The sequence below is a fragment of the Pyrus communis genome, chromosome 3, assembly GCF_041283825.1.
Source record: "Pyrus communis isolate YQ-2024b chromosome 3, ASM4128382v1, whole genome shotgun sequence".
In the NCBI taxonomy this organism is placed as follows: domain Eukaryota; kingdom Viridiplantae; phylum Streptophyta; class Magnoliopsida; order Rosales; family Rosaceae; genus Pyrus; species Pyrus communis.
This window is the reverse complement of record NC_142567.1, coordinates 23,425,074-23,482,341: the sequence shown is the minus strand read 5'-3', so window position 1 is coordinate 23,482,341 and position 57,268 is coordinate 23,425,074. Positions and strand designations below refer to the sequence as shown.

The window sequence follows — 57,268 nt, the reverse complement described above, 5'->3', positions numbered from 1 at the left end:
GTCCTCTCTAGATGTCAATGGAGATTCTAAGAAAAGACTCTGATCATTGGAGAACATTTTAGCCGGGTAGTTGTTCTGCTTCATTTTTGTGTTTGGTGTACCACTCCGTATACCGATCATACTGAAAAATGTCTCCTCCCTTTCCATTCCCTTATATTTAAATGGTTATGATTAAGCCATGTTAATATCTTGTTTTGAATTTTTTACATAGAGAAAAAGACAAAGAGGAGAATGTGGGATGAGGGAAGGGAAAATGATGGCAATAGGATGTAAGAGAATCCTACTCCGTTTGCTATTTGTCGTTCCAAGCTTTTCTATTATGGGTGGGGCTGGCCTTATGTTTTATGCTTTGAAATCACTAAGCTTTTTTTTTTTTTTTTTACCAGAAACGATAGCATAGCCTTTCATTAATCAACACCAAACGATTACAGAGTGTCATTGGGTACTTAAGTCTAGTGACCAATAAATTGATCTGGAATGAATTTGCACAAAGTAGACAAATAACATTAAACCCCTAGTAGACACCTACAAGGTCAATCACACAATCGCCAAATGCACAAAACTACCAATACAGATCTGTCACAATAAACGATAGCAGCAACAGAGAGATACCGGTAAACACAACGGTCATCGCCGAATAGCGAGGCCACAAAAATGATCGCAAAAGTGTGAGACCACAACAAAGTCATCGTTAGCAACTAGACTCATAATAACAACACACAAAGGTGAAGACCAAATTAGCCAAAACACCAGTGTCATCGCAGTGCACAAGGGTGACAGGAACTAAACTACACCAAGAAAGATCTGATGAACAACTCAAAAGTAGGGGGACCGAGGTGCTTAGGCTTAGACCACTTACAAAATCCGGATAGTGGGACACCGGCGTCCATGCTCAAGCTGAGCCGAGTCGTAACGAGACAGACTGAGCCATAACCAGAAGAGCCAAGTTGCAACAAGCCAAGTCGCACCAACACGTTCAAGCCAAGCTGAACCCCAACGAGAAGAATGTGTCAAGCTCTCAGACCAAGTCGAACCTCCAGAGCAGAGAGCACCGAAGCCGTTGAGGAGGGAGACACCACCATGGAAACCGAGTTAATGACGGGAGATCCAGCCCACTTGCAGCACATATCTAAACCCCATACTAGGAAACGAGCGCCAATTGAAGAAAATCTTGAACGGGCAAGGCCCGGATTGGGGTATAAGGCATAGATCCATGTATATTTGCACCCAAAATGGTGGGAGAGAAGCAAGGGAGGGGAAAAGAGGAAGTGAAAGGTCAGGAAGGAAGGTCGGAGAGAGGTGGTGGGAAGAAACGAGAATGGCGAGGGGAAGATGATGGCCGAGAAGGGGAAAATGGGGCGAATAAAGGGAGGAAGAGCTAGGAAATGGAGGGGATAGGCTGCCACTGGCCCCTAGCCATAGCCAGAGGCCGGCAACGAAGGGGGTGATGGCTAGGGTTTGTTGGAAGAGGGAAAGCTTTTTGGGAAAGGAAAGGGAGGTTAATTTTTGTTTGAAATCACTAAGCTTGTAATGTATCTTTTGTATTTCATTTCTTTGTGTATGCATCTTGCTTTGTCTCCATTCTTTCTTCTTTTAGCTTGTTGCACGACGTATAATGTTTCTCCTTAATTTTAGAATGTTCTTAGTCCTATTGAAGTGAAGATCCGCATAGTTTTATCGTTGTTACAAATTTGATGGTTGTATTGTTCAACTGGGGTTATGCCTTTCTTTTTTCGCCCTTAATTTGTTGTAAGTTTTTACCTTCTCTAATAAAAGTTGTTTTGCTGATCTTTTTTCAGCCATTGAACTATCGCATTTTTTTTGTTTTGTTTTGTCAAATGTTCTAACAATCGTTCTTGGTCGTGAGATTTTTATTTTGCCGTGGGCCTGGCATATTAATGTCTAAGTTTATGATATAAAGGTGAATTTAAAGATAACAAATGTTACACATTTGTCCATAACTTGTGCTTTATAATGTATAAACAATACCAAAATAACAAAAGCCTTGCCTCTGCTATCATTTCGCCTAAAAAAAAAAGCCTTGCCTTTTTCTTATTTTTTGGACAGACAAGTTAGCTAAGTACAAATCTACCGTAAAATTTTTCCTAATCTATTGGGGAATGGTGCTTAAGATTTTGGATTAAAAGTCCGAATCATCTTCGGTTCCACTGGGTTTAGGCCCATGATCATCACTTTGATTCGGACTCATCACTTGATCCACCGCCTTCATAATCATCATCTGGTCTTGTTTCTTATACTTTTGGGGTGCGTTTGTTGTACCAGATTATCTCGGACTGAACTAGCTTTAGGGACTAAGCTGGACTGACTTAGACTAGACTAAGTTGGACTAATTTAATGAAGTGTTTGGTGCATTGTATGACTAAGTAGCAGGATAATGAAAATAGTTCCATTTTAATTTGTTTTCTATTAAGATAATTAATCAAAATTAAAATTGTTGGATGAGTGAGACTCAATAAAAAAAATTAAAAAAAAACCAAATTTAGAAAAGAACTCATGAATATAACAAAAGAAATCATGAATATAACAAAAGCACTATGTATTGGAATCTCAAAACAAACAGATTGCAACAGAAGTTACAACTTGTTTAGGATAATGGTACAAAATTGCAGTGTTCTAAAAAACGCTCAAGGCGGCCGCCTAGGCGTTCAACGATGGAAGCCCGCTGCGATTGGGGGAAAATCGTTTAAAAAATCTGTGGGAACTTAGGCGGCCGCCTAGGCGCTCTAGACGGCGCTAGGCGGCGTTCTAGGCGGTCTGAAATTCTTGTTGTCGCACAAGGTGCTCTGCAACTCTCGCCACCACCAAAGGCTCTGCAAAACTGCAACTATCTCACCTCGAACTCTCGTAGCATCTGCAACTCCAAGTTTCCAACACTTGCATCGCATCTCGCACCTTGCATTTGGCATCTGCACCTGCATCAGAAACTATGACTGCTTGCTAGAGATTTCTGGAAAAAGAGAGGGAGCGAGAGAGAGGAGAGATAGCGGTTTTGGGTTTTTGTGTCATGGGTTCACGGGAAGAGTGAAAATTTATGTTGGAAGAGAAATTTTTGTTTGACTTCGCCACATGTGATTTTTTATGACTAAAATAAATATATTTTTAATAAGAGAAACCTGGTCCAATTGTTTTTCCAATTAAAAACAAAGTCCAACCATGATTAATATATATGGGGTAAGTAAATGTTACAAATTTAACAAAAAAAAGTCCTCAAATTATACACATATACTCATATTTTATAATATATATTATAAATTTATGTAAATCCGCCTAGGCCGCTAGGCCCCAGCTTGTTGCTCGATTAGCGTTTAGCGTTTTTTAGAACCTTGCAAAATTGTATGAAAACTTTTTTTATTTTGTATTTTTTTTTATATCTCGTCATACAAGATGTTTCACCATGTAAGGCCCTTTAAGCTCGTAGCCTAATTTCTTATAGTAATGCCAAGTTCCTACTCCCGAAATATCAGCAATCTTTTTCGATCTATGCTCCTTGCTAGCGATCCATTCGGCCTCCACCGTTAAAAGGGTACCATAACCCTGTTTGAAACAATTACGGAATGGAGTTTGATGAGGCAGAACCTGCTCACAGGGCAAAACTCAAGCCATAAGACTCACAAAACAAGATGAAAGTCAGTGAAACAAGAAGTTCCAGAACAATGAGATCCAGAGTTCATCTATACATGCTGAAGCATAAATTACATATTCTACTCAGTCTTACAATCATCTTCTCAAGAATTCATCTTTCATCAGCCCCGCACATTTGCACATAGCAAGAATAGAATGATGATTTCATGTGAAAAAGCGCTTTCACACAACTAAGAGTTATATCAGTTACTCAGATGCTTCACTACAACCCTTGCATAAGTAAGCTTCACACAAAGATACAAAGATGCAAAATTACTTGGCCTCGGTTTCTAGAATCAGTGGGCTATGGTGGCTGAATACAATCTTACCCAAAATTCCAAAGTAAATACGTGTGATATAATATGTGCATGATTGTTTTCTCAATCCTACATTGCAGAGAGGATCATCATTGTCACCAGTTCCCTTGCATAAGCACTCAACTTGGGTTGTCATAAAGAATTCTTATCCCTTCTCAATGCATTTTTGTCCTCGTTTAACAACCTTCCTCCATCGAAGACAAGGACGCGGTAGTCGGTGGGATGGTCAGGCGAGGTCGTCCAACAGGACGAGGACAAGGACGCGGTGGGGAGTGGTGGGTGACGCTGGATTGGTCGAGCAGTTGAGCAGACGCCAGAGAGAGGACGACGGTCTTAGCAGTCCGTGGGTTTTCGGGAGGCTTCGCTAAGACCCTTCAGCGAGCCCCTTGATCCGAGCGAATGAGACTTGATCTCATTAAACTTAGTCCATGTGAGAAACGAACACCGGATTGCACTAATTTTGTGTCCAGTCTAATCCAGTGAACTCTAGTGAAGGGAAACAAACACACCCTTGGTTCCTCGACTCAGACATGATCAAATTTGAATTTCTCAGGATCTTCGGCATACAACAGGCATATACCACAACTTTCCACCTTCATATGGGAATAAGAAGCAGGTTCTCTTCTTAAAACAACCGGGCAGAATTCAACAGAGGCCTCATTGGCAAGTTTGTAAACATCAGGGGAGCATATTTTTGCTACGTCTTCACTTCTAAAGGCTCTATTCCACACATACACGTGATGCTGACCATAACAGTAGCCTTTCTGGCTGCTTCTTGGGATAAAGAATGAAGAAGTGAACAGTTCATGTCTTTCACCCATGAATTTGACAATGAAATTAGCTCTTACACTCAAGTCATTCTGCGGCTTTGAAACCCCAGAAACAACAGCAGAGAGAGCGAATCCCGAGAAACCTTTTCGAAACCAATCTGGACAAAGCTTGATGTTCACTGAAGATCCCTCACTTTGATCACTGAACCAATTTGGAATTTCTTTTCCCGGACATACAACGTTAATACGAGGCCGGGGGTACTTTGACGGCGCAGTTGCCACTTGCATAATTCTAAGCTGTGCATCGTCCATTATGTTGCTCCTTGCGTTCTTGTCCAATTCTGGACAATTAATAAAAAATTTGCAAAAATAATCATATTTATCCCAACCTTGCGTGAGCGCTGTCCTTGAACTTGACACCGTTTTCAGCGATGTGCAATCTTGTGCTTTAAGAAGACGTACTGCTGGGAGCTCTGGTAAATATTGAAGCTGCTTGCACCCATATAAGCAGAGGCTAGACAACTGAGATGCTTGTTTGATGCTTGCAGGGATGCTCCTAATCCTGGTTCCACACAGATTTAAGTCTTGCAATGAGGTTGAGCAAAAGAGACCATCAGGGATTTCAAATATACCGCTGTAGCTGAGAATTAGTTCTTTCAAAGAGAGAAAACCGACGGAGCTGGAAGGCAATTTTTCAAGTGCCCGACAGGCATAACAGTTGAGACTTCTAAGATTTGTTAAACTGTAGATATTTGTTGGGACATCCTTAAGGTACTTGCAGTCCATAAGGTCTAAAGTTTGAAGTCCAATTAGATTTTCAATAGACGAAGGAAGCATGTCCACAGCTGTCCCTTGCAAACTAAGAGACTCCAAATGTTCCATTGGCTTCAAGATTTCAGGGAATTTGGAAAAGCTTGAGCAACCTTTGAGATCAAGTCTCTCAAGATATCTCAACTTACATATGTTTTCTGGGATACTTGAAAGCCATTTGCAACCTTGTAGCTCAATTTTTTTGAGAGCAGGGAGAAACTCAATTGATGAATGTAGCTCTTGGACCGCTGTTCCACTTAAACAAAGAGACTCCAAATGTTCTATTGGCTCCAAGATCTTTGGGAAGTCTTCAAGTTTCGGGCACCCATACAGATCAAGTAACTTAAGATATTTCAACTTACAAATGTGGGTTGGGATACTCACAAGCCTCTTGCACTCCAATAATAATATTCCTGGGAAGCTCAAAAATCTCATTAAGAGATGTGCAAGAGTGTATGAGAAACAAATCGGATATGTTTAGCTTACACCTGTTGCTTGGAAGTTTCTCAAGGTCTTTACAGCCATTAATATTCAAGTAAGAAATCTTTTGGTTAGACCAAACTGATTTGGGCAACTCCTTTATACCACTGGTACATAAATCTAAATATTCAATATTTCCTGGCATTTCTGAAAGATACTTGAGACTGGTGCATTCTCCAAGATCAAGATGAGTAAGCTTGTCAAGAAGTTGAAAATACCAAGGAATTTCAACCAATCTGTAACAGCCACGAAGATTTATGTGCACAATTTTTGGACACCCAGAGAGATTTGGAACTTCGGTTAGATTTGTGGACCATGCCAGATCGATAACTTGTAAGTTCACAAGTCTCTGCAACAAATTAAATAGAAATATCAAGAATCAATAAGCGTGACTTCCTACACTGCATTTTATAAAATAACTAAATAAGCATATATACCTGGTCTTCTTTCCAAAGCTCCTTAACTTGGCTTTCGGGCATATGAAGCTCAACTAGATTTTCAGGAGAAAAGTTTGAGGGCAAAGATTTCAGGGGATATCCACACCAGTAAAGATAACGAAGAGAATCGGGAAGATCTAGAGAAGCGTTTAATTTGCAGTAATTGCCAAACTGTTGAGAGTTGACAACAATTAGCAATGTTAGGTTAGACATCTTTTTGAAATCTGCACTTTTCAACCGTAGCTCTTTAATCTTAGACCAATTAACCAATATGGCTTGAACATTTGGAGTTCTAAGAGCAAATTTTCAACGTGAATAAAACATATATACATAAAGCAAAATCAATCAAACCACAAATCTAGGAATCTGACTTCTTGATTATATATGAGTATTTCTTTGGTGTGTTTTCATCTAAAATTTGCTATTTGTTTTTACTCGTATAAAAAAACAAAACCGAATGCATTTGGCACTTACCATGTTACTTTTCAATACACGATAGACATCCTCATTGTTGAACAACCTATTACGTTTACCAGGATCTTCAATACATTGTTCTTGAACAATTGTCCTTCCCATTTCTTGTAGCAAATCATGCATCTCTATGGTTCCCAATCCCCTTTTTGAAAGAAGTGATATGAGAGACATATCAGTGAGAATTCTAATTCCAGCTACTGCAAAGAATCCACGGATATCTAACAATGGTTTTACCTCATCCACATCCCTCCCTTTATGAAAACATGCTATATCCAGAAATATCTCTTTCTCATTTCTTCCCAATCCCTCGTAACTTATTCTCAAAACTTTCTGGATATTTTCACTGGGGAATCGTTTCAATTTGTTCAATTCATCTTCCCAGTCTTCTTTGCTCTTGCAATCGAAGAACAAGGACCCCATAACTATAAGTGCTAAAGGAACATGTCCAGCATAATACACCACCTTTTTTGCCAACCTATTATGATATGTTCTAAGACTACTGTTATTCTTGAAAGCACGTGAACAAAAGAGCTGAAGAGCGTCATCTGTTTCTAATCCCTCAACCTCGTAGGTCTTATCATCTTCAACAGTTTGTCTAAGTATGCTCCTATCTCTACTTGTGATAATGATTCTACTTCCAGTGCCATATGGAAGATGATTGCCAGCTAAACGTTCCATTTGCAATGAACTACTCACATCATCAAGAATAATGAGAACCTTTGTACGGCTAAGCCTTTTTGAAACACTAATTGACCCTATGGATTGACTTTTTACCTTTAATATCTTTTGAAGAAGAAATTTTTCCAAGAGATCTAGTCCATTTATTTGTTCTGAGATCTCCTTAACATTTCGAAGAAAACAACTAGCTTCAAATTTAGAAGAGAGTCTACGAAACACAGCATCAGCAATCGTGGTCTTGCCAATACCACCCATTCCCCAAATACCTACAGTGATGCGAGCGTCCTGTGAATGAATGTCTAACAACGATTCAATTTGCTCGATGCGGCTTTCAATTCCAACTAGGTCTTCTAAACCGCATGATGATTTGTGACACAATTTGGTCGAAATATCCTCTACAACTTTCTTAACTAAATCAGCATCCGTCCTGGCATATATATATATGATTATGTAGGAAAGTAATAGTTAGTCTTAAATATATATACCTTACAAGATCTTAGCACAACTAAATTTGTCACAAGTTTAATGAAAATTTATATTTTATACAAGTAAAGAATTAGTTGGTTACCTAAAATTTTTTGAATCAAACCCAGATATATTTGCTGCTTTCGTCAGAGCATCCCTCCACTTGCGCACCTTGTCGATACTGTTCTCGAAACGTTGCTCGATTAGATCAAACGCAACCGCATAACTCCCCTGTTGTTTTCGTACGTCCGATGGAAGGATGTCGTAAAAAATGGGTATAACCAACTGACCATGTCTTTCCTTGCATTCTATGATATGCACAAGCTCATCCAAGCACCACGTGGAAGAAGCATAGTCTTTCGAGAAAATGATCACCGAAAGCTCTGATTCCTTGATTGCTTCGAGAAGGGCAGGTGCGATTTCATCTCCTCTCTTAAGCTTGTCATCCACGTAGGTTGTGATTTTTTTCTCAAGCAAGGCAGCGTGAAGATGGCTGGTAAAAGTACGGCGGGTGTCCTCACCTCTGAAACTAATAAACACATCATACGTTTTTGTATCATCAGCATCAGCAGCAGCAGATGAAGAAGAAGAAGAAGCCATATCCGTAACCTCTAGTTTTCAGATCCAAGAAGCAGTTGCTGAGAGATTAACTGTTAATTAGAGGGAGAGAGGGAGACTAGTTCAGAATTAAGGGGGATCCAATGAAGCAAGAAAGAGAGACGGAAACTAGTTTGGAATCTACTTCAAATTGGCTTTTGACTACATTGCACAAAGTTCCGAAGGCTCCTTTAGGAAAATCAATCAGTGAGAGAACAAAATTAGAAAAAGGGGCACATGGGATGGGGTCTCCTTTACGCACTTTACGTGCATAGTTGTGAACTAGAGATTTAGCCGCGCGTTGCCGCGGAAGTGTCAAGCAAATTATAAGTGTCGGTATATGGATATGTAGAGACTATTTATACAAAACATGTACAAAGTATTCACATAAAACCATACAGTAGTTGTTGATAACTTAACCATCTACACTGATATTATATTAAGAGTTGTTCAAAATATAACTGCTCCTATTTTACCGATGTACTCCAAAAATTGTAGTTTTTTTTTTTTTACCACTGAAGAGTAGCTAGTAGCTAAATTATATTTACAGAAAACAACAGGTTAGCATTCTACATTTAAACAATTGTTCAAAATATAGCGGCTTCTAGTATGAAGTAGGAGTTACCCAACTTGTTTGGTGCTGACCTTCAATGATTCTTCACTCTTGAGATTTACTCTTTTTTCTCTGTGGGTCCTCTGTTACAAATTAGATCACCTAAATAAAGAATCCAGCAAAAATTAGTCATAATTTTTCATAAGCTGCATGTGAATAATGGCTATAAAAATAAGTAAGTAAAACAAAGAAATGATATTGGGTAGAAAAATTAGTTAATCCATCCACAACACAGATTGTTGTACAATAATGTGCGAGAAGAAAGAATATGGTCATTCACAGTAAAAAAGATATCATGCGTATAATTCGTTTTAACAAAAAATTATTGTATATGTGTGTACTTATCTTTAAAAAAAAAAAATCAACACACACACATCATATTTGTTTCACAACACTACACACATGCATATAACTACTATCAAAGACAAATAGTATTACTCTCTTAAACTTTGGTTGTTAACCCTTTCTACATATTTTTGTTAAATTGTAACTTAATTGATGATTCAATTACAATATTCTATATGAAAAACACTTATTCTCAAGCCACTTGATTTTGGCATTTGGGTTGGGGGGCACAATTTTCCCCAGAAGGAGCCATCATGTTTTCCACGGGTTCCCCATTATTAATAGAAGGATAAGTGACAATTGAAGTCCTTCGGTTTGTATCACTGAGTAGGACTGCCAACCAAATAATTTTGAAAACATCATGCTTTTCAATCATTTGTCATTGTTCTTACCTAAATTTGAAATTCGGAGACAGTGAGTGATGTTGTAATGATGTATTATGAAATCATGTTGTAATTATGCATGGAACATAGAAGAATGCAGAAAGACGGTTTTCTAGTGCTGTTAATAACAATTCTTAAGCCAATATATTATAGATTTATTGAATTTAAAGAGTATAAATTTATGAGTCCTAAGATAATATATTACTTGAAAAGAAAAAGAATAGTTTTCTCTAATAATAGGACTACTGTTAGATTGAATAAAGATGAATGAAATTGTATATGAAAGTCAGTATAGCATATAATGTCAAATATCTCATGATTTCACAATCCTACTCTTTATATTGTCAGACAATACCATGATTCATAACTCTGAATTAGAACATGAAATGGTTGTTCGAGTAATGACACATACTTTTTTTTTTTTACCTGCTGACAGAATTTCGATCAGATGCTAGCATGTTATCTTTCTTATTCACATTTTAAATTCATCCTTTAACAACATAGCAAGGTAACCTAATTAAAGCATGAAAAAATGTAAATGCTTTCGAAAAAATTCCACTTAAAATTAACTTTCACGAATGTTAGTAAGGCAGAAGAACCTTATAAGTATATGCTAATACAGATTATAATTCATTGCACACAGAAAGAACTCAAATAACCTAAATAAAAAAAAAACTAACACACTTATTAAATCATTCAAAATATATAGAAAGGGAGAAATGTGAAGCAACCTGTTGGAGTTCACCTCTGCGATTAATTTCCATCTAGAATCCTACACCATAAAATAAACATTAAAACAACACCTTAGCTAGCTACCATGCTCTTTAAATTCCTCAAATCCCTTATACATCACAAAGAGAAGCACATGCATCTAGAGAATTGAATATTAGTATCACTACTATGGATTCAGTTTCATTGTTGTTTCTTCTCTTTGTTTTCAATTCTTTTGATCATCCCCCAATGAAGTCAAAACCTATTAAATCAATCTGGTCCAATCGAGTATTTTGGAGTTCTATATATTATTAAATCTTTGTAAAGTTTTATTCTCATTTTTCATAATGCATTTTATTGATCGAAACTGTGTTTATATTTAACCTTCATATTCAAGAGTTATTCTCGCAACCAATCATTCAAATCCTAAAACATACACAAAATCATGACTCATTAGACAAAATTGTAATGAAAATGTCAAAACAATCGAACAACTAATCAATTGTTGGTTTAGCTGATTATTTGTATTCTTGAAAGAAATTCTAAAAGTGAACAATTTGGACCATTGATACACATTGAAAAATAGGATGATCATTTTGTAGAAAACCTGTATATAGGTGAGTATGTTTATGAATTTTTGTAAGTGATTTGGTAAAAGCATTCTTTCCTTTTATAAAAAAAAAAGAATTGGTTTACTCAACAAGAAAACAATTGGTAAAAATATTACTCAAAGGATTGGAAGCTCATAAGTCATAATCATTCGGCTTGTCGGCAAAGGAAGATAGGATGTTTTATCGAATGTGCAATTGTAAAACTTTATTATCTATCGAATGTGCTACATCAGAAAGAGAAGCACATGCATCTAGAAAATTGAATATTAGTATCACTACTACGCATTTAGTTTCATAACAAAGCACATTGAATTGAATTACACAAAGAAATGGACAAATAGAAGCAGAGTATACCATCCAAATCTTCGTCCCCCATCAAAAATCGAGCCAAGTCTCCGGACCAGCTGCCTCTACCTCCTCTTCTAAACAAAACTAAAGCAAAGTTGAAGCGATTTTAGTGAACTCCCAAACCCCTATTAACAGATAGGAAAACCATAATAGTATACCTAACACAACCATCAAATAAAAGGAAGATTACTGCAATTTCAAATGCACTTTAACTCACTAAAAAGAATTTCTAAGACATCAAACACCATTTCAATATCAAAAAACGACTCCGGAACGTAGTAGTATGCTCCACCAAAGATTAACTCATAATTCAAGAGCCGTAAACTACCCATTTCCTAAACGCTCATATCCAGTAAGTTGGCAGTTAAGTTTTCTTCTTTGAGACAAAAAAGAAACTTTTGAGGAATAAAAAAAGAATGAAAGGAAAGATCCCAAGCCATAAATCATACAAAAACTAACACCTAAAGCTTAAACTTCACTACATTCTGGTTTCTTCATTAACCCAAATTTTCTTGACAACCAAACAAAATGTAACGCCATGCAAACTAGTCTCAAGTCATTTCGATGTTAAAATCCTAAAATAAAAAAAATAAAAAAATTTCTCAAAAACCCTAGGAGAGAGAACGATGTTGCTAGGGCACCAAAACCTAATTTCCACAGTCACAGGGGCAAGAAGAAGAAGGAACTCAGAGCGATTGGAGATCGAACTTGGACCGAGTCGGGATCCAGTTTGACTCGGTGAAAGGTGAGAGTCGCAGAGAGAGAGAGAGGAGAGAAAGAGTACCTGAGGGAGCAGATTAGCGACAACGAGGGTTTTGGGGTCTGAGTCAAACATCAAGTTAGACTGCCCTAAGAGCAGTTCCACCAGGGAGATGAGAGGCCGGCACCCAAGCTTTCCACTCCAGCCCAGCGGATAGGCTGGCACCCAGCCCGTGTTGGTCCCTAAGCCAGCCCAAAATCGACAGAGGTGTGGGCTGGCCTATATGACTCCATTTGCTAGGCGTGTGGCAATCACGTGCAACCCTGCGCAAGTAGCCAACACGGAATTAGACGGGGGCCCCACATGTGCAGGCGCACTCAGCCATCATATGGGGAAGCCACGTGGGCCAGCCTAGGCCAGCCTGGGCCATTGGATTTCCAACGGTAAAAAAAATTTGAATTTAAATTTTGATTTGGACCGTCCAATCATAGATCAACGATCCACGTTTGTCCCCCAAAAATTAAAGAAAAAAAAAAAGGCACAACGGTCAGAATTATGACCGTTGTCCACGTGGCACCTTATAGGCTGTTGGATTTGAATATTTTTCAAATCCAACGGTCTAGATTAATTAACTAAATTAAAATTTATTAAAAATTATGAAAAAATTTTAAATTTTTTTTTCTATAAATACCTAACCGTCATTGTCACATCCCGGCCCGAGGCGGATCACTTCCCTGGCCCGCTCCACCACCGTAGCACGATATTGTCCGCTTTGGGCTTACCATTCCCTCACGGTTTTGTTTTTGGGAACTCACGAGCAACTTCCCAGTGGGTCACCCATCATGGGATTGCTCTAGCCCCCTTCTCGCTTAACTTCGGAGTTCCTACGGAACCCGAAGCCAGTGAGCTCCCAAAAGGCCTCGTGCTAGGTAGGGATTGGAATATACATTTAAGGATCACTCCCCTGGGCGATGTGGGATGTCACAGTCATCTTCCACCTTAAAGGAGTTCCATCCCTAAAAAAAAACACCAAATAAAATTACATAACCTCACCATATAAACTTAAGAAAAACACACTAAATAAGATTACATAAACACACCAAATAAACTTAAAAAAAATATATACCAATTAAATTTACATAACCTCACCAAATAAACTTAAAAAAATAAATAAATAAAACACACTAAATAAAATTACATAAACTTAAAAAAAAAAACACACTTTATTCTTCAACCACAAGCTCATTTTAATTATCTTCACCTTCTTGCAATCCCCATTAATGCTCAATTAAGTCATTCTGGCAGGTTATGTGCTAGTATGGCTCTTACACTGAAGTGTACCGCTGAACAATCAATTCATTGTTACGTCCATCCCGTTCCAACGGCTCATGTTGCAGGGGATCTTCGGTCCAGTCATAAGCACAGTAGATACGTGTTCTTGAGTTGTTCATCGGATCCGGCTCGTATTCATCGACGACATCATAATCATACTCATCTTCCACAATCATGTTATGGAGAATAATACACGTCATCATGATGGATCGAAGAGCCTTGACATCAAACATTCTAGCAGTAGACCTGACAATTGCCCAGTAAGCGTGCAGGATACCAAAACAACGCTCCACATCCTTCCTACACCCCTCTTGACATTTTGCGAAGTGTTTTTCTTTTTCATTCTGTGGATGTGGCACTATTTTGACAAACGTTGACCACCTTAGGTAAATGTCGTCTACAAGGTAGCATGGTCCGTCATATTTATGGTCATTAACCCAATATGTGCATCTCGGCGATTTTCCTTGCAGCAGTTTGTCGAACACTGGAGATTGGGTAAGGACATTTATGTTATTCTGAGCTTCTGGAACACCAAAAAAAGCATGTCAAATCCATGTATCAAATGAAGCCACCGCTTCCAAAATGATACTTTTGGCTCTTTTTATGTCGCCATAAGCTCCTTACCATGTACTTGGACATTTTTTCCAAGTCCAATGCATGCAGTTGATGCTTTCGATCATCAGGGACTCCAAAACAGTTATTTTTCCCATCCTCGCGATCTCTTCCAGTTGATCTGCAGATACTCCATATGCAAGCATTCGCAAGGCAGCCGTAATTTTTGCTCAGGAAGAAGACTTAGAACATGAAAAGCATCATCTTTTTGCACAAAGTATGGATCATGATTGCAAATAGCACTCATGATTTTGTCGAACAAACAACGTCTAAAAACATGATGAGGGAATACGATGTTAGGAATAAAATAATCTTCCAAGAGATCTTTACCTCGTCTTTCCTTTTTTCTATTGAAGTTTGCGGCACATCTGGGTTTGGCTATCTGACCCACAGCTTCCATGACACGGCGGGAATATGAGGCCCTCTGCCTTCTATGGTCATTATCCTAATCCTCCTCCATTGCGAAGGCCTCATCTCCACCTCCACCTTCCTCGAGATTGACCAATTCTTCTTGTTGTGCCAACAGTCTTTTATGTTGCTCCTCAAATTGTTTATACACTCTCCTTGAAGAAGACATTGTAAAATGAACTCGAGATTTGAAAACGATGAAGAAGGATTCTGAGCTAAAAAGAAGGATTGAGTTTGGTGTGAGGATGGATGTATAGATGTAGGGTTTATATGGACTAAAAAAGAAAGGATGAGGTTCTGGACAATGTCACGTGACACTACGTGATTGGTTGAAAATCTTATCGAAATCTTGGCTAAATTATTGCAAACAGGAAGTGACACGTGGCGCATTGGGATTGGTTGAAAATCTTATCGAAAATCTATCCACAAAATAGTACATTTGGATAATGACACGTGGCGTGATAAAATTGGTTGAAAATCTTATCGTAATCTTGGCTAAATTATTATAAACAGATAGTGACACATGGCACGTTGGGATTGGTTGAAAATCTTAGCGGAAATCTATTCACAAAATAGTACGTTCGGATAATGACACGTGACGAGACGAAATTGGTTAAAAATCCTATCTAAAATTAAAACTATTTTAATTATTTATTCTTGTATAAAAAAATTTAAAATATTTTAAACAGGCTGGGTCCAGGTGAAGATCGTTTGTGCCAGCGTATTTTTTTAGGGGTGGAGATGTATTTGGCCTATTACTGTTCATTTAGGAATGGAATTGCTCTAAAGAGAGAAGAAGAGGACGCCAGAGACGAAGGAAAATAAAGATTTTCCATGGTAAAGTTTGGCTAAGGGAGAAGAAAAAAGATCGTATGCAGCGGCGAGTACGAGTGGTGGAGCGGGCCGCACTCTGTAGTCCTCTATGAGAATGGTAATTTACTGAAGAAAATCTCGATTGTCAATCATCTATTGACCAAAAGAAAAGTTATAATTTCCAGCATCTAGCTTGTGAAAATGCTATTTATTTGTTACTTCGTGTCGTTTTCGTGTTATATATGTTTTCTTAACTGATCGTATTGTGTCAATGGTACAACTCGTTAACAAGTTGATTCTATACCTGCTATTTTCGTATTGAGTAAACAAGTTGTGCTAAAAATTGTCAGGCTTACTCTAATCGTTAGATTTGATTTCTACAACGAACAAACTTCTATCTCAGGCATTCATTTTTCAAGTGGTACATACTATTGAAGAAAAATTAAAACATTTAAGCTTTATGTACACTTTTTTATGACAATTATTATTGGTATTCTGAAATAGTCATCGTGCACTTACCAGAGTTTTAGTTTAGGGAGAGCTTAGAATTATGTTATAACTTTGTAGCACACGTTCAAAAATTCCAAAATGTAGCTTGTAAGAATTATTTGATACTTCTTGTTGATGAAGGCAAACAATATAATAAAATTTCAAACACAACCATGTATGAATACAATTTTGACTCGCACATACATGACACCAACTATAAACATAAGGTTCAAGCGGCCGTTTACCACAGTGAGGGAAAGGAACGTGAGTTCGAACCTAGTCGGTGACTAATCTAACAAAATCTATCATTTGTTAAAAGAACAAAAAACAAAAAAAAAAAAATTATAAACAAAAGGTGACCGGCCGGCGACAAGGAGCCAGTCAACGGTGCAGGTGGCACTCCTTGTAGTGGTTGGGCCATTAGGCATGTTGGCTCTACCATTTTGCCCTATAAAATGCACAAAAATATGAGTCACAATAGTTAAAACTTACAAGCATATATTCTAGTTAATAAAATATTGAGTAAATCCACATGGATTGTCCTCCTTCTGTAATACAACTCTAACATGAGAGAATCTTGAGTCAGGTCGTCAAATTACGTGATTGTTCCGCCCTTTTAATATTTGTAAGTATATCAACACGTTATTGACTATTGACATGTCAATTATATTATTATACTTCGAATACATGTTTATCTAGGTGAAAAGTAAATGATAAAAGGGCAATATCTTATTAGGTGTCTAGAGATGACCCACGGTCAGACTCTTCGACCTAAGATTTCCTCACTAACAAAAATCGAGACTTACATATGATACGCTACAAAGGTGGTGTTGCAAACTAATCATGCATTATTAGTTTAGAATACCATCAACGTACTAATTAAATGTAGATTAGATAAGTCATTCAAGATCGGAGAAATACTTAAGTGTAACGTTGTTTTTCACATGATAAGTCATGTAACTTTTAACTGGACAGATAGGTCCCTACCTAAGTTTACTACCTCTTTTAACGATGATGATACACAGAGATTAGGTTGTATGCGTAATTACCTGCATGGTGTGCTGCAATGACCACAAAAACACAAAGAAAGCTGGAATTGTAATTCCAAGAATTAATGGTAGCTTGCTGCTGTCACCACCACCCAACGACCTTCATCCCAAAAAAATAGAAGCTAAACTTGTCAACAACCAAAAAAAGCAAAGAAAAACGAGAAATATGCGAAAACATAATCGGTTTAGACACTTTTTTTTAATCAAAAAATTAAGATTTGAGGAACACTAAACAAACAATAATATGACACTAAATCGTTCATATACGGTTTATTGTCCGCTAAATTCTTAGTAGAGGACAAAAACTGTAGCTAAATATCTATAGTGTAATATATTAGGAGACATTTTCTGGGAAAATCTTACAATTGAGTTAGTTTAGGTAAGGTGCCAAGAAAATCAGGAACGGCTCCACCCAAGCTGTTGTTGTGCATGTCTCTCCTTCAAAACATAATTTACTAGTGACATGGATAGAATTCGAAAACTATTTATAGATCCCTTTATATTTAATCATATTTTCTAATTTAAAGTATTTTTTTTACCAACTAACTCTTGGTTCAGCGATAGTTTTTTACTTTGGTAATGTTGGAACATTCGAAGCCTGCATCTTCCATTGATGATCATATAGTGATATTTAAATAAGTAAATCATATTATGTTATAAAGCTATTAATAAAATCATCAAGCAATTGTTTCGACGATATCAAAATTTATACTAATGTATCTACCAAGTTCTCTAGCTAAGAATATGTCAAAAATAAAATGCAAAAACTTGTCCCAAACAACACAAAACTGATAATGTGTGTTTTACCTTGGACACCATGGTTGTCAATGGTGCAACAATTCCAGAGTTCTCTGCGATAGTCAGAAGCATCTCCTTCAACTTTCAAAGATGCAAATTAACTTCATTATGATCTTCTAACAGTGGCAACAAAGCAGGATCTACATCATCTTTAGACAACAAATTAACTATCAATTCCGCAGTTGACGCATCTGCAGAAAAACCGCTCTCCACCATTTCATGGATAAGTCTCATCGCCCTTGATGTCTTGTTCTGATTGAAAAATCCCCGGATAATTGTGTTATAGGTGCAACCATTTGGTGAACAGCCTTTTTCTTTCATTTCTGTAAGTAAATTCTCCGCTTCATTTATTAGGCCGGCATTACAAAGTCCACTAATCATTATGGTAAATGTCCTGACATTAAGCTGAAGTCCCTTTGATGACAAACCGTTAAAGAGATCCCTTGCGCATTCAACTTTTCCACCTATGCACAAACCTTCAATAAGAATATTGTAAACCACAATATCTGGATCCAATTTCTTGCCTTTCATCTCTCCAAACAATTCAATTGCCTTAGATAGTTGTTGGTTTTTACACAGACCATCTAGTAATATAGCATAAGTTTGAACATTTGGAAGTTGGCCACAAGCTTGCATCTCGGAAAACAGCTTTTGTGCATCGTGTATTCTACCCTGCTTGCAAAAACCATCTATTAGTGTGCTGTAAGTAACTGTATTCGGAACCAATCCTTCACCAGACATTTCCAGAAAAAGCATCACTGCCTCATCTATCATTCTCTGCTTACAATAGCCGTTTATCAGTATGTTGTAACTATGAATATCAGCCACGAACCCCTTGCTAAGCATTAGATCAAAGACTTCTTTCGCCTTACCCATTTCTCCTCGCAAACAATAACCATCCATAAGTGAATTGTGCGTAACCATGTCAGGCTCAATATCTCTTTGAGTCATCATTTCAACCATGTTTTTTGCTTCCCCGACCAAGCCCTCCTTACAAAGGGTGTCTACCAAGACACTGAAGGTGTGCACATCTGGAAAGATACCTTTGCTCACCATTTCATTGACCAATCTCGTAGCTTCTTTCCACTCCCCTAATCTTCACACTCCATGAATCAAAGAGGTATAGGTAATGACAGTAGGGGCAATACCCTTACTCATCATTTCAGAGAAGAGGTTCAATGAATCCACAACAAGAGTATCTTTACAGAGACTGTCGATGATCGTGCTGTAAATGACAATGTCAGGCTTGCAACCTCCTTCTTCCATTTTCCTAAGTAGTTGAATAGCTTCAGCGTTGTTACCTTTCATGCAAAGGCCCTTTACTAGTGTGCCGAAAGTAACCACATTGGGCTTACAATTACCACTTTCCATCATTTTATTCAAAATCCCGACAGCATCAGCCTCTCTATTCCGAAGAAGGAATCCATGGATTAGAGTGTTGAAGGTCGCAACATTCGGTTCAAAACCAAGTTTGAAGAATTTTCCCAAGACAGATAAACCAAACTCCATTTGGTTGAGATGGGAAAAGCAATTAATGATGATGTTTAGAGTATAAACATCAGGACGAATTCCCGACAGCTCCATTTGGTCATTCAGCGACATGACTGCCGGATAAAGTTTCAACTTGGCGACTTGAGTCAAGACTTGAGTGAAATAGACAACGGAAGGCAGTGGACGCATTTGAAGCATTTCGTCGAACACATGGAGTGCATCCTCAAGATTATTGACTTTGACAAGCCGATGCAATTGGGTGTTTTTAGATTTGGTTGGGTAACAAGGTCGAGAGTGAAATGGAGCCAAGTAATTGTTGAAGAATAGAAAAGGAGTATATTTATGAAGAAGACGAGGCACAAGGGACATACCTCTCACTCTGCTGCCGATGCCATAACCAACCTTCAAAGAAGAAGAAGCAGCCATTGTCGTCGTCCGCATCATCTTCAGCGTCTGGGTTAACAAGTAAGAAGATGATGGTTAGGGTTTTATGCATTTTTCAACGCAAACAATTACCACCAGCCCTTCTTTCTAACCGGTAATGTTATGCATACCAAATTTCTAACTAAATTGTATAAACTAATAATAAGAAGTCTGATGATTAAATTATTAATTAAATATTTATTTAACATGTTTTTTTATAATGATATATTATTTAGTTGTAAATTTAATCTTTTTAGCATTATTCTTCCTTATAAGTTCTCATAACACGAACATGACGTCTTTCCAAGCCTACTTTTGACTTTTTGAGGGAATTTTTAAAATCAACTTTTTATCTTAAACCTTTTTTTCAACATACGACATGAACGCACGTCTTTGCAAGCCTACTTTTGACTTTTTGAGGGAATTTTTAAAATCAACTTTTTATCTTAAACCTTTTTTTTCAAAACTAATATTATTTCAATGTATTGCCAACGTGGCCTTGTCTATATTTCACCGAAAAAGTGGGTCTTAATCCACTTCATAGTGAATAAAATGCGGTAAAATGAGCGAAGCACATGACTTATATTGGATGTGCGAGGTAAATGTTGTAAAATGTGCAAGGCACATCACTTATATTTAGGATCGACTAATAAAAATCATTAATTTGTCATCTCACCTTTATACAAAATATTAAGAGGATTACATAGTATTACGGTTTGTTTGGAGGTGAGACTTTTTACTAGTCGATCCTATCTGTATTATAGAAGTGATAAAATGTGGTCTACCTATTATTAAATCGTTTGCCACCGGCATTTAGGTCAAAAACTACCAATATGTCAACGAAAAGGAAATGACTTCTTTTGCCACAAACATCCTGGTTCTCCTGTGTTCCTTTACAATTTGAGAAGCTTGAGAGAAGAGCAGCCCATCACTCATTTCTCTTGGCGGAATCAGTATCAATTAATTTAATGAAAATAAAATCTAATGCAACAAAATTATATACTACGAAATAGATACGTATATAATTACAAAAAATAAAATTATGAAACGCAATGAACTAACGGAGTTTGCAAATAGAGGCTTGCAGATTTTCAATGTTCTTGAAATAGAATTTCGGCCATATTCAATGCTTGTAGTTCTAAGGTGTCAGCTCCACCCGAATTCAATTATCTATAATCAAAGTTTCAGCACCAAAACTTTGATTATGGCGAACTTTTGTGTTTTTCTTTCTTAGGAAGTTTGTATGGATGAATATTGCAAAATTGACGTATTAAAATGCATATGCACGTTAGAAATACATAGGTAGTCTGATTCAAATTCAAACAGACAACTGTTTGAAATAATCTGTAAGTTTAAAACAATTTAATTAATCCTTAATTAAACGTTCCAAATAACGTCATAATTCTTAGTTTTTACAAAGGCCATCAAGTAAAACATTGTAAGTTTCAACAATCGGAAGTTGGCCACAAGCTTGCATATGAGAGAACAAGTTCTTCGTATCTTTCTAGTCTCCCCATCTTGCATAAACCGTCAATGAGAGTGATAAGTAACAGTATCTGAACCAGTCATTTCCTAGACATTTCCAAGAAAAGCATCCAGGCCTCATCTTTTCTTCTGTGCTTACAATGACAATTTATGAATGTGTTGTAACAATGAGCATCAAATGCATAAGCCCTTAGCTGAGCATTAGTTCCAAAACCTTTTTCGCCTCACCCGTTTCTCCTCGCAAACAATAACCATCCATAACTGAATTGTACGTAACCGTCTTAAGCTGAATATCTCTTTGAGTCATCATGTCGACCATGCTTTTTGCTTCCCGGCCAAGCCCTCCTTAAAACGGGTGTCTACCAAGACATTGAAGGTGTGCAGATTTGGAAGATACATTTGCTCACCATTTCATTAAACAATCTCGTAGCTTCTTTCCACTCTCTTAATTTGCATGCTCCGTCAATCAAAGAAGTATAGGTAATGACGTTTGGGTCAATACGTTTACTCATCATTTCAGGGAAAAGGTTCATTAATGCATCCACAACTAGAGCATCTTTACATGACTGTTGATGATCGCGCGTAAATGACTTGGGTTAGGCTTGCAAGTTACTTCTTACATTTTCCAATGTAGTTAAATAGCTCCAGTGTTTTTACCAATCATGCAAAGGCCCTTTCATAACCAATTATGGCTACTAGTACCACTCTCCATCATTTTGTTGAAAAGTATTGCTGCCTCGGCCTCTCTATGCTCAAGAACAAGGAGGTGGATTGTGTGTCCTCCCATTTCCGTACTCTTCTCATGCCCTTCTGTTTGTGTGGTCACGGTTAAGCCACGTCAACATTTTATATTCCTATTACTTTTTGTTTTATTATTTCTATAAAAAATTAATATAAAATGTTGACGTGCCTTAACCGTGACCACACATCATAGGAAGACATGGGGAGAGTATGGAAATGGGAGGGTAGACAAGCCACCTCCCAAGAACAAAGCCATTGATCACAAAGGTCCAGGGAAATGCTAAGGAGTTAGACTCTTTATGGAGTTAGACTCTTTATGGACTCTCCATCACCTCTATTTTTGGTACAATTCCCTGTTAACATTATAAAATATTGTGCAAAAAACATAAGGTGACGGAGAGTATAAGAGTCCTAATTTGAGAGAGTCTGATTAGCATTTCCCTACTAATTTTATAGAACATTGTGTAAAAAAAACAAGAGGTGACAGAGAGTATAAGAGTCTCACTTCAAAAGAATCTGCTTAGCATTTCTCTTCATTACAGGTAGGTTAAATAACCACCACGGCCTTAAGTTACGGGCCTAACGGCCCAGTAGCCTTAAGAGAATTTTAATTTGAATTCTCTTTAATGTGAAATACTGAACATCGAAACTGAAGTATTAAAATAAAAGTCTTTATTTTATTAATATATCTTTGAATCAACAATACGACTCTGCAGATGAGATCTGCAACTAAAATTACATTAACTCTTAGATATATACTAGCAAGAGTGCCCGCGCAGTGCTGCGGGTTTTCAAACTGTACAAAACATGTAGAAAATTTTAAATGTATATATGATATGCCATACTATTTACATACATATGGAAAATGTACTTACAACACTATCTACAATAAGGAACAATAAGTAGGATTGGACTTCCTTAATCTGATGGGCTTGTTTTCATTTTGCTTAGCATCGTTGACTGAAATTATTAGAGAAACAGAAAAAGAATTTCAGAAATTGTTTATGAAGGAAACAAATTCAGTCCTTATTATATATAATAGATGATCTATTACCTATAAGGAAAAAGACTTGGAAAAACCATTTTACCACATCAGGAAACGTTTGTTTATGAGTTGTAATTCATTGCAACAAATTTATTTCCATCACCAATGCTTCGCACTTGAATGATCTAAATTAAAAAAATAATAGCTATAAATGGACATTCATCACTAAAAATGAAAATCATAGACCCTAAAACTTCCAACATGGTGAAAAATATAAACATTGCGAAATTGGAATAGAAATCAATTCTGAAAAGAAACTGAGCAGCGGGATTACACTAAATGGAAACCGTAAACATAAATTGAAACAATTCTTATCAAATGAGTCAGTCGAACTTACAACGTAGTGAGGAGTGCAATCTTGCTGCCAATTTGCTAAACCAAGACTACCTATACCAAATCAGAACATTTTAATCCTTGAATAAGTTATATTGGATGACGCTAAGCATGCATGCTTAAATTAGACAATGACTTGGAACATCTACTTAAAACTCAAAAGTACATCACTTCAATTAAGAATATCTCGAGACTATCTCTAATATTTGGTTAAACCATGACTTGGAACATGTCTAAAAAGCCCCGAATTTTAATTGGTACAACAGGACAAAGAGCTTATAGCTCCAACCAGTAATCAAACTCTACTGAAATCAGCTAGAATAATAACTGAAATGAAAAAGAAACAAAAATATAGGAATACCCTATTAATTTTCAAATCTTACCACCAGTCTGCAAGGTGTGCCGAAAGCTTGTGTCTCACCATGGCTCAGTCTTTGCTTTGTTAGTAACTTAACCGTCAAATCTTTCAACTGCAATGATCAGTTAGAACACAATCAGAGAAAAAGCACATATGGAAAAGCATACTACTTTCAAAATGCTCATGGAATCCACAGTCGAAACTTTTCACTTTGCTTATATCTGCAAGATACCAAAAGGATATTAACGATGAAGGATGATAAGAAATCTTATTAAAGAATGCACTGCATTCATTACCAAAGTGTTAACCTGGTAAAAGTATAGAATATTATGGATTTACACAGCCAAATTCTACACTTGTTAATTCCGAAATTTTTCGTTTTTTGGCGTATTGAAACAAAAGTAAAAGGCGTGATCTAATCAATTTGAAAAATCTCAAGAATTCACAAATTATTACAAAACCAAATTCATTGTCAAGATTAAGAGCAACCGAATAACACAATAACAAAACGGAAAAAAAAAAAATTTATCTTCCTTTGTCAAACCTCTAGTCAATTCAAGTCGATTGACTCCACCCCCATACTAAGTGGTGCCCCAGAAATTCTTGCAACTTTAGTAGCCTTGATCATGCATGTTTATAAATACATAAAAGAAGATAATTGCAATTTATTAGACTAAAGAATTTGGGATCAATAAACAGCTACTGAAGATAATTTTTCGTGTTGCTACATTGAGAGGGGCACCCAAACCTGATATTAAAAAACAAAATATTTAGTATAATGTAAACAATTCAATATGTAGTATCAGTTTAGGATGCATAATTCAAGGCTCTAATGACACACCCCGACCCAGAAAGTCCACTTGGACTCTGAATCGAGCTGTGCTGGCCGACACCTGGAAGGTGACGAAGCCATAAAATGTGATAGTGTATAAAAAGTTAATAAATTTGAATCTAAAAGTGTCTAAGTACCAGAGTGCGCTACGAGTGGGAGCGAACCCATTTCACACGCGATGTCAGAGCATAAGTAAGGTACAGTAGTATGGGTAAGAATCATACCCTCAAAAATATCCATTAATACTAAGATTCACCACAGATTCTTGTCGATACAAACTCAGCAGCTAAAACCTGGAGGGCACCAAACAGAAGGTGTGAGTAAGCAATAAAACCAAGCTTCCCAAAGTTATTACCTTTCTAAAAGTAATGCCCTAAATGTAAAACCCGTATCGTTTTCCATAAGACAGTACAACATATATACATATATCCAAATCATACTCAGAAATGACCAAAACCACGGTTTGCCATTAAATCCACCATACATTAATAAGTAGGCCAAATGAGCTAAATCAATACAAAGTAATATATTAGTCAGAGCCATCTAAAATGACATGTACAACTTATCCGTATCTCATCAATCATGGCTAGCATATAAGTCGGAGTCACCTATAATGACCTGTACGACTTATCCATATCTCATCAATTCTGGCTAGCATATAAGTCGGAGTCACCTATAGTGACCTGTACGACTTATCCATATCTCATCAATCCTGGCTAGCCAATAGCTCAATAAGTATACCTGCACACAAGTCGGAACCACCTAAAGTGGTCTGTACGACAGGACTGGGTGTAAATAAATACGCTCAAGTGCTACGATCACGTGAAGACTGGGCGAATAATCGCGGGTCACCTACGAGTCGGAACCACCTAAAGTGGTCTGTATGACAGGACTGTGCACCTACCTTGAATCCAAGGTGAGCATAAGGTGCGGGAGGTGAACATCACGTGAAGGACTATGCCCTGGCCACGGGCGGAAGCACTAACACCGGGGTGCAGGTTTATGAGCTCTCAATGCATCTCAATATAACATGTGCAACTCATGGCAACCAGTACGACAGTATCGAAGTTGCCTAACACATAACTGTAGTCATGCTATAACGCAATCGATTCAACTAGTACTATAAACTCACCTGAACTTACCTGGGTGTCATGAGTTCACCTTTGCACTTGAAAGCATTCCCAATAATTATATGCAAGTAATATACATATTGATATACCATGATACAATCTAATACTCAACCATGTCGTAGCATATTCAATTATATACAATACAGTGAGAAGTGTACAATCAATAACGACATACTCCCAAACTACTTATTTTCAGGGATAATTATCCATGACGACCCAATTAACACTAATTTAGCTAACTAATTCATAAAACTAAAACTTGCCTTTACCAATTTCCTTCGCCTTACTCAATTTCTCAAGCAAGGCTTTGGTCTCAAATATTTTATGGCTGCATCTAACGTTTCGTTAGACTGCCTACGTACCCTAAATAGGGATCAAGCCATTCGTAGTTCATATCGTACTTCAAGCATTCACAATAATTATATATAAAATTAATATGCCTAATCAATTTAAAAGTGTCGATAGACTCTCAATAATATGTACGATAAAAAGGAAAATATGCACTCACCTGGAGTCCATGCTAAGATTCTCTAGCGCACACATCGAGGCGTCCTGAATGATTGGTCCCTGTGACCAATTATCAAATCACATCTCAGAACTCTTATCCGAAGAATATGTAATTCACATAAAACACAACCTCAACGACATTCTAAAATAGTTTGATACCTATTGACCACAAGTCAACCGTCGATCAAAGATCGACGGTAGGGTTTACAACCCTGTATAACTTGACCCGGAAGATCCGCATATCAGATTTTCAATCCGCAACTCCCAACGATCTACAATATGTTTCTAGAATAACATATTAAAATTTCATTACGATCCAACGGTCAGATCTCCGCCAATTGCCTAAAACAAGTGGCCGTGAACATTTATTTTACTAACTTACAAATCCAATTCAGGAAGATCCGTAAGTCGGATTCCCGATCTGTAAATTCCTATGATCTTTAAATATTACGTATTATAATGTATCCAATTTTGGTGACGATTCAACGGTCGGATCATCGATTCACATTTTTATCAACTAACGTATCGTAACAAATTTAGGTTCCAACTATCAACCTACGTCATTCAAACGACAAAACTGAATTCAAAACATTCGACATAGCCTAAAAATAGCATTGGCGGCTCACTGGCCACCCGCCGCCGCGGGTGGCGGTCAGCCGCCCCGACTCGCCGGAAAATCCAACTATTTCAAAAAATTCTCAAACTTCACAGAAATGAAGATCTCAGTGAGTGGAGCAACTTTCATACCTGCCACGAAGTCCAAAAGTGGACGGAAGATGGTCAATTTTGTCCACGAAGCCGGCGGGTGCCTAAAACTTCCCGACGTCGATTCGTCGTCTACGGTGGTCCAACGGGGTCAAGGTTGGTTGGGTTTTGCTCCTGGGATGATGGGCTACAAAGCCCAAGTGGTGGCATTGGCCATTGCTTTGCCGATTTGCCGGAAAATAGAAAAGGGTGACCGGAGCACCATTGATTTTCGTCAACTTTCGTGGCCTCAAACCGCCTCATACCATGGTCCATCAAGGTGGTTATTCAGTGGGTTTTGTAGAGGGGAATGAGAGCTTCAAGATGGTGGTGGTGGCATCGAAAAACTCCACCGAAGTTGGCCGGAATCGGCCTTGGAAGATGGACTCGCGGTGGTGCGGGTATGGGTGCACAGGAAACTTTCTTCCCCTTTTTTTTTTTTTTTTTTTTTTTTTTTTTCTTTTCTTTTCTTTTCTTCTTTCTTTTTGATTGGTTGCAAGCTTCACTTTTATTTTCTAATTGGTTCCTTGTCCCTTTAATTTAATTGGTCCACTAATCCCACAAGGTGGGAATTCAAATATTTAAATAACCAATTTCAAACGTCCAAAAGTATACCGTTATAATCCGGACTCGCAAACGAATTTCGCCTATACGTTCGTACCAAAGAGTACTACGAGGATATGCTTAAAGAATAAGTCCCACATCTCTCAAGTCGATAGTCAACGGAAGTCAAAGTCCTTGCCTCTAGGGCCATTTCGTAAATTCACGCTTTTAAAATAAAATAAAAACGTAAAATTTGAAACGGGTTGTCACATCTAAAACCCGCAAAATCACAGGAAAAAAATATCACATCTCATTGTAAAAAAGAAAGAACCGACTTAATCACAGTATAAAAGACATAAATACAAATACAACTTTAACACATGATGATATTTGATATACATAAATTTTTAAAAGGTGATACAAATACCAAAACATATTTATATATATGTACAAACAGTTATCAACATGATTAACAAAAATTTGTAAATTCTAAAGTTTACACTACTTGTCAATCACTTACACTTTTTTTTTCTTTCCAATTTGAGCAAAAGCACTGTAGCTTATATAAATTGTTGTGCCAATAATCTGCAATAGATAACATAGTATAAATAAGTTATACAAAACAATAGCATTGTAATAATCCATTTTTTATTTATTTAAAGCAATAATTATCAATACGATTAATAAAAATTTATAAATTGTGAACTTAACACTACTTAGTAAGTTGGCTAACCTTTTTTTTTTCAATTTCAGCAAAAACACTTTGTAGCTTATATAAATTGCTTTGATAATGATCTACAATGGAAAATGCAATCACAAATGAGATACACAAAACAGAAATAGTATTATAATGATCTTTCTTTTTTTCGTTGAAAGCATTGCATAATTGGGAAAAGAAATGAAAACTTAAATTAAACTATCAAGAACCAAATGATCTAACACATTTTAGTTCTTCTTAAACTATAACAATACAGTATATCTAACACAAATAATCTGTAAAGAGAACTATTAAAATCTCTTGACCCCAATAAGCATCTTTTACCTCACAAAAATTCTATGGATAAGTGACTTCTTTATACAACATTGCTATTCCGAATACCTAATCTCACACTTAGCTTGCAATTAAATTTTCCAAAGAGTAGGATGATGATGGTAACATACTTTCTTATTAAACAAACCATATACAATCTATTTTTCGTCATATTCTAGAAATGGGTAAATTTTTAATTGCCTTCTCAAACAGTATATCTATATTTGGGCAATTTGGGTAATTGAATCGCCTAGAAAATAAATTCACTGAACAGGATTTCATAAAATAAAATAATAATAATAATAATAATTGAAAAGAAAAAAAAAAGGGTGAAACCGAATCGTAAAAAATGAATCATCTCAATCAATTTCCCAACAAAATAAAAGGTTAGGCTAGGAGGAACCCACATTTTCCTCACCCTCTCCGCCTATTTCGAAAACATTTTTCTTCTTTCCAACTTCCCCATCTCGGTCTCCCCTCTCTTTCCCTTTCAACTCCTTTTTTTCTCTGTTCATATCTTCTTTCCCATCTCTGAAAAACCCACCCTAGTTCAATTGAATAAATCGCAGCAAACTCAAATAAAAATTTGAATATTTCAGACCGAAAACGGAAACCAAACGACCACATAAAAATACGAAAATTGGAGATTTCCCAGATCACGAAAATTGGAGATTGCCCAGATGACGAAATTATGAAAGAACAGTAACCCAGAAGTTAAAATCGGAAAAAGCCGAAAACTTTGTAAGATTTGACCGGGACAGAGTAATCAGAGTTCATACCTTTTCCAAGAGAGAAACAAATAGTAGTCACAGCTGCTGCAACTGCTCTCTCTAAGTCTGGAGTTTCTGGGAAATTTAGAAAAAATCGTTAGGGTTTCATCCGAATTAGAAAAAATCCTAAACAATCATTATAAAACACACCTTAGCTATATAAGATTGATTCTGCAGAGATCTGAAGATAGGCCGCGCCCAAAGGGATGGAAATCGACCAAAAACCCAGCCACAACCCAGAAATCCCAAACGGAAAAAGGGGGAAACAGCAGGAATTCTTTACCCCAATTAGAGATGTCGAAACCCTCGGAACGCAAAAAATCCCAAATCTAAATAGACGCACAACGGCCCGGTAACCACAAAATCCCTTAAACCACGAAAATCAGCAACCCTTTCCGCGAAAGAATATCACAGGAAACAGAGGATTGGAAGAAAGAACAGCCAAAACGAAAAGAGCAAAAGCCGAAATCAAGAAAAGCAACGAAGGAACAAAACCCTAACTCAAGATGACTCTCGAAGTCGAAAGAATAAGATGAGAGCCTCGTGGAAAACAGGGACACAAACGGAAAGAAAACAGAGAAGAGAGAGCAGTTCCGTTCGGACACTGGTCATCCACAGTACCCAACCCCTACGGGTTTTAGTATATATGATATATATATATATATATATATTAATATTTATTTGATATAATCAAATAAAATTTATAAAATATTATAATTATTAAAACTTTATGATATAGTTAACAACACAACCTATATGTATACTATTATGCTTAATATCACCATTGTCGATAAATAATTCGACATGTCTGATATAATTAGTAACGTAATGATCGACAATGGTGATTAATTTATTAATATTCTGTATATAATCAGTATTATATATCCATTCAATAATAATATTGAATAAAGGACAATAACTGCATATTTCGACCTTAAAATTATTCTCTAAACATTTTATGATAAAATGTTTAATATAGATCTCTGAATCTTTTGGTAAAGAAAGATTTTGGTCGAAATATAGAATGATATTATTAAATTTAACAACCTTCGGAGCAAAGCTACGCAAACAATAATCTTTATAATATTCTAATTTAATAAAAGACTGAAGATCAGATGGAATACCAGACCAGTAATCCATCGCTGATGGATGACTGAATATTTTTCCGGCAGAATATCTCTCGTCGCTTGCAGAGCTCCTTCTCCTTCTCTATATCAGATGCTGAATGAATTGTGAATTATGACCCTCGCACAAGACGAGTATATATAGGCGGACTCTCCATCACCTCTATTTTTGGTACAATTCCCTGCTAACATTATAAAACATTATGTAAAAAACATGAGGTGACGGAGATGTAGATTCTCATGTCTTGTTCAATATCCTTTTAATTGGTTTTAATTTGTGTCGTCCTATGGTGCATTGCCGCGTCCCTTTGACTAATTGACACTCCCCCACCACGTAACACGTTAGTGATGTAGTTTTCGAGTTTTGTTTTGTTCTATGCGTGTAGGGTTTCCATTTGCCAACCAAAAGAAGCAGAGTCCACCGCTGTAGCTTGCTAGCTAAGCTTGGCACACCCATCATCTTACAATTACTATTAACATTCAAATTATAGGCCCACTTGCCAACTGCCCAACAAGGACTTTCTTCCACTTTTTTCTTGTAATAATCTCCATTTGTTTACATTATCTACAAATTCAACTTCAACCTCCTTGGGTATATTGAAAAATAAGTGTTGCTAAACTAATAACTAGTTAATTTTATAAAAACTGACAAGTAATGTTGATGAATTGAAAGGTAATATAAAACTATAGCCAGTGATGGAGTCAAAATTTGCATGGTGGGATCAAACCCAATGTAAAATAGTACTACAAAATATACATAAAGCATCATGAATTTTAAATTTTGCTTCACCCAGGCGTCACATGTTATGGGCTCAAAAAATTATGATTCCATAATAGGTATACAGAAAGAAGCGCCACTTATGCCAACAAAACATGAGTAACAATTCCTCTATGCAGCATATATGAAATAGTACACAAAAGAAAAACATAAAAAGGTTTCAACTCAAAATGAAAAATCTTCCATGGAGGCCAACCAAAAGTGGCTAGTAGAGAAAACACCAAAGTCCAGGTGAAGGATGACCTATCGTAGTTTCCATAAAACAAATTTTGCACCACAACGCAACCATTGTTCGCCTTAAGTCATAACATATACAGACCTTCAAAAGCCCCAAATAAGAAACAAAGTTAAACCACAAACATACAACATCAAAATACCAAAGAAAAACTGTAATTTATCATCAATTAACATACCAACCGAAAGTGGCTAGTAGAGAAAACCCCAGAAGTCTAGGTGAAGGATGACCTGCCGTGGTTCCCAGGTAACCAATTTTGCACCACAATGCAACCATTGTTCGCCTTAAATTGTAACATATGTAGACCTTCAAAAGCCCCAAATAAGAAACAAAGTTAAACCACAGACATACAACATCAAAATACCAAAGAAAAATTGTAATTTATCACCAATTAAAATACCAGCTGAAGGGAGTAGTCAAACCTCACAGTTATATCCATTGTCCGAGACCATCAAGAACACAGTTCTAACACCGACAATGTAAGACATGAATTCAAAACCAAAAAAAGGAGGCGGGGAAAGTGAAACCAAGGTCTTGCTTGGATACGGGGACAATGGATGCTTTAGAAACGTACCATTGACTTTGAGTTTATTCTTTAAATGCTAGAGTGATCAAATTGTTAGAGCATATTTTATATGGTTAAACTCATTTTTAAATGATCAATCGCCACACAATGTAAATCACAAAATATAATTTGAAAAATTGACCTCTCTTGTTAAGGAGGTCTGCACATTATATGATACATATTTTTCTATGTGTCTACACTTTATTGGATGATTTTGCTAATTGTTTATGAGATTAATAATTTTTCTGTCAATTATGAGATTAATAATTTGAAAAAACAGAGAACAATGATTAGCACTCTAAAGATTTAATTGTGCGTTAAAAATTTTTTATGTTTACAAAAAGAAATTCTCTTATAAAAGCGTAAATTAGATTTTTAAAGTACCAATAGTTCCGTTGCATTATTGTATAAGGAAAACTAATGAAAATGGTTTGAAAATTTTGAGTTTTAATGATAAGGACAAAATAAAAGGTAAAGTGAATAGTATCAGGATTGACTTTTTAGTGTAAAAATATGGTTTTTCGTTAAGGTGAACAGTACCGTGAGCTTTTCGTTAAAACTCTCTATTGTATAACTACTATTGTTTTAGCCCTAGTTTGGTACTGAGGTGATTTTGAAAAAAGTGGTTATAAAAAAATGCTGGGAGCTTTTTTATGTTTGGTAAACATTTAGCTTCAGCTTTTTTTTACAGTTTTGGGTGAAAAAAAAGCCAAAAACACAAAGCTGCAAAACTCAGCTTTGAAAAACCAACTTTTTTTCACATATTTTCTTTCACATAAAAGTTTATTAAACATTATAATACCGCTTTTTTTTTTCTTTTCCAAAAGCACTTTTACAAAAAAGTTTACCAAACACTCTACTGCTTTATTTCACATCAGCTTATTCTCATAGCACAACAGAAACAGCTTTTTTTTTTCAAAGTACAGTAATATCAAACCAGCCATTAGATAAAATATGAGTAGTGAATGATGCGGAGGCTGGGAGCTATTACATTGGGTAGAGAGCAGATGTGTTTCATTTATATGTTTGTATAAAAATTAAAAACAGACGAGTGCAACGGTGCTCAAAATTCAAAATAATTCTAAACATAAATCACATGACTCATTTTGGATGAAAAACTTAACTGAGTTGGTGAAATAACAAATTAATAATTTTGGAAAATTTGTATGACAAATCACTTAAAATTTTAGTTCATCTGACAAATGGAATCCGATTGCTGCCTACATTATTAAGGAGCTGGTTTTTGAGTTACAAGAATGTAGTAAATTTCGCGAAAATGTAATGGAGTGACTAATAACCTTGCCAAGTCAAAATTATATAGCGGTGATTTTATAGTTTAGTTTGAGGAACCTCGAATGTTATATGGGATGTACTCTATCAAGATTGGTACTCTAGTTGAGGTCTTCTTCATCAATAAAGCTAGCATTTTCTCTTAAAAAAATAAATTAATAATTTTGAAAATTGATATGATTAATTGAGTAAAAAGACAATGGGCAAAAACCTCTTGCCAAGAATAAACCCTCTTCATTATTTATTTTCTAAACTTTCTATAAATTAATAGGGAAAAAAAAAACAATGTAACAAAAAAAAAAAAAAGCCTTCATTATTTATTTTCATTTCGGACAGATATTTTTCTGTAGAGTGAAATCTGCACCAAACCCTTTTGTTTGTAATTTACCTTCTCCACCAAGCAGATAGATTCTCAATCTTCACTCTAGTTTCTACCAAACCAAGGTAAGCCCTTCTGAAACTTGGCCGGTTTTTAAGTAATTAATTAATTTAATTAATTAATTACTTATCTATTTATTAATTTTAAACTCATCTCTTTGCACATCTGACGCCGTTTCCCATTTTGTTTGGTGCAGTTTCGTGGATAGTTTAATGCCTAAAAGAATCTTTGAACCTGTCAGTATCCATCTAGTTTGTCATATACTTCAAACCAGCTTGTGTTTTGCCAGATTTGCATACAATCTTGATTGTTCTTCCTCTTATTTGCAATTTTTCATAACTTTAGAGGGAGAAAGAGAGAAAAAAAAACTGCTACTGAAACCTCAAAAGATTGCATCAGATTTGTTTTGGAGCTCAGTTGATCTCAAAGGTGACATCTTTTCACTTCTCCAATCAATTCTGTTTCTGGGTTTTCATTAAATTTCTGTTTCTGATTGATCAGTAGAGTTCCTGTGTAAAACCCAGATTTTTTTGGTCCCAATTGAGCTCAAGAAACCCTAATTTCTTGGGTTCCTCAATAAATTTCCCAACTTTTGGATGATGGGTTGTTTTAAATTTGATCTGTTTATTTGGGTTTTATCCCCATTGTGTTTGGGATTGTTGTGTAGTGGATTTGTTCCTGCTGACAATTACCTTATAGACTGTGGATCACTTGCCAATACTACAGTGGGTAACCGTGTTTTTCTAGCTGATAACTTGGCTTCCAAATATCTTTCATCCCCAAAAGACGTTGTTGCCAATGTTTCTTTGAAATCAATCACTTCCTTTGATGATTCGCCGCTGTATCAGACAGCGCGAATCTTCCCGGAATCCTCTAAGTACACCTTTTCCATAAGCCATAGCGGTAGGCATTGGATCCGCCTTTACTTCTATCCGTTTGTTTTTGGTAGTTATGATCTGAGCAAGGCGAAGTTCTCCATTTCCGCCCAAAACTTTGCCCTCCTTACTGATTTCAGTGTTCAAAACACTTCTCTTAAAGAATTTTCGGTGAACGTGACTTCAGATAGCCTTGTTATCACCTTCACCCCGTCCAGCAACTCGTTTGCATTCCTAAATGCTATAGAAGTTGTTTCAGTCCCCGACCAACTCATCACTGATGATGCCAGCTATGGGTCAGAGAAATTCCAGGGTTTGACGAATCAGGCTCTGGAGACAGCTTGGAGGGTGAATATGGGTGGACCAAGAGTGTCTTTTGAGAATGATACCCTGTGGCGTACTTGGGTTCCTGACCAAAGTTTTCTAGTAAATGAGAACCTTGCAAAAGATTTTTCGAACATTGCAGCTGTTAAGTATGATGTTGGTTTGGCAACTGAAGACATTGCTCCACAAACTGTCTATGGAACCCTTACTGAGATGAACTCGGCAGATAATCCAAACAGCAATTTCAATGTTACCTGGGAGTTCACAGTGGATCCAGGATTCCAATACCTTGTTCGATTTCACTTTTGCGATATAGTAAGTAAATCTCTCAATCAGCTGTACTTCAATGTTTATGTTGACTCTTCCAATGTTGCTCCAGATCTTGATCTGAGTACTGCGACAATTAATAAGTTGGCTGTGCCATATTATCTGGACACTGTTACAGCGTCCATTGTGAGAAATAAGCTGCGTATTAGTATTGGCCCTTCTGCTGTAAACAATGCTTATCCCAATGCCATTCTAAATGGGCTCGAGATTATGAAAATAAACAACTCAGCAGGCAGCCTCAGTGGAACAAACGCAGCAGTTTCTTCTTTGAATTCAAGTTCGAAAAGTAACATTGGAGTAATTGTGGGTGCCAGCGTTGGGTCATTTATTGCAGTGGCATTGGCTGGGGTTCTCTTTATTCTGTGCAGAAGAAGGAAGAGACTGGCAGATCAAGGCCATTCAAAGACTTGGAGTCCCTTTTCCATGAATGGAACCAATTCTCACACCATGGGAAGTAAATACTCATATGGGACAACTGCTAGTGCTGCTTCTAACTATAGCTATCGTTTTCCTTTTGGGGTAGTGCAGGAGGCTACGAATAACTTTGATGAGAGCTGGGTTATTGGAATCGGTGGTTTTGGGAAGGTATACAAAGGAACCTTGAACGATGGAACTAAAGTGGCTGTCAAGAGGGGAAATCCACGGTCTCAACAGGGACTTGCAGAGTTCAGGACTGAAATTGAGATGCTATCTCAGTTCCGTCACCGCCATCTTGTCTCATTGATTGGGTATTGTGATGACAAGAATGAGATGATTCTGATATATGAATATATGGAGAACGGAACCCTGAAGGGTCATCTCTATGGCTCAGGTCACCCCAGCTTAAGTTGGAAACAAAGGCTTGAAATATGCATTGGATCTGCTAGAGGACTTCACTACCTTCACACTGGTTATGCAAAAGCAGTTATTCATCGTGATGTGAAATCCGCAAACATCTTGCTTGATGAGAACCTCATGGCCAAGGTTGCTGATTTTGGGCTTTCTAAGACGGGGCCTGAAATCGATCAAACCCATGTCAGTACGGCAGTTAAAGGAAGTTTTGGATACCTTGATCCTGAATATTTTAGAAGGCAACAACTGACAGAGAAATCAGATGTGTATTCATTTGGGGTGGTTTTGTTTGAGGTTCTTTGTGCAAGACCTGTTATAGATCCGTCTCTTCCGAGGGAAATGGTGAACTTGGCTGAATGGGCAATGAAATGGCAGAAGAAGGGGCAGTTGGAACAAATCATAGATTCAACTCTTGCAGGCAAAATCAGACCAGATTCTCTGAGGAAATTTGGAGAAACCGCCGAGAAATGCTTGGCTGACTATGGTGTTGACAGGCCCTCCATGGGAGATGTGTTGTGGAATCTAGAGTATGCCCTTCAACTTCAAGAGGCAGAAATTCCAGGCGACGTTGAAGAAAATAGTACCAATATGATTGGTGAGCTATCCCCACAAGTCAACAACTACAGTAACGTCGATACAAATGACTCTGCTGTGCAATTTGAAGTCTCGAGTGTGGATGATCTTTCAGGTGTTTCTATGAGTAAAGTGTTCTCACAGCTGGTAAAGTCCGAGGGTAGGTAACTGTTCCGAGATAGTATATGCTATGAGTTTAGCATCTCCTTTGATAGCACTTCTTTTGTGGCAGTTTGCTGATTAAACTTGATGAAGCATTCTGAGTTCTCCTTTTGTACAGAAAGGGTCCGCGGTTTGAGTGTGTTTAAGATTCATAAGGGTTTTATGTAACTTGTTTATTTCTTATTCATATTGCACACCGTATGAAGCAAAAGTTCTGGTGGGAGATGGCTCTGTAGACCTTTCTCCTCACAGCCATCCATCCCGCGTGGTTCGTATGATCGGTGATTGTGAGAGGAAGGCTTATGCGTATCCCGCTTCAGACTTTTACCATATGAAAGCCGGTAAAGTTTTCATTTTCGTACTCTTCCTTCTGCGGGTGTTTTGGTTTTTTGTTTGGTGATTTTGTGCATGATGGATTGTTTGTCGTTGTTTGGTTCTTAAACAGAAGAAAATAGTGCAAGAGAAACAGTTTCAGATGGTTCTCTGATAGGATAAGAGAATCAACATAACGGAAAGGGAAAATGCAGGAAATTAGAAAAAATTAAAGCAGATTCATCATTTCATTCATAACCTTGCAACAATGCGTACAACACATATGGAAGGCATTTTACCTAAAATGGTATTTGAGATTGACATAATTTCATACTTTAGTCTTTGAGATGTGAAATCATTAGAAATAGTTTTTTAATTTGTTCACCGTCAATCATTTTAGTTCTTTTATGAAAATCTCTGTTAAATAGGGATGAAATTGACAAAAATAGCCTCACTGTAATAAATTATGGGCTAATCATTCAACAAAAATTTAGGTATTTTTGTTATTTTGTTATTATTTAACAATGATTTCGTATGGAAGGGCCAACATGATCGATGGTGGACAAACTCAAAGACTAATTGTATCGATTTTAAATTTTAAGAATTAAAGTGAGGAGTTATGTTAAACTCATAAACTATTTCGGCCAAAATTTTTAGGTTAGACTATCTTGGAAGCTTTTAGAAGTCCAACAGCCAGTGGAAGCTGTAATTGGGCCCAAGAGTAGGCCATGATACCAAGTGATCCTAACATTCTCTCAAACTCCCTACTAATTGGATATGGTTTATAGAGTTTGACATAGAAACAAAAATGATCAAAACTGTAATTTCTTCCCATTAGTTTCTTATATTTTATATATATATATCCAAACATTAAGAAAATAAAAGACTTTCCATTTTCTCTTTTATTTTTCCATATCTAAAGTGAATATCGTATCGGTTGGACAAAAATAACAACATTGTTAATAGGAAATAACGAACAAGATTAAACAAAGGTGTGCGAGATGAGAAAAATGGTATGCTTTTGTCATTTTTCTTGTTAGTAAGGCAAGTCTTGCAGCTTAAATGATTAAGATCGTTCACTTCTAACTCGATTCTCTTTATCGGTTCCCAAACATTTCTTTTTTGTTTAAACGGGGGACCATCTGATGACCGCCACTGTAGTCTACTCTTTCGGAGGCCGAAAAGACTCACAGAGGCATTTTAGCTTTTTCCTGGCCACCATCGTGTGCTTCACGAGCCCCATGAATTGAAACCAGGATGTGCTGCATAGAATATGGGTTTGAAATTCGTCCCTAACCACTAGGGCAATCCGTGCCGCTACCGTCAATATGTACTCTGGATGTGCAGTTAGTATATCGTCGACAAAGGATCAATAATCCATCACTTGTTACGCCACAAAATTCAGATTTGGAGTGGTTTGTGTACACCACGTTGTAAAACTCTGCATTGGATATGAATCATCAAGAAAAAAGGAAAAACCGAAGAGAAACAACATCCCACGCCCGAAAATTTTTATCTAAACAAACATCATTCGGATGAAATCCAGCAGCATTTGCGGGATAACAAGGCGCTTCTTCATGTGCGGGTTCTGTAACCTATTGATCTCGTTGTCAGTTCTTCCAGCCAAGAGAGAGGATACAGCATCCTACCCAAAAGTTTGTTTTCGATTTAAGAAAGTTATAAACAAAAGAGTTGTCCGGCTCCTCATAAATGATGTTAAGATCGGCTAGCTCATCCTCGGAATCCGAAAATAAAACAGAGACAAAAAGGATTGTTTCAATGACACATCTAATCATAATCAATAGGATTTGAAGAGCTGTCATGGTTAATCACATCAAATTCAGCAGGCAGGAAGGGCGCGGAAGCTACGTATTGAGAATGCAAGCAAGGTAGCTTGCTTGCTCTCCTAGTAGCGTACGTTGGTGGCAAGGAAGGAGGCACAGGGACCATACTAAAGTAAAGAGGCATTCGGGAAGCAACTAGGTTCAGCTGAAAATTACAATCCCCCGCGTCTCAACCGAATTAATGAGAATCATATATTTCATAATCCATGGCTGGGGACTGCAAGTAACCATACTCAAATCGATCAGCATGTCTCCATTTTCATCCGCAAACAATATGATCCTCCATATCAGAGACTTCGTCATCATATCACACTAAATTTTTTGTAACTTTCTGAGCCCCTATTTCCACCTGAACGTGGAAATGGATGCTCCCGCGAAAGACATTGACATCAACGGTACACACGTGAAGTGTCTCATAAGCCCAAAGCTACTCATGCTTCACTTCGTGCAAAAGGATCACAACATACTATGTTTACAATATTATTAAACACACACAAAACACGTACCTTCACATAAGCGTCCAAGACATCTTCTAGCAACACTGTTTGCTGAATTTCATTCCCTGCAAAACAGTTGGCGTTGAGAAATCTAGCACACCCTTAACGTCTTCCATCAAGATGAGAAATTAATTATTTAGATCGGGCAAGCCTTGGCACAAAGGAAAGGTTGCTCCTTTGTGACCGAAATGTCACGGGTTCAAGTCGAGGAAAGAGTCTCTTTGCAACTCAAGGGTAAGGCTGCATACAATAGACGTACTCACCCCCTGGGATCCTCGCAAAGTGGGAGCGTTGTTGGCTTGAGTCACCCTTTTATTCTTGCTATGCACCTCCACTAACATAAGCGTAAACCAAAAAAAAAAAAAAAAAGCAGGGGGTCTGTAATTTTCTTAAGCTACAATGTATGCATAGTATTAAAATGCATTTATGCGATTGAAAGGTGCAACACTTTCAAAATTAACAATAATCATTAGAAGGATCTGTTTCAACTTTACAAGATAGAAATTAACTTCATTACGATCTTTCTATCAATGGCAACAAAGCAGGATCTACTTTATCTTTAGACAACAAATCAATTATCAATTCCGTAGTTGACGCATCTGCAGAAAAACCCTTGCCCACCATTTGTTGAATAAGTCCCATGGCTTCTGATGGCTCATTGTTATTGAAAAAGCCTCGGATGATTATGTTATAGGTCCAACCATTTGGAGAACAACCTTTCTCTTCCATTTCTTTAAGTAATTTTACCGCTTCGTTTGTTAGCCCTCCTTTGCAAAATCCACTAATCATTATGTTATACGTCCTGGTATTAGGTTGAAGACCTCTTGATGATAAACCGCGAAAGAGATCCCTTGCAGAGTCAATTTTCCCACCAATGCACAATCCTTCAATAAGAAAAGCGTAAATCATAATATCTGGCTTTAACTTCTTACTTTCCATATCTCTTAACAATTGTATTGCCTCGGGAAATTGTTGGTTTTTACACAGGCCACCCAATAAAACAGCATAGGCTTGAACATCTGGAAAATGGCCGCAAGCTTGCATCTGAGAGAACAACTTTTGTGCATCTTGTGTTCTCCCTACTTTGCAAAAACCGTCCATGAGAGTGGTGTAAGTAACGACATTCAGAATGACTCTGCTACTAGAAATTTCCTCAAAAAGCAACACCGCCTCATCTATCCTTTTATGCTTACAATAGCCGTTTATCAGTATGTTGTAACTATAGGCATCAACTGTGTAGCCCTTTCTGAGCATTAGTTCCAAAACCTTTTTTGCCTCACGCATTTCTCCTCGCAAGCAATAACCATCCATAAGAGAATTATAAGTAACAGTGTTAGGCTCAATATCTCTTTGCGTCATCATTTTGACCATGCTTTTTGCTTTCCCGACCAAGCCCTCCTTACAAAGGGTGTCTATCAATACACTGAAGGTTTGCAGATTTGGAAAAATACCTTTGCTCACCATTTCATTAAACAATCTCGCAGCTTCTTTCCACTCCCCTAATTTGCATACTCCATGAATCAAAGAAGTATAGGTAATGATGTCGGGTTCAATACATTTACTCATCATTTCAGAGAAAAGGTTCATCGCATCAACCACCATAGCATCCTTACAAAGACTGTCGATGATCGTGCTGTAAGTAACAATGCCAGGCTTGCAACCTCCTTCTTCCATTTTCCTAAGTAGTTGAATAGCTTCAGTGTTGTTACCTTTCATGCAAAGGCCCTTTACTAGTGTGCCGAAAGTAACCACATCTGGCTTACAATCACCACTCTCCATCTTATTCAGAATCCCGACAGCATCAGCCTCTCTATCCTGAAGAAGGAATCCATTGATTAGAGTGGAGAAGGTCGCCGCAGTCGGTTCAAAACCAAGTTTGAAGAATTTTCCCAAGACAGATAAACCAAATTCCATTTGGTTGAGATGGGAAAAGCAATTAATGATGATGCTTAGAGTATAAACATCGGGACGAATTCCGGACAGCTCCATTTGGTCATTCAGCGAGATGACTGCCGAATAATGTTTCAACTTGGCGACTTGAGTCAAGACTTGATTGAAACGGACGACGGAAGGCAGAGGACGCGTTTGAAGCATTTCGTCGAACACATGGAGTGCATCCTCAAGATTAGTTACTTTGACAAGCTGACGCAATTGGGTGTTTGTAGATTTGGTTGGATAAGAAGATCGAGAGTGAAACGGAGCCACGCAAACGTTGAAGAATAGAAGGAGAGTAGATTTATGAAGAAAACAAGGCACAGGCGACATACCTCTGAGTCTGCTGGCGATGCCATAACCAACATTCAATGAAGAAGAAATTGTCGTCGCCCGCATCATCTTCAACGTCTGCCGGTTAATCAGTAGGAAGATGACGAATTGGTTGTGCGTATCGGACTCTTTTTCCCGATGAGGTTTGGGGTTGGTTTGGGCAAATTTTCATAAATAAATGATATTATTTCACATAATATCTTGCAATTATTTTCCAAATACCGCCATATATGGCTAGCCATTCTCCACCCTAAGGGCTGGCCACCCTTCCATAAATACTCATCTTATCCCACTAAAATGCTAAGCCATTTTGCTACCAGAAACTCCTAAACATATTCTTTTTAGAATTCTAACTTTGGCATTAGAGATTCTTCTGGCAAAGCTCCTCCATTCATCATGGGCACGTGAGGCTTTTTACCTTAATCTTAGGTGTTATTATTTTGCAGGTGCATTTTCGTCAAAGGAGAAGATGGCGGAAATTTACATCCATAAATTGGTGCTTTCATTGAAAGTTTGATTCACACGCTCGAAGAAGACTCTCGCATTCAAAGTTTCTCATTTCTCGTTCACTTGTAGATTTTTCTTGCGTTCTTATTCCAAGAATTTTTTATAAATTTCTTTGAATAAACATAAAAGAAAAATACAATGACTAGAAATTCAGAAACCACAACAAACGGAACTTCCTATGTTCAAGGATTTGGACCAAGCGATGGAGATTGAGGCATAGCTCTACCACGATGATCCACGACGCTTAACACGATAGCTAGTGGAACGGCACCACCTCCATAGGGCACCACCTTGGTAGCCACCACGACAGCAACTACCATGGCAACCTTTGGCGATCTCTCTGCCTACGGTGAGCAGGCAACCATGCAGCAGCAAGCCCAGGCACACCCCACCTTGCAACAGTAGACCCAGGCCAGTGCCACAACGTTGCAAGCCCAGCGCGAAGCAGACCAAAAGGATACGCCCAACGAGCCCAATAGATGCAGGCCCAAAACCAGGCGGCTGCAGACCCAAGGTAACAACGCCTAACGCAACTCCAGGCCACATAGGCCCATGCCTAAGGCGAGTCGGCTTGAGCAGTGCAAGAAGCAGCCAGAGCCGCGACTCAATGCGAGCCCATCGCACTCTAAGCCTAGCGCAAACCCAATTCACCATTGGCCCAACACCAACTAGACCAGGCCGCATCGTGCCCACGCCCGCCGCACGCAGGGCAGCCCACGTACGTGCCCCTCATAGCAGTCCAAACTGGTCCAATACTAGTTTAATCATCATGGCTTCAGATATCTAGACCGACGATTGAACCGGGGGTATTTTCACCCAATTTCTTCGTAAGACATAGCCCAACTCAAATCTCGCACCCGGAGTGCATTACACTTTCACTACTTAAGGAGACGCAAACCGTCCAAGCTCTTCCAACTTAAATGACGAACAAAACTTGTCTCGACAAGTCATAGAGTTGATAAACGTCCTCGCACACCAAACAACCTTGGTGAATTAACTCTTACAGCGTATTGAGATACAGTGTGCCCCAGACGAGGTGTCTCGAAATAGGATAAGGGCAGACGACAAACCTCTTCAGCAGCGTCCCGGCAAACAAATACTTGACCAGTCACGAACCGAGCATTCTGGTAATGTACACTCCCAACTAGGCCTTTGAGATAACGTATATTCTCATCTTAGCACAAGAAGGAACGTGCACTCTCGGTTAGGCCCATGGACGAGCATACATTCATGGTTGGGGCCAAACTCTGATAATCAACATGAGCAACCTTCCAAGCGAAGTGTTCATTCATGACTAGGTCCGTAAGGAGCATCATCTACCTCACATTGGATTACAACACGATGGATGAAGAGAAGCAGTCACTCAATCTAGCTCAAGTTCAATCGGCAACCTGCGAGTAATTTGCTCGCCTGTTAGGAACCACACGCACCGCAGCCGCGACATAGACAAGCTGAACACATGGAAGAGTAACCTAGGCCAGCAGGTCACGATCGGGGGCAGCCGAGAGATCTACTACCCTGACAAAGGTAAATTCAGGAAGAAGTAGAGAAGCCCATGGTCGAGCGATTGAGCAATTTCCAACGCAACGAGGTCACTATGAGGCACTACGACATGACATTACCAACATAAACGTCACCTTTCATTGACAAGATCGACCAGACAAAACTATCCCACATACAAAGGAGGATACAATAATTAGCGCATCGGAGGCAGACAAGTACCAGAATGACACACCAGCCCAACCACCAAGAACCAGTGGCAGGTCTTGTTCTCATCACAACTCTGCACTCAAATTCTTGCCTACCTGTTCCACATCCCTCGACCGCCCTTGATTTGTCACCATGGCTCTAAACCTTAGAGATCTTGCACCACAGCTTACAGTTGTGCCACTTTGCGACTCCTAAATGCGCCCACCAAGCCCATGGCACTTTGAACTTTAAAGTATCCAACGACGGAGTAGAATACGAGGCCTTACTAGTAGCCTCTGCTAAGGAAAGACTTAGTGGTGGAGAATCTTGTAATCTATTCAGATTCTCAGTTGACCACCAACCAAGCTTCAGAAGAACACATGATGAAACATCTAAGGATGATGTAATACTTGGAGAAGGTCCAGGAATAGCTTACTGTGCTTTCTACTTACACATTTACATGGGTTCCATAAGCAGTTTGAAGTTTCAAGCAGATCACTGAACAAGACCTCACAAGTTGAAGATTATTTCAGTTGTCCAATTTTCCTCAGTTACGCTCATGACAACGACTTTCATGCTTTCTAGTGCGATAGGGTAAACCAATTCTTCGATACCCATATGGGTCAGCTCTCCAGTGTGAGAGGGTAAACTAATTGCTCTATAGCAATTCCTTGACACCCATATGGGCCTGTTCTTCAATGCGAAAGGATAAAATAATAGCTCTCAAGTGCGAGAGGGTAAACTAATTTCCTGACACCCATCTGTGTTTGCTCTCCAGTGCGAGATGATAAACTAATTGCTCTCCAGTGCGATAGGGTAAACTAATTTCCCGACATCCATCTGTGTCTGCTCTCCAGTACGAGAAGATAAACTAATCGCTCTCCAATGCGAGAGGGTAAACTAATTCCCCGACACCAATATGGGTCTGCTTTCTAGTGCGAGAGGATAAACTAATTGCTCTCTAGTGCGAGAGGGTAAACTAATTCCCCGACACCCATCTGGGTCTGCTCTTCAATGTGAGAGGATAAACTAATTGCTCTCCAGTAAGAAAGGGTAAACTAATTCCCAGACACCCATCTGGGTTTGCTCTCTAGTGCGAAAGGATAAACTAATTGATCTTCAGTGCGAAAGGGTAAACTAATTCCCTAACACCCATATGGGTCTGCTCTCTAGTGCGAAAAGCTTACATAGCTCAAAAGATCGAATACTCAAATACCAACTAAGCAGCACATAGTCATGAGGCAGCAACCACTTCACACTTAATAGTTCGCTCATCCGACACTTCATCTTCAACAGCCCTAATCTTGGCAGCTTCGTCCTTGATTGCTTCATCTACGGCATATGAGAAATCAAACTCAAGCAGTTTCCTCATTCTTGGCAATGCTGAATAAGATCATTTTGAACAAAAAGAAAGGTAACTTCATCAAAAATCACATGTCTCAAAATATATATTCTGCCTATCAAAACACTTGTAGTCTTTGTAATTCAAACTGTAACCCAAGAAGACAAATTCCTTGCTTTTGGGATCAAGTTTAGAAGTTGTATGAGGCTTCAACCATGGGAAACATCTACATCCAAATATTTTCAGAGACGTATAATCCGGAGATCTATGAAATAATGATTCCCAATGAGTTGATTTTGTAACTGTTGGCATCATGTTGATTAGATAAATTGATGTGGCAAATGCTTCAACCCAGTATGAATAAGGAACCTTGAAGGCTGTTAGAAGAGTTTTAGCAGATTCAACGAGATGTATGTACTTGCGATCAACACAACCATTCTGTTCTGTTCTGGTATGTACTTGGTATTTCACATCAGTTAAGAAATTCTCCACCAGAATCAGACCTCATAGTAACAATTTTGGAACTTAACAAATTCTCAACCAAAGCTTTGAATTGCACAAATGTATCAAATACATTAGACTTGGATTTAAGAGGAAAGAACCAAGTGTATTTTGCATAGCCATCAACAAAGATGATATAATATCGATATCCATTGATAGAAAAAAGTGGTGCAGGACGCCATACATCAGTGTGCAGAAGCTCTAGAGGCTTTCTTGATGTACAAGAGACATGAGCAAAAGATAGCTTGGAACATTTGCCTTAAGCACAACTAGAACACACAGATTTATTTAATGAACTTGAAACTGAAATACAGGACTTAAATGCTAGCTTATTTAGTATTTTGAATGCAGGATGGCCCAATCTTTAATGCCAAGTATCATGTGAAGCTTTAGCATATGCTGCAAATCCCTGTTGATTTCCAGCAATAGGAGATGCATGAAATAGGTAGAATCCAGCTCTCACATGACCTTTAAAGAGCGTTTTCTCCGAAGAAATATCCTTCACAATGAAGTGAAAATGATACAAATGAATAGAACGCCAATTATCAAGTATGAATTGGTTTGCAGAAATCAAATCTTGCTTAAGATGAGGAACATGCAAGACATTGATCAAAACAATGAAAGGCAATATTAAGTGTAGATGAACTAGAATTAAGCATAGGCACACCTTTACCATCAACAATATAAACTTGCTCAGCCATTGTATGCCTCAGGGTTTTGCAGATTGTTGTAGGAATTACTCATGTGAGAACTAGCACCAGAACTAAGAAGCCATATAGAAGTAATGGTTGCATTGTGTGCAATTTGAGAATTCTTGGTGCCAAAAGTTAGATTCATGCGTTAAGGGCAATCTGCAGCTTCATGATCCATTCGGCGACAAATTTGGCAAGAGATATTTCTGGTATAATTGTTATATTAAGAACGAGAGCCATGGTTGTATCGGGGATTACCCTAATTGCCTCGATTAAACCTTTGATTACCCTGAAAGCCTTGATTATACCTCTGATTTCCATGATTGTTATAATTCCTAAGGTTGGAGAAATTGCCATAATGTTGAGGACCATAGGAATTAAAGTTGGGTCCACTATGAGTAAAGAATGAATGAGAACCTGAATCACCAGTCGGTGTTGGATGAAGGCCAGCAAAAGAATGGAAAGCTTGAATTGATGCCGATGAAGAGGTTTTCTTACAAGTAGTTAACTGAAGCTATTTGCTCAAAAGAAAGCCATGGAGTTCATCAATGGTAGTGGAACCAAGCCGAAATTGGATTGCATCGATAAAAGATTCATACTCAAATGGCACACCATGTAAAATCATAGATATTAACTCAAAGTCTTCGATCGGAGCTCCGGCATTTGCAAGTGCATCAGAAATTTCTTCAATTTGTTGAAGATAGATCGCAGCCGTAGAATCGCCATTCATGATGTTACGAAGACGAGAACGAAGTTCATGAATGTGCGATTGCGATGCAGTCGCGAGTCATGATTCCAATTTTGACCATAGCTCATAAGTCGAATTGACTTCAGTAGTGTATAGAATGAGAGAATCCGAGAGTGTAGAATTAATCCAAATCAAAATGTTCTGATCATTCTTAAACCAAGTAACATATTGAGGATTCAAAGTAGAGGTGCGATTACCAGATGAGTCAAGAAGAAATTTTGGCAGAGCGGTCATCGTGTCGTTAATGATTCTAGTGAGATTGTACCAGCGGAAGATCGGAGCGAACAGAGCACTTCAGGTGAGATAATTCGTTGTGGTGAGCTTCATTGGAACCATAGATCCAATATTTTGGATCGTAATCGATGAAATTGTCGAGGATGTTGAAGAATTAGGGCAACAATTGATCGAAGCAGGATGAATTAGAGAAGTAGATTCAGAGGAAGGAGAACCAGAAGTCGCCATGGCTGGATTTCTAGTGTTTGAAGCTGCAAGAAGAAGATGAGCTGGAAGCACGAGAAAAAGGATCGAAGGTCGTAAAACTTAGGCGAGAGATACCATAATAGGAAAGTTATACTTTCATTTCATGAAAAAATAAGATTACATATTTGGTGTGTATATACTAGTGACTCACTCACTTGTGCTAACAACTAATTACATCTTTATCTAACTAATCACTAGTTAATTACAAAACTGTTATAACAACCTTATAACAAACTCAACTGTTTACAATTTTACCCTTATTAGAAAGGTCAAGGGTTCTCCTTTATGACCTTTGAGTTGTGGAAACAACCTATTTGCAAAGCAAAGCAAAGGTAATGCTACGTACGATAGACGTTCTCTCCACACCAGACCCTCGCACATTGTTGATTTAGGGTCGCTCTTTTATTCTCGCTATGCACCTCCACTAACATTGAGTGTAATAAAAAAAAAAAGCAGGGTGTCATCATTTTCTTCAGCTCCAATGTATGCATAATGTTATAATCAGAATAGACTCTATAGATGATGTAGCTGAGATCATAGAATAACCTGAAAACAACTTATTCCAGAGAAGGTCACACACCAACATTTACTCCCAAATCAGCATCCTTGGCATCCATAGAGTGACTTGAAGAACACTACCTCAATATTTTTTATTTGGCAAGTCTCCTTCAACATTCAAGACTCAGCTCAAATACCATGCTACTCAAATAGATTTCGCAATGTCACAATAGTAACATACAAATTTCTCTATCAGATGGTGGATTAAACTAACAACATATATAATGTATTTATGGCATTGAAAGGTGAAATTTTTCAAAATTAACTGTCAACATTTGACGGATCTATTTCAACTTTCCAAGATAGAAATTAATTTCATTAAAGTCTTTCTATCGATGGCAAAAAAGCAAGATCTATTTTATCTTTAGGTAGCAAATCAATTATCGATTCAGTAGTTGATGCATCTGTAGAAAAACCTTTCTCTACGATTCTCTACGATTTGTTGAATAAGTTCCATCGCTTCTGATGACTCATTGTTATGGAAAATACCTCGGATGATTATGTTATAGGTCCAACCATCTGAAGAACAACCTTCATCTTCCATTTCTTTAAGTAACTTTTCCGCTTCGCTTGTTAGCCCTCCATTACAAAATCCACCAAGTATTATGTTACACATCCTGGTATCAGGTTGAAGACCTCCTGATGATACAATAGGGAGAGGAAGATTTATGTAAGGAGTTTTAATTTAGTTTCCCAAAAACAGTACCGTACTCTTTAATGGTTAAAAGATCCATATAAAGAAAAACTAAATAGTCAAAATTCAAACAAAACCAAAATTCTTCAGAAAGAGAAAAAGAAAAAGAAAAAAAAAACTCATAATTTGCAGATACCAACACCAAACTCTATTAATTTCTTCAGAAATTAGAATCCAGAGAACAAATTACAAATTGCAACTTTGAGATTGAACCGACATTGAAAAAAAACCACTAACTACGACACTAATTACAGCATCAGCCATCGAAACCTAAACCCTAACAATACAAACACCAAATCACCAGTCCTTTCTTGACAGCAAGACTTTTCCCCACCAGAACCCTAACCCCCAAACCCGTACAGAGTCCTACCCTGCCTCTTGAGAGCGTAAACAACGTCCATCGCCGTCACCGTCTTCCTCCTGGCGTGCTCCGTGTAGGTAACGGCGTCCCGAATCACGTTCTCGAGAAAGATCTTGAGGACGCCACGGGTCTCCTCGTAGATCAGGCCGCTGATTCGCTTCACGCCGCCTCTGCGGGCCAGGCGCCGAATCGCCGGCTTGGTGATGCCCTGGATGTTGTCGCGGAGGACCTTCCGGTGACGCTTCGCTCCTCCCTTGCCCAGTCCCTTGCCTCCCTTTCCACGTCCCGTCATTGTTGCGAGCCGAAAATTTCAAAAATCTGAACACAAAATTCAAAAATTAGAAGTCCGAGAGAGAATTTGAAACCCTAATTTGTGAAACCGCTGAGACTTGAGATGTTTAAAGAGAGAGGAAGATGACCTGAGAGAAAGGTTTGCTTTTACGGAATGAATGCTGTTGTTTGGATTCTGAGGGCATTTATAGGGCAATGTGGGATTTTGAGAACGACGCTCGATCCGTGTGCATGCTGGAGAAGAGGTTTTGGACCGTCGATGAATTTGCGTTGACGGTGAGATGGAGGTGAAGTGAGGATCGATGACGTGGGCTGTTTTTAAGTTTCCTGCGCTTGTTTTTTGGGAATGAGGATATTCAAAATTCTCTAATCACGTTCGTTCATCATACATTGTACAATCAGTTTTCGTCAAATATTATTTATATTTAATTTTAAATGAAAAAATTTATAATTATTTTTGACCGCACAATATACGACAAAAAGATATGATTGAATAATGTTTCTCAGTGGGCTTTGTGAGGTCCAGCTGTTTGCATATCTTTCACTCCACCGCTGTTTTGCGAATGGGCTTTGTGAGGCCCAGTGTATTTTGAAATCACATGTGAATGTGATTGACGATGTTCAATCCAGAGAGCAAATAGTAACCAATGCTAAGGTAAGGATTTTGTAAGGTTAATTGGAAATTATTATATTGATATTGCATTTCCGAAGCAATAAGCAACAAAAATTTGTATTTTCTTGACGAAAATTATCATGATGTTTTGAAATTAAATCTTACAAGAACGTCGTAATATTTCACTTCGCAATGTAGAAAAAGACCCTTAGTTGGTATTTCACTTCCTCATCATCATCTCCCGTATTGAGTAATTGTTGTTGTATATATATTAGTTTCTGATTGATACAAGGACTCATCATCTCCCAATGTTGTTCTTCAGTTGCTGGTAGATTGGACTCGAAGAAGAAATCTAATAATTTCCAGTGCTGCTGCTGCCCCGACTGCAAATGAATTTAGGGGGCCATATGATGTTGCAAACTTAAAGTCATTGCTTCGACTCTCTATGGTGCGAGCTAAAGCGTCTATTTCAAGAAATTGTAGGTAGATAGCTTTCATAAAGCTCAGTCTTGAAGATTTGTTGTCTAACTCATTCAAAAACGCTTACGATTAATGTCTTGCAGGATTGTAATATCGAATGCCGTCACTTGGGTTTCAAGTCAAGGATCTGATATCTGGCAATGATTTGGTTGTATCCCAATCAATGGCTACTTGTAAAAACACCGTTTCTGCTTCTGAGGCAATTGAACAATCAACTGTGACTGCGAATTGGATGCTGTGCCACCTAATGGTAATTTAACATTTCAAGCGTTAAACATTGGGTTGAATGATACTTGTACTGCTAATTCTGAAGTTGAAGTTTCCACTAATTACCAGGATTCAGATATTCCTACTCCTCCCAGTGAAGAGGCTTTGCGTGTGTTGCAATTTGGTTTAAGTTTTTTTGTATATTTCATATGTATTGAACGTACAAGGATACACATATATTTGAGAAGGACTAGTTACAATCAACTATCCTTAGACTAAACCCTAGAGACCGGCCATTCTCCTTAATTGAAGGAAATTACACCAAATTCTAGTGACCGGCCATACTCCTTAATTGGAGGAAACCAACCACAAGTAAGGAGTGATTTACACTTTTCTGTCAAGGAAAAAACAGCAGCCATACTGCAACTAGGCAGCTAAAGTTGACAAAGAAAGTGCCACGATTTCCGGATTACATAATCTGTCTAGGGTTAGTTCGTGACTCTCAATAGCACGTGAATGGTTCTGATACACGAATTGATGTGATGGATGAAATTTTTAAAATGCTACCCGTGTAGAGTAAAGAAGAAAAATATCTGTATTTGAATTCATCGTCATTGCATATTTCAGAAAAAGGAACTATATAGGGAATCTGGAGATGATACAGTTGTACTTGCAAACCAGGTTCCTATTCTGGAGTCTACCTATGAGATAAACATAGCTTGGCAAGGCGATCCGCCACACCATTACAACTACGGGGCATATCCAAAATCGTACACCCGGAAAACACAGCCAACAGCTCCTTGATATCAGCAGCAATGAAACCGAGACTATAGAGATCCGCCAATCCTCCAGCACAAGCAGCCACGGCTTCTAGCGAATCCGTTTCCAACTGCGGAGCACAGCCCACTCTGCTCGCGAGCTTCAACCGTTCACGGATGATATTGTTTCTTTAGCTATCTATCGATTGCCAACGTTTGTTTTTGGCAAGTTAATTCTTAAATTTGCATCAGTTTCACCTTCTATAACGTCCACCCCGAGTTCATCTGCATCTTTGTAGTAATGCTTAATTGTTTCTTATACATGGGTGTTTGTTCGTTTGTTACCCCACTCGTAAGGGTGGGGTGACCCTACTAACCTGAGGGGTTTAGTGCGTGCTTAAAGTGACTTCACAAGAGTGGTGAACAGATTTCAAACACCATGGCCTAACTTGACCAAGATTCCATCACCCATCAATCGCCTTAACGCCCTGCTTAGTTACAAACCTGCACTACCAGGCTCGGCTAATTGTTTCTTATACATCGATGCAGGGAAATCCAGGCCAAAAAGGAAGGCTCCTCATCAAGTGAAGTTTCGTCCTCTTAAGCGATTGTTGCAATACTATACCCTTGAAGAAGGCGCGGAAAAGTAAAAAAAAAAAAATAAGATGGCATGACTGCAAAGATTTTCTATATTATCGGTCGACATAATGAGTTATCAAAAATTAGCTTTGGCACTTGAAAATGGGTGAGTGAATAAACTGTGTTTGTTGTAACGTGAGCCTCATAGTTCTCGTGTTTTTGAAAGCGGCTCGTTAAGCTTTTCATTTCCATGCCAAAATATGAATGAAGTGGGTGGCCAAGATATTTATCTGATCATACTTCACCTTCTTAAACGAAGTTTTGTGTTCAAATCTAATGAATTGAATCTGAAAGATATGTGTATATGTTGTGTTCACATTGGCTAGTGCAAAGGGGACCTTTTTGGAGGCATTATCCTGAAGGGGCTATGCAAAATCCATGATAAGGTCTCAGAATCTAGAGACCTTGTGCGTGCAAAATTGTTGTTACTGCTCTTCATGTGCTATAATGCTCATCTTTCTGGTGTCTTTATTTGATTATTTAGTTGTCTTATTTTGTCAAATGTAATGGTTTTACAGTGGTGACAAGACCTTTCTTGTCTTTCTGCTGATTCATCATCCCACCATGATCGCCATCATTAAGCTTTGCCTTTCCCTTTTCCAATCCAGGGCACCAATTCTATTTGTGCCATTTTTACTCAAGTACCGGCCGAAAGAAACTTTAAGAATGATCAATTTTCTCGAGCCTATTTGAATGTAATATTGAATTTGAACCATATATCATATTGACTATTGAATTAGATAAACGACTTAAACTAAGTGACTAAAGACCGCATGAATATATTTATTGGTTAATTATGTGTCAACACTAGTGTCTGTAAAAACTTCAAATAAAATTATAAATTTAGTAGGGTAAATTTCAGCTTTCAATTATTTGCTCAAACAGTCTTGAGTGAACTTTTGTAGTTCAAATTTTTTTGTACTTATTTGTGTGTGGTGTCCCTGTGGCGTCTATCATTGACTGACACATGTCTATAAACTTAATCCTTCTTAATCATGTTGTCATAAACTTAACATGTCTCAATCAATAATGAAGATCATAGAGAGGCCACACACAAAGTAGTGGAGAAAATTTGAACTCCACTGTTTGGGCTACAACCTACGAGATTAAATTTTCTGCACCCATTTTGGGTGTAACCTCTCTATGGCCTTAATCTTTGTTTGATACACATTCAATTTATGACAATAAAATTAAGAAAATTTAAGTTTATAATATGTATCAGTCAACAATTAGAAATATAAAAAAGTCACACTTATTTTAAGGGCAAAAGATTTGATCTCACAATCTACAGGTACATCATTTTTTAGGGGCAATGATTGGCAAGTGGCAGCTCCTGTGTTGGATTTGGAGCTAATAAGATATTATTTTTTATGTATGTTTTTCCGTAGTGTTTAACATAATTAATGGTTTAACCACGGCCCGCGCCCGGCCGACAAAAAATCAAGAGCGCTGTCCTAGAGTTTTGCCTCAAGAACCATCAATAGCCTTTGGTTAAAAGAAAAGGTGGGATAATTGGATTCTAATCATTCTAAATTATTTTTAATAAGGGATACTTTGGATGCGGTCCCTAATCTTTAACATTCTTTGATTAAAACTTTAATAGTATTCAAAGTTTGATCAAGATCCCTTGACTTTGTACACCTCATTATATTACTATTAATATTTTTATTTTTATAGTTTTGACATTAATTGTTTGATATTTTATGAGATTTATAATCCTATAAATTTAAAATCCCTCATTATAATACTATTAGAAACGGTTACAATAAAAAAATTCAAACATTTTGATTGAATAAATGCATAAAAATTATGTAAAAATAAGAAATAATAAATGGCAAATTAAAAAAAATGGTACATTTTACATAAATTAGGGTACATATAAAAGATTAAAAATTATGAGTACAAATGAATATTTAAAAATATAGGCGCTAAAAGAAATTAATACATGGGTACAAAATAAAAATAAAAAGAAAATACTACAAATTAAAAAAAAAATGTTGCAAATTAAAAGTGGGTACAAACTAAAAATATAAATATATGATACAAAGTTTAGGCATAAAACATAAATATACCATATGTAATTTTTCTATCATTGATTAAATATACAATGTCACATGACGGTATACACATGGGTACAAAGACAAATAAAACTTTAAAAAATAGGGGCACAAAAAGAAACTAATATATGGGTACAAATTAAAAATGAAAAGAAAATTGGTACAAATTAAAAAATATTTGCAAATTAAAAATAGGTACAAACTAAAAATAAAAATATATGATAAAAAATTTAGCCATAAATATAAATATACTAATTGTAACATTTTTAACACTAAAGGAATATATTTAAAAATAAAAATATTTTATTATTCAAATAATTAATGATGTTATTAATACCCAAGGACCGTAATCAAAAATTCAAAATGAATAGGATTTTAATCAATGGAGTACTAAAAAAATGTGAACCTAATTTTTCCTTTTAATAATAATAGTAAGCATCTTCCATCATTCAACATGAACGACCAAATGATTAGCATAAAGATTAGTTATAAATCTTGCCTTAATTATAAACAAGAAATGAAGTGGTGGATGGCTTGTAAAGAGGATGCAAGTGGATTATGGAGCTGCTTGAGCCTTGACCATGCTCCAGCTTTTACTGTTATTGGGTCGGTGTCTTAAACATTTGCTCATTCTAAAGGACTTGTTTGATAAGTGAATGACTAAAAGACCCAATTTTAGAGATAGTCAAGAGCTTTTCTGGAACTGTTTCTGTGACAAGCACTTATGGTTATAAGAATTTAGTCTAAAAGTGCTATTAAGTTAGAGATGTGTCAAAAAAGCCCCAATTTAAGAGGATGCAAGTGGTGAATGGCTTGTAAAGAGGATGCAAGTGGATTATGGAGCTGCTTGAGCCTTGACCATGCTCTAGCTTTTACTGTTATTGGGTCGGCGTCTTAAACTTTAGCTCATTATAAAGGACTTGTTTGATAAGTGTGTAACTAAAAGCCCCAATTTAAGAGACAGTCAAAAGCTTTTATGGAACTGCTTCTGTCAAGCATTTATGGTTACAAGAATTTCATCTAAAAGTGCTATTAAGTTAGAGATGTGTTAAAAAATTCCAGTACTTTTTTCTAATTACTAAGTTTTTCTGTCAAACAACGTCAGAAATGTTTTTTTTATTGTCTAAAACACTTTTATAGACTTGAAAGAGTTTTTTTCCTAGTTAGATATATAGGTTTTGTTTTTGGACTTCACTCGCACGTTGACGAATGTATACACTACTAATTGGCAGGTTGAATAGATTAAACTTCTCTTTGCATTTTGAAAGTATGAGGATGATTGAGATGACATTGATAAGTACTTATCATGCCCAATTTTATTCTTTGTTGATGGTGACTCTCCTGTGTATTGAGACACCACACCTGATGATATAACTGATGATCACATTCCAATAGCCAATTAGGAAATTTGCATGTGGTGAATGAGCAATTTTTTGGTGCGTTCAAAAATCATAATTAATGTCATTATCTTACTTAGAGGGACATTTTAAGAAAAAAAAATATCTTCACTTGTATAATAACATAAATATGTTGTCCCGTATGCCAGATACATTAAAAATCTCTCGTGTTCCTCAATCGCCTCAAACAATATGATTGATTGATTTGCTGGGTATATTGGTTGGGCTTATGCCTATCTAAATCGGCAACTAATCTTATTATTAAAGCGTACACTGCAAATAATTGTTTTTTTTTTCTTTTTTGGTCCAACACAACAAAGTTGTTCAAGACGTAATTTTATATAGATCTCAGTTGATTTTTATCACGAAATATTTGAAACAATACAATTATGGTGTTGATTCCTTAAGAGAATACCAGACCAAGAACAGTGGATACAAAGAAAAAAAAAATTAATTAAATAATTAACCGAGTTGTGCTGCATGCCGGAATTTTTTGAGGAGTTCTTTCGAACCCACAAGCAATTACTCTTTATAATAAATGTTACTAAAATCTAAATCGAATAATTTTTTTACTGCAAATACACAAGAAAACTTGGCTACATTTAAACTTGAACCTTTAATGAAGAATTACGAGGTCAAATAGCTAGAGGGCTTAAATACGATTTTAACTGATGATGGTACAATATGAAAAAATTAAAATATTGTGGTTCATTTTGAAATTCACCGTAAATCTTGAGGGTGTAACATAATGCAGTTAACCCTAAATTAAATTGACTTGCCAAACAGATTATGAAGTCAATTACTAACTCATTTAACAAAACATAAAGTTGAGAGTTGTGGCCCTGTTTAATCAGCTCTTCTGTTTTCATCTTTTCCAATCAGTTGTCACGTACTGTGTTATCCTGGAAACACTAAAGTGAAGCTTGAGCACGATCTTAATTATGTAAAAGCAAATTATAAATATGTAGATAACTAAAAGCTTCACCCTTGATTAATTAAAGTCTTAAAGTTCAACATTGTCATTAATTCTAACAATACAATCACCTATATTTACATGAACTAGTACTTCAAGCTAAATAGCGCTTGAAGAGCTGCATTCTACATAATAACAATAATTAAAGTTCAAATCAAGCAGCCCAAATTTTGCCTAGCTACTTGCTAAATATATATCATCAGGACATAGAGGTGATCTTATGCTGCTAGCTAGATTACGGAATTAGATTCGATTGAAGAAAATGCATCGAGAAGGTTGATCCAGCTATCATCTTCCTCCTCATCTTCTTCCCCACTCATTTTGCTCCATTGAACATTAGGACTCTTCTCAATTTCATCATTCCTTGCAAACCGGCCTCTGATGCGCGGCCGGCTGTCCGCCAATGTCTTCCTACAAGCATACTAAACACAGAAATAATGCCAAGTTTTAGTGTTTCTTCATTAAGAAAAAGAAAAGGGAGAGAAGGAAATTAAAGGTTTGAGGTTCAAATGTAGTGATATTGTAATAAAGCGTAAGGTCCGTATACTTTTATTACTTGATATAAGGGAGTAGTACCCTTTTCTTA

The 57,268-nt window shown here is 37.4% G+C and overlaps 5 protein-coding genes, 1 long non-coding RNA gene and 1 pseudogene across 19 annotated transcripts in view; 1 reads left to right on the top strand and 6 right to left on the bottom strand.

The window, feature by feature from the left end:
- Positions 1–5,321: 5,321 nt before the first annotated feature.
- Positions 5,322–12,622, bottom strand: LOC137715496 (disease resistance protein Roq1-like; annotated as a pseudogene). The gene is made up of 8 exons (XR_015960911.1): positions 12,466–12,622; positions 11,688–11,765; positions 10,743–10,783; positions 9,301–9,385; positions 8,177–8,723; positions 6,931–8,035; positions 6,457–6,627; positions 5,322–6,368 (listed from the first exon to the last, which is right to left on the bottom strand). The product of XR_015960911.1 is annotated as a disease resistance protein Roq1-like (transcript).
- Positions 12,623–16,127: 3,505 nt separating this feature from the next.
- Positions 16,128–19,960, bottom strand: LOC137715495 (uncharacterized). Of its 2 annotated transcripts, XM_088691385.1 has the most exons (4): positions 17,892–19,934; positions 17,448–17,522; positions 17,085–17,184; positions 16,128–16,483 (listed from the first exon to the last, which is right to left on the bottom strand). In XM_088691385.1, exon 1 carries the CDS (start codon positions 18,936–18,938, stop codon positions 17,967–17,969), a length of 972 nt encoding a protein of 323 aa, XP_088547511.1. In that variant the 5' UTR covers positions 18,939–19,934; the 3' UTR covers positions 16,128–16,483; positions 17,085–17,184; positions 17,448–17,522; positions 17,892–17,966. The 2 variants fall into 2 exon arrangements, with proteins under 2 accessions (XP_088547511.1, XP_088547512.1); XM_088691386.1 differs by lacking the exon at positions 17,448–17,522 and having other exon boundaries at positions 17,892–19,960.
- Positions 19,961–22,679: 2,719 nt separating this feature from the next.
- LOC137714759 (uncharacterized) lies at positions 22,680–30,608 on the bottom strand. 11 transcript variants are annotated; one of them, XR_015960901.1, is made up of 8 exons: positions 30,439–30,608; positions 29,324–29,389; positions 28,248–28,309; positions 28,035–28,099; positions 23,784–24,506; positions 23,405–23,454; positions 23,077–23,192; positions 22,680–22,982 (listed from the first exon to the last, which is right to left on the bottom strand). It is a non-coding gene; the product is annotated as an uncharacterized LOC137714759 (long non-coding RNA). The 11 variants fall into 11 exon arrangements; XR_015960902.1 differs by having other exon boundaries at positions 23,111–23,192; XR_015960900.1 differs by lacking the exon at positions 23,077–23,192.
- Positions 30,609–33,628: 3,020 nt separating this feature from the next.
- On the top strand, positions 33,629–37,138 carry LOC137715080 (receptor-like protein kinase HERK 1). Its single transcript, XM_068454302.2, has 2 exons — positions 33,629–33,750; positions 33,882–37,138. Exon 2 carries the CDS (start codon positions 34,282–34,284, stop codon positions 36,781–36,783), a length of 2,502 nt encoding a protein of 833 aa, XP_068310403.2. The 5' UTR covers positions 33,629–33,750; positions 33,882–34,281; the 3' UTR covers positions 36,784–37,138.
- A 2,740-nt stretch (positions 37,139–39,878) lies between these two features.
- On the bottom strand, positions 39,879–41,842 carry LOC137716572 (uncharacterized). Its single transcript, XM_088691384.1, has 2 exons — positions 41,698–41,842; positions 39,879–41,245 (listed from the first exon to the last, which is right to left on the bottom strand). Exons 1-2 carry the CDS (start codon positions 41,728–41,730, stop codon positions 39,944–39,946), a joined length of 1,335 nt encoding a protein of 444 aa, XP_088547510.1. The 5' UTR covers positions 41,731–41,842; the 3' UTR covers positions 39,879–39,943.
- Positions 41,843–49,031: 7,189 nt separating this feature from the next.
- On the bottom strand, positions 49,032–49,820 carry LOC137715380 (histone H4). The gene is made up of 2 exons (XM_068454684.2): positions 49,687–49,820; positions 49,032–49,585 (listed from the first exon to the last, which is right to left on the bottom strand). The coding sequence occupies exon 2, from the start codon at positions 49,557–49,559 to the stop codon at positions 49,248–49,250; it is 312 nt and encodes a 103-aa protein (XP_068310785.1). The 5' UTR covers positions 49,560–49,585; positions 49,687–49,820; the 3' UTR covers positions 49,032–49,247.
- Positions 49,821–56,678: 6,858 nt separating this feature from the next.
- Positions 56,679–57,268, bottom strand: part of LOC137715937 (uncharacterized) — a 3,142-nt gene continuing 2,552 nt past the window's right edge. For both annotated transcript variants that reach the window (XM_088691383.1, XM_068455300.2), the window contains exon 3: positions 56,679–57,104. In XM_088691383.1, the coding sequence (XP_088547509.1) occupies positions 56,913–57,104 (192 nt within the window). In that variant the 3' untranslated portion in view covers positions 56,679–56,912. The remainder of the gene's footprint in view (positions 57,105–57,268) is intronic.

What these genes read in the sequence shown, in the direction of transcription:
- LOC137715495 (XM_088691386.1), bottom strand. Translation starts at nt 18,938, where the DNA reads ATGGTGAGCAAAGGTATCTTTCCAGATGTGCACACCTTCAGTGTCTTG.
- LOC137715080 (XM_068454302.2), top strand. Translation starts at nt 34,282, where the DNA reads ATGATGGGTTGTTTTAAATTTGATCTGTTTATTTGGGTTTTATCCCCA.
- LOC137716572 (XM_088691384.1), bottom strand. Translation starts at nt 41,730, where the DNA reads ATGTTGGTTATGGCATCGCCAGCAGACTCAGAG. An exon ending in CATCGCCAGCAGACTCAGAG is followed by an intron (nt 41,246 to 41,697) that starts GTATGTCGCCTG and finishes TTCCTTCTTCAG; the next exon opens with GATAGAGAGGCTGATGCTGT.
- LOC137715380 (XM_068454684.2), bottom strand. Translation starts at nt 49,559, where the DNA reads ATGACGGGACGTGGAAAGGGAGGCAAGGGACTGGGCAAGGGAGGAGCG.